Source organism: Ursus maritimus, unplaced genomic scaffold (assembly GCF_017311325.1).
Source record: "Ursus maritimus isolate PB19 unplaced genomic scaffold, ASM1731132v1 scaffold_21, whole genome shotgun sequence".
NCBI lineage: Eukaryota > Metazoa > Chordata > Mammalia > Carnivora > Ursidae > Ursus > Ursus maritimus.
In genome coordinates, this window is record NW_024424564.1 from 41,086,455 (window position 1) to 41,157,275 (window position 70,821).

The window sequence follows — 70,821 nt, forward strand, 5'->3', positions numbered from 1 at the left end:
TGCAAGGGCCAGACATCCAGGAGTCTCAAGTTGTGAGTTCCTTTCTCTAGCCATGGGTTCAGCTGGTGTTCCTCGCATGTCCCTTCCCAAAGCTTCTCTTCGGCTGTGGCTGCCAAGATTCTTTCCACCGCGTTACACAATATACAATCGTTTATGACTGACACTAACCCAATAACCCTAACTTGACCATAACTCCAATTTGGAATGTGCAGCCCTTGGCTCTTCACCACACTGCGGGGCACCACGAGCATCTATAAGACCGTCTGGCGGGTGGAACAACAGAAGATATTGAAGCTTCTCCAAAGAAAGTCAACATGTGCTAAATGTTCATTCAAGTCCATTTTCAACCCAAGTTTCCTGTTTCCCCCCCTTTCATAATCAAATACAAACCAGAGCTCTTCTTTCAGATTCTTTACAAGTAAACGGGGGACTGGGGGAGGGGGGGAGGATGCTGGTGATCTCTGTTATCATAAAGGATGTTGTCTCTCTTGACATGGTTTCAACAGTTCCTTTACAAAATACTGTGACTGTGCTATATTTTAGCCATAGTTTGAATGCTGAGCCTGGAACAGCTGGTTGTCAAGACACTCAAACTGCTTTTGCCAAATTGTAATTATTGTCATATTCGGGGTTGAGATATTTTAAATTAGGGGTTTTTTTCATTATAAAAAGAGATGCTCATTGTAAAATTTAAAACTTTATGAAGTATGAAGTGAAATATAAACGTCAATAGCCCACAGAAATTGGAATAAACACTTCACCAAAGGAGATCTACAAATGGCAAATAAGTATATGAAAAATGTACCTTGGGGTGCCTGGGTAGTGCAGTCGTTAAGCGTCTGCCTTTGGCTCAGGGCGTGATCCCGGCATTCCGGGATCAAGCCCCACATCAGGCTCCTCTGCTGGAAGCCTGCTTCTTCCTCTCCCACTCCCCCTGCTTGTGTTCTCTCTCGATGGCTATCTGTCTCTGTCAAAATAAATAAATAAAAATCTTAAAAAAAAAAAAAAAGAAAGAAAAATGTACATTGCTGGGGTGCCTGGGCGGCCCAGTCTGTTAAGCGTCTGCCTTCAGCTTAGGTCAGCATCCCAGGGACCTGAGATCAAGCCGTGCATCAGGCTCTCTGTTCAGTGGGGAGTCTGCTTCTCCATCTCCCTCTGCTGCTCCCCCTGTTTGTGCTCTCCTGCTCTCTCTCTCTGTCAAATAAATAAATAACATCTTAAAAAAAAAAAAAGAGAAAAGAAAAATGCACATTGTTAATCATTAAAGAAATGAAAATGTAAGCCACTCATTAGAAGAGCTAAAATTTAGAAGTCTGACCATGCCAGATACTGGCAAGGATATAGACAAATGGAAATGCTCATACAGTGCTGGCGGGATGTAAGATGGTACAACCACTTTGGAAACCAATTTTGCAGGTTCTTAAAAAGTTAAGCATCCACCTACCATGTGATCTGGACATTCCACTAAGTATCTACAAGGGAAATGAAAGCATATGCAAATGCAAAGACTGGTACACAAATGTCCCTAGCAGTTTTGTTTTGTTTTTCTGGGGACTGGCCCAAAACTATTCACAATCTAAATGTCCATCACCAGATGAAAGATAAGCAAATTGTGATACATCCATTGCAATGTAATGCCAGTCAGCAATTAAAAGGAATTAGTTATTGATATACTTAGCAACATGGATGAATATTTTGCTCAATGAAAGAAGCAAGACCAAAAATAAGACATATTGCATGATTCCATTTATATACAATTTTGGAAAACGCAAACCTTTAGTAACAGAAGGCAGATCAGTGGTTGCCCAGGATGAGGGGAACAGGGAAAGGTGATAGGGAGGGATTACAAAAGGGTTGTGTGGAAACTTTTGAGGGCGATGAATATATTCACTATTGGGATTGTGGTGATGGCTTCATAGGTGTGTACGTATGCCAAAATGTACTAAATTGTACATTTTAAATATGTGCAGCTTTATTGTATGTCAATTATACCTCAGTAAAATGGTTAGATACATACACACACACACACACACACTCTCACAATCAATAGCTCCCAAACCCTCGCTTGATATTACCGCTAATATCAATTTGTCATTCTCTTTCTAGACATTTGCACAGCAGGCATCATATTATACACTATTCTACAGTTTGCTTTTTTCACTTTTTTCACGCAGGTAAGCATGAAGCCACCCCATTCCTTTAAATGGCTTCTCAGTAATCCAGTATGTGAATGTTTTGTGATATTTCACAGGTCCTCTGAATGTGGATGTTTAGGTGACTTCCAGTTTTTTCTAGAGAATTTTTTTTTTAAATCAATACAGTTATTTCCAGAGTTAGAAGCACCTGACTGAGAAGCTTCCTGATCCTTAAAAAAATAGTCCCTTGCTGGTGGTTTCTCCTGCTTCGCTTTTTCTCCCACTACCCCTTCCCCCGTCCCCACCCCCTCCCCCGTCCCCACCCCCATACCAGCAACCAAGCTGTTCTGGCCTACTTGCTCCACCTGGTGGGAAGTCTAGGAACTGGCCAAGCTTTATAACTTCTGCGTGAGTGGTTCTCTTTGACTCCAGTTCCAGCTAAATCTAATCCTCTCACTCTCCTCATGAAAACTTGTCAACTAGAATTAGCCCCAAGCCCCTTATCAGAGCATACAATGTGTCACTACTCTGGCCTCCATCCAGCTTTCCAGCCTCAATTTTGCTAAGTCCCCTCCCAGCACTTTGTACTCCAGAAATACATAACCAATCACAGTCCTCTAATATGCACGCAGCACTGCTTCCTACATCCATATCTTTGTAGCTGCTATTTGCTCTCCCTGGAGTGTCACTGTGCCTTCTCCTCTTCCAGGGTTGCCTGGTAAACTCCTATTCACCTTCAAAACCCGACTTCAGCATCCCCTGCCTCTCTGTAGTCTTGTCTGTTCCCCCCACGTGGAGTTGATCACTTCTTCCAACTGTGCCTGGTATATACATCCAATACCACACCTAGAACATTTGATTGTAATTACCCATTTATATGCTTGTCTCCTGCATTAAACTGGCTCCCTCATGAAACCTGAGGGCCAAGACTATCTCTCGGTCATTGTGTCCCTTACCTCCCCAGCATCTTTCACAGTGCACAGAACAAGGGAAGGGAGGCTTCATAAGCAGACATTGTAATAAAATGAAATGACCACATGTGCAGCCCAAAGGGAATGGTGCCGAGTGCTTCTTTTTCTCATGCACGTAGAGCTTGCCAAAGTTAGGGTGCTCCTGGTCAAGGCACAAAGCCCAGAGTCTGAGACCAGTTGGAGGAACCACACACTCTTTAATCTTTCCCTAATACATTGGTTAAGCCTGAAGATCACTGGAACAATCTTGAACCTAGCATTCCTCCATCAGTGCTTGGGAAACAAGCAATGGGGTATGATTTGCAGGTTACAGCCTTGTACCAAAGGCTGTCCCAATAAATGCAGTTCCCTGACTCTTTTCTTACAGCCCCAGGAGAGAAATTATGGGGCCATCGTGACCCTCTTTTTGCCTCATTTGGAATCCAAAAGAAGATATTTCCTTCTTTTACTCATTCATTCAACAAATATTTATCAAGTGTCTTCACGGGTTCAGGCACCATTCTAAAGGCTTATAGGATACATAGTATAAAAAAAAAAAAGATCCCTGCCCTCTTGGAGCTTAATTCTAATGGAAGAAGAAAGACGATATTGATCAGTAAGTGCATTTCCTAGTGCACTAGACGTTAAGTGCTGGGGAAAAAGGAAGAGTGCAGCAGGTCATGGGGTGCTGTCTATGACGCTACTGAAATCACAATGTGCAAGCAAACAGAATACCTCCAGAGGTCCTGTTGTGAGAGGTGATTTTCTCACTGCGTAAGCTCGCTCAAGTGGGATTTCTCTTCCTCAACTCAGAAAGCATCCTAAGTAAAATGAGGCAGGCACTCTGGCATGCCTTCCTTAAGATGAATGGTCGTCCACAAGTCCTGCCTGAACCCTTGACAAGGAAAAGGAATTACAAGATGTCAGAGTCTCAGGGTTCCATTGGGGGATTTTCCTGAGGGTCTTTGATGACCCCATGTTCTTAATCATTCAATTACATCCATCCAGGTAATCTCCTTCTTGCTGTCAGACATGGGAATCAGAGAGCTGCACCTCAAGGTATACCCCCAGGACTAGATTCAAGATTTACACCGAGGTTCTATTCAGAGACATGCTCTGCCCACAGGGACCAGGCCACCAGCACAGCCCAAGGACAGCTAGCACCATCTCTAGCCTGATAATGGCCACAGCCTCCCAGCTGGTCTCCCTCCTTCCTTCTCGCCCTACTATATTTGATTACCCTCAAAGCAGCCAGAGTGGTTCTTTTATATTTCCTTTTATTTTTTTTTATTTTTTAAAGATTTTAGATATTTGGGAGAGAGAGAGAGCAGGGGGAGGGGCAGAGGGAGAGGGAGAGGGAGAAGCAGACTCCTCTTTGAGCAGGGAGCTGACTCGACTTGGGGCTTTGATCCCAGGATGCTGGGATTATGACCTGAACCCAAGGCAGACGCCTCACCAACTGAGCCCCCCAGGTGTCCCCAGAGTGGGTCTTGTAAAACATATGTCACATCCTTTACTTCTCTTCAATTGCTTCTCATCACTTAGAGGCCCTGTGCCATCTGGCCTGGGTTAGCTCCAACCTCATGTCCCATCCCTCCCCCTTCTCCGCCAGCCACACTTGCTCCCTGGCTGTTCCTTAAGTCTGCCAGTGTGCTTCCATCTAAGGCCCTTTGCACTCGCTGTTCTCCAGACACCTGCAGGCTTACAGCCTTACTTCCTTCAGATTTCTGCTCAAACATAACTCTAGCATTAAGGCCTCGCCTGACCAAGCTACCTAAAATAGCATGCCACACAGATGTGACATTCTCCTTACCCTGCTTCATTTTTCACCATAGCACTTGTCACACCTGAAATTATCATGTAGGTACATGTATTCGTTTTGTCTTAAGATTTATGTATGTATTATTTATTTGAGAGAGAGAGAGAGCATGCGCATCAAGTAGGGAAGGGGCAGAGGGAGAGGGAGAGAGAGACTCTTAAGCAGGCTCCATGCTGAGTGGGGAGCCCGACACAGGGCTCAATCCCAGGACCCTGAGATCATGCCCTGAGATGAAACCAAGAGTCAGACACCTAACTGACTGAGCCACCCAGCCACCCCTCCATTTATTTATTTCTGTGCTCCCTGCCTCCCCCTACAAAAACATGAGCTCTGTGAGGACAAGGATTTTGCCTACTAAGTGCCCAGCACTTAGTAGGTGCTCAATAAAAATTTGCTGAATGAATTAATGGTAACTCTCCTGACCCTACCTCACTCTGTGGCTTAGTAGGACATTCACACAAAGACACACATTGCACTTCTTCCTCTCCACTCCTCTTCTGACTCTGATAGTATCTTTAGGGAAGCTAGCCTTCCATCTTCTCTTTTCATTCCCTTGAAGAAAAAAAATTATTATCCTTTGAAGAGTCCTGTCTGATTAGTAATCTGATTAGTACTACAGTTCTTGGGCTGCACACTAGCAAAACCATCTCCTGGAGACCAAGCTGTGCTGGGACTGATAAAGAAAGCCTCATGAGGCCCCAAGCATGAGCAAGCAAGAGTGTGTACAAGGTCAGGGAGCGGGGTTGGCTTTCACCTCATCATGGAGCCCAGCACAAGGCTTGGAAGCTTTGGAAGCATACAGAGGCTGTCTGTTTGGCATGGACCTTGGCTGTCTATGGCTTACAGGCAGAAGTGTCCACCCATCTCTGTGACCAATGGCTGTGACATTCAGGAATCTGAGTCGGAGGGGACAAGCAGAGCTAATGCCATGCAGTGTTTATAAGCTCAGAGACACATGTGGCTTCTCAGGAATAACTGGGGGATGATTGAAAGGAATTTCATTTCCAGCAACATAGTTGGTAGACACCCATGGTGTCATAATTTAAACCCAAGAAGGAAGTGTGACATCATTTTCTACTCCCAAGCTTGTGAGGGCTGGGATTCTAGGGTTGTACCTCAAAAAAAAAAAAAAAAAAAGTGCAGAGTTGGAAATCAGAGTTAGGTATAAAAATGAACCAGGTAAATCAATCTTCAGAGTTACAGAAAGGGTCAAGAAGTCTTTAGTAAATGTAGCCCAAAATTCTGCTACTGCTTCCTCATTTTTCCCTCCTTAAATTAGTTTTTTCCTTCAAACGTCAGCATGCTGGAGAAGTTGTTTCAAGAATTATATTCACTTTTTTCAGTTGTATTTAATTGCTGGCGTTGTATCTTTTTTTTTTTTTCCAGTATAACAATTTGGCGTTTTGAAGACATTATTGCTTAAACGGTGTTTTGTGAGTCACCTGGGGAACTTTGAGTTCCCTGTGTGCAACTAGGTATTCTTGCGAAGTATCCACTGAAAAATTTTGGAACATAATTTGTTTGTAAATCAAAGCTGTTCAACAGTGAGTTGTTTGTTTGTTTGATCCCTGATGTTTACTATGAGCAGAATGATCTTGGTTAATCCATTTGCTGTGGCCCAGGAAGTTCTGTCTTTGGAGAAGAGAAAGTCAGGGAAGGGAAGAGTTTGAAAGGATGGGCAGAAGGGTGACCCTGTTGGTCGGTTTGGAACAACAGCATCGATCTTCTCCAGGAAAGTGGTTGTTAGTTGGACAGTAGCCACGATAAAGACCATTAATTCTGACCAATGGTATCTGGTGAATTAAGAGCGTTTCATGCTCTTTCAGCATTTGAAGATACCTCTTCCAACTGCTCCAACCTGCCTCAAACTATATATTACCTGGTTAATAGAAAAGTAGCATATTAGCAAAATATGCAGAGTGGTGTGTGTGTGTGTGTGTGTGTGTGTGTGTGCACATTGTGTACTGTGTGTTTGTGTGTTGTGTGTGTGTGTGTGTGTGTTGAGGAACGCAGGGTTGTTCATTACACTAACCCTCCTTGAAAGCGTGCTTGGAGAGCTGGCAGTGGGAGGGTGCAGTGAGGGAGTGGTTATAAACCTAAGTCAAACCTGGTCCCTACTTTCAAAACAGTAAAAATGCAGAGGGGAAAAGAACATGAATAGAAACAAACTCAAAAGGGATGCTCTAAGTAACACGTGAGGTCACGTTCATGCCTGAGATTTTATTATTCTGCTCCATTTATCCATCAATAACCATGTATTTGGGTCACCTACGAGAAATTTAAACAGAGGCCCATGGGCAGAACAGAGGTGTAATGACTTCCAAATGTGGGGCTGTAACGGTTATAACGCAGATGACGTCTAAGCTGAATCTTAAATTGTATGTAGAAATTTGGGAAGTAAATTTGTGGTCTCAGGGGCACTGCAAGAAGAAGGTGGTGTGTAGAAGCATGGCCGCAAATTCAGGGATTGATTGGGGTTTAGTGTTCCCAAAGCATAAGAGGGGTTTGTGGTAGTTTTAAAATATGTCTACAAATTCTTTGAAACCCCCCCCACAAAGGGTGGGTCTATGCATGTCATATATTATATACTATGTGTGCTATATGTTATATGTTATTATATTTAATGTAAAAATGAAGGCATATAATGCAGCTATATTATATGTATTCTATATATTTTATTATATATTATATAATAAACTAATATATATTTATTTTATATACTATCTATAATAAATGAAGGTATATAATTACACTATATATAATATTCTATTTTAATGATAAATGATTAATAATATATGATAAATGATATATTTACAATTGACATAAATAACACATATATGTCATTTATAAATATATCATTTATTTTATATATTACATATAATAAATAAGATATATTTCAGATAACATATATATATAAATGAAGGTAAAGCCAACTGTCCCAAATCTAAATAACAGCTTACATCTCATTCTCATAAAGTCCAAGTGAGTATTTCTGACCAGAAGGCAGCCAGGGACACAGGTTCCTTCCCTCTTGTGATTCTCTCTTCCAAGGCTACCATGTTGCCTGCACACAGTCCATGGATGGGGAGAGTGGTGTTTAAGGGCCAATCTGGAAAGTGGCACTCATCACTCCCGTCTATTCTGTTGGCCAGAACTCAGTCACATGTAAATATCTAACCACAAGGGAGACAGTGCACCAGGGGGAAAAGAAAACAAAATTGATATGCATGGCTCATCAGTCTCTGACACGTATTTTTTTTTTTCAGTAGGCTCCACGTCCGGCATAGAGCCCAACGCAGGGTTTGATCCCACAACACTGAGATCAAGACCTGAGCTGAGATCAAGAGTTGGGTGCTTAACTGACTGAGTCACCCAGGTGCCCCTTGACACATATTCATATTACCTACATTTCATTTTTGTGGGATTTCTGAGGAGTTCGGCATTATTATTTCCATTTTATAGATAGGATAGTTCGGACTCTAAAAGACTATGCAGCCTGCCTAAAATCATATAACTGATGGGTGATAAGACTACAGTTCAGATCTAGACTCATTTTAATAACCCCACCCTCTTTTATGCTAATTACTTTTATGCCAATTTCTCCCACCCTTGCTCCTATCTCCTAAAGGAAATATTTAGATTGTTACGTGTCTTTATAAATAGTTATAATCGTTTGAAACACTGCTTGATCAAACATGGGTTTTCACAAAGTTCTGGGTAGTCCTAACCCATCCTTAATCTTTCTTGGTTTGCCTAGGATTTGTTTCAGCTTATCCTAGCTCCAGAAAACCTATCTAGATTTTCCTCAAGAACCTCTACATTCAGCTCTCATGTATCTTCTGTTCTTCTTTAACAGGACAATCAGATCTTTTTCCAATTTAAGCAGACATAATGGAATACACTTCCTTCTTCAATTTCACAATTAGCATTCTGATCGCTCTGATTAACTTGAATATTTCCTGGTTTTCAGGCAAAGCAGAAAGAAGAAAACAACAGTTACATTTAAAGTTTATCAGAGTTAATTTTCCTCCTAATCACTGATCTCTCGTCAACTAGCTTTCTGCCCTCCCAACCAATATTTAGCAGTTTTGCCTCTAAGGTCATGTTATTGATCGGTCTGCATGCCCTGAGTGCATGCTATGTGACAGGCACTGTGTAAAAGAATATAGTTTTTTTTTTTTTTAAGAGCAGTTTTATTTTATTTTTTAAAACTTTTTAAAAAAAGATTTTATTTATTTATTTGTCAGAGAGTGAGCGAGAGAGAGCACAAGCAGGGGAAGGGTCAAGCAGAGGGAGAAGCAGGCTCCCGGCAGAGCAAGGAACTTGATGCAGGACTCGATTCAAGGATCCTGGGATCATGACACGAGCTGAAGGCAGACACTAACCAACTGAGCCACCCAGGCGTCCCAAGAATATAGGCTGATGTACAGATAGATTATTGTCTGACAGAGGGTTTGGGGCAAACATCAGCCTCACTTACTGCGGGCTTCAGTGCACAGAAGTACCTCCTGTTCTCTTGGCATCTGCAGAAAGTTGTGCTTGGATGAGGGCACAGCCGAATGGGCTTCAGAGCTTTGCTGCAGAACACGAGCCCCCACCCCTGGTTTTTATGGCGCCTGCATGGCAATGAGCATGCGCAGAAGAAACATGGTGGGCTCGGCCGTGGCCGCCAAGCAGTCTGCGAGTCGGCGGTGGCTGTTGAGAGGAACGCCAAAAAAACACTAGCCGTCCAGCTAGACCTCAGGCGCTCGTGAATTGGGGCACGACCTCTCCTGCTGGTGGAAAAGAATTCCTCAAATCTCAGTCAGTCCAGTCAGGCAACGTGGGATGAGCATCCTAGTTCCGCACCTGGACATTGACCGCTCGTCTCCGTCGTCGTGAAGATGGATTGGATACGGTCCTTAAACACAGGGAACGCCGGGTCTAAAATGAGGGACTTTCATGGAATCAAATCGTTACGGGGCATGTGTGACAGATACATGCTTTAAAAGCTTGCCTGAAGTCTGTTTTTCTATCCAGTGGTGCTTAGCGGAATCCTGGGGTGCAAATATTGCTCAAGGCCCTTGTTTTCTTCATGGAGGCAGCATGAATGCGCAAAGGGCCTGTGAATCATACAAATGAATAGAGTAGGCCACACATAAGAGACCCAGGGTCGGTGGCATGCAAATTCTGGCAAAGTTGATCTGTGGGCTGAAACCCACTCATGGCAATGCCCTCTACACCAAGCTTATTTTTTCAGTCTGGGCCCCTGAGGAAATCCCTCAGCACTGTCTGCCTAGATCTAGAAAATGCAGTGAACTTCTCAGCTCATATAGCAGGAATGATGAACCTCCCAGTTTGCAGGTGGCACCAAAGTGAGCCATTTCCTGCCATTTTTGAAAACTGCAAAAACACCACCGAATAGTTTAAACCCAACCAGATTTTTGGCTAAGCCGTGCCAAGTTCTTCCACATCAGTTAGGCTAACTTCTATCATAGTTTTCTACAACAAATTTAACCCAAATACTGTATCTATGAACTTGCATCTAATCGATTGAGTTAAATTTTTATCCCGGTCTCTCCTTTGATGCCACTGTCTCTGGGAAGCACTACCTGGTCCTTGGGTCTGCATTACACGCTCCTCCACGGAAGCTTGGATTGACCTCTGTTTGTGAAGGGATTATTGTCAAAAAGTGAAAAACATGCGTTTTTGAAATCGCACAAACCCAGGTTTTAAAAAATATTCATTTTATTAATTAAAGGGGTAGCCAGTAAAACGATAAAGCCAATTTCAGGAGCATTGGAGCAACAGAGGTTTATATAGCACATCATGAAGGCATTTAAAAAAAAAATCTTAGAATAAGATGACTGGGTTAGTTACAAAATTGGCTAATGTCTTACAGGGTGATAAACGGTAAACCTTTGGGGTTATCTTTTCTATGGAACAGAATTCATTTCATTCATATTGGTAATAGACAAGAATCAACTGTGTGGTTATCAGTTTTCAATAAATGAACATCTACTTTTCCAAAATTGTAAAATATCGGAACCGATAGTAAATAGGAAGTCCGATGAAGGTACCGTTAACCCTGGAATGGGTCTGCCGCTACAAGGCACTACACAGCACTACACTGAAAAGACATCCAGTAATCCCTTTCGCCTACTTCTAAGTTTTTGGACAACGTTTGGATGAATACCCAAGTTTTGGGGAAATTGTTCTTCATATAATAGAGTGTACATTATTATTATTAGCTCATAATAATAATAAAACAATTGCTAAGCTTTACGGAGCACCAGCTTCGTCAGGCACATACATTTTGCCATGTGTGTAATACTAAGAAGCTGCCACTTCTCACCCATTTTATAGATGAAACTGAAGCTTAGCCAAATGAACTTTCCTCAAATCACTCAACTAGTGAACAAGCATTAGAACCCTGATCTGCCTGTTGGATTTTATATCTCTCCTCTTAGCCACTCATAGCATTTGTTATCTAGTAGTAAAACAGCCCATTTATTTGCCTCTCTTCTCACTGGACTGTGAGTTCCACAAGGGCAAAGATTATGGTTTCTTGTTCATTGATATTTTCCTTGTATCTGTTGATATCCAGCACATAATAAGCACTCAATAAGTATTTCTTAACATTAAATTGAACACAGGGCTCCTGGGTGGCTCAGCTAAGCGTCCGACTCTTGATTTCGGCTCAGGTCATGATCTCAGGGTTGTGAGATGGAGCCCTGAGTCAGGCTCTGTGCTCAGCACTGAGTCTGTTTAAGGCTCTCTCTCCCTCTCCCTCTGCCCCTCCCCCACTGCGTGCACACTCTCTCTCTCAAATAAATTTTGAAAAATTAAATTGAACATATAAAAGAGAATCAGATTTCAATTCTAATATATTTTTATTAGCTCTCTCACCCTTCTCTTATAACCACCGTAGCCTTCCTTTAAATAAACAATTCAGTTTGAACATTAATATTCATGTGTACACAATTATGTTGTACTCAGCTTTTTAGGATTTGCTGATTAGGTACATGCAGGTGAACTTGTAACATAAACGATGTCACGGCCTGGAATGCCTCTCAGGGAACTGGGCGGAAATGCCTTATAATTGGTCTTTATTCCAGATTTTCTTGGAGCAGAATTTACTTTTTTTTGGTTTCTCTGACTGCTTCATATATGTATACATGAAAGAAACATAAACAGCTTCATATTTTAGGAGGCTGGCAGCAATCCATTCTCCTTGCTTTCTGGAAGACTCGAGCACCCTTCTGTGGTAATGGAATGGAATGTGCTTACACTTTGAGCACTTCGTTGATATAGCGCTGATAGGCTTGTTGACAGGTTGTTATGGAAATTAGATAATTATGCCACCAATGGGTAAGACATTGCATATGACACCGCGTGCTTGTGTGTGTGTGTGTGTGCACGTGCACATGTGTTTATAGAGTAGTCATGAAATGAGTTCTGGTTTCTATTCTTGACCTGCCAATTCAGTGAGTCATTGAGTATCACTTTGGTCAGTCATAAACCCTCAGTGCCCTGATATCATACCTTCCACTAGAACACACAGGAACTCAGGTAAAAGCTACTGTACAGACATCTGAATGCTCAGGGCTCTCAATTTTTCATCCTCAAAAGGTAGCATAATTATTTAAGGCTCATATCACTTTGGGAAAGAATGCCTGTCCAGTTTATCATCAGAAGAAGAAAACCCGTAGAGGTCACATGTTGGGGTACCACATGTATTTTAAATGAAAGTAAACTCCATGCACCTGTATTGCCTAAGAAATGGACTCGAAGGGAACAACCTAAAAAGTGATCATTTTTACTTCTATGGCAGAAATAATTTTGGAATACCATAGCAAGGGATCTTTTGCAAATCTATTCCTTTCTATAGTTTATATGAAATGTTCCATTTGTTACCATGACTTTTAAAAATATGAATAAAAAGAAGATGAGAAAGCTATTTATTGTGTGGTGTTAATAGCCCACCACCACTAGGTATATTTAAGAGAGCATACAATGGTAAGAGTTGTACCATTCATTATACAGCAGTGTGAATAACATAGTAATATATGAATGAATATATTCTCACTGTAAAAGAAATAAGCCATTGGTATGTATAGAGAGTAAATCAGGAACATCTCCCAATCTGCCTCCGAAACAGTTTGGAGGGCTACTTTTTAGTCCGTTTCTATGCATTTTATAAATACAGAATACACATATGCTCTCTCTCATGCAAGTTCTCCCTTAAGCAGAAATGGTATCACCCCACAGTCATTGTTCTAGAACTCGTGTTTTTGTGTGAAACAGTTTATCTGAGGAGTCACATTTCTTAAAACTTTCCTTTATGTCTTCTGAGTTTTGCCTCTTATTTTAGAAATTCTTCCTGTATCCCACTGGGTATACCAATGGATTTTTAAAGTGAGGGCATAAATGTCCATCCATGGTTGGACGGACAGGGCAGGCATTTAGAAAATGACCATCTGCTGGTCCAGAGGTGGGGTAAACACAGTGACTGTGTTGGCCGGGGCTCTGTGCCAACACCTCTTTGGTTTCTCATAGGTGCTCCTTATTGCTTCACCTCTCCTTGGTCCCTCCCACTTCCTGCCCAGCCTCGTCTTCCCTCCAGGTCATCACTGTCTTTGCTTTCCAGGGGACAACAGTGCTTTCCAGGTAAGTAGAGGGGGCCCATGGAGGGTGAAGGGGGATGGGTAGGTTCTAAAAACATTTTTCCTTTTAGTACGTGAGGAGAGTGGGTCTGGGTCTGTATCCAGATGTGAGGGTACAGGCAACTGAAATGAGAAATAACCTCCAATTTTATGCTAGTTCCGTTCAGAGAAGTCAGGAGGAAAACTGTTTCTTGTGCTTTGGAAATTTGATCAAGCATTAGCATTTTGGTAAACGGTCAAAACCGGTCAACCATCTAAATCTCCTTCAAGACCAAAAGAAAAGGAATGACAAAAGCTGATGAAAAGGTGTGGTCAAATTTTGAACATTTAGTTATCAATTACCTAGTTTATATTAGCCAAATTTTTTTCTACCTTCTACTTTCTATTGCCTTTCCCTCCAACTTTTACTGCTTTTTAGTCCTTCCTAGCACCTTAAGATGGATGGGGGAGAGAAAAAGAGATGTATTCCATGTAATCAATTTTCCACTACAGTAGAGTCATATTTTATGCGAGGGTTTAGTTTCCAAAGGGAGAACATAAGGCCAAAATCACATGCAGTCAAAATTATCTTTGAAAAGTCCTTTGATGGGCCATAAGACCTGGGATATAACCAGTTTTGTTTTGGTTTTGTTTGTTTTTGCCTATGGCATTGAAACAGGTATGTTTCTTCAACCGAGCGCTAGATAAAATTATTGATTTGAACAGGTGAAGGGAAAATAAGTACCTTTAAGCTCTAGACTGATGTTCTGTGTGGTGTGATCAGGACCAGCCACATAATTTGCAAGGTCTAGTGCAAAATGAAAATGTGGACTCTTCATTGAAAAATTATGAAGAATTTCAAGGGCAGAAGCAGACATCAAACTGAGTATAGGGCTCTTCCAAGTGTAGGGCCTTGTGCACCTGCTCAGTTTGCATACCCACGAAGCCAGAAAGTAATGGGTAAGAAGCTCGGAATGTAATAAGAGCTTGGAAACTGAGATCAACTCAGGAAGAGAAGCCTTACAACTCCCCTAGAGAGAACAGGGGGCAAAATCACTGCCCGTATTTAAATTATTCTGTTGTGCTCCCTGCACCCTGTCCCATCTGAGGACATATAGTTGAATTTACACTGTGCTTAATCAGCACAAGATGCAACTCCACCAAATAAGTTAAATGGTTGAGAGGTTGCAAATCCATATTCAAATTATATTTGGGGATCTTCTGGGTTTTTTTCCAAGGACTTATTATAATTTAAAACTCCGATTTATGATGTGTAAAAAGAAAATAAGTATTTCTATTTCTTCACCTCACAATAATTTTGATCGGCCCTTCGTCCTGTATGTGCCAAAGCAATAGAACAAATTTAGACTATTGTGTAATTTATAGGTGGTAAACAAACTGCATTACTATGAACTTTCTAAGTGGTTCAAAAGTAAAGTTAGAAAAAATTAGGTGTGAAAATAAAAAGCTTATTTACTAAAGAGATTGCCTTTTAGACATTTTTCCCAGAAGGTCATGAACATAATCTGAGCAAGGAAGATTTTATTCTATGACTGCCTGAGCCCCCCTAGCAAGAATGTGATACAAGGCTTGTTTTTTAAGGGAATTGCCTAATATTTCATAGTACTATATTTTTTCAAAGTGACTTTTTATATACAAACCTGACTGAGGGCGGTTGGTCAGGTAATTGACCAAAAGGTTTCCAGATAGCAAGTTATTTAATGTCAAAGTAACAGTAGATTGTGTTTCCAGGATATTTTCTCTCCCCAGCGTGGGTCTCTGATGTTACCCCACTTCCTCCACCTTAAGGTTCTCACCCCAGCACATGCTGAAACTTGACTCATCTGCTGTGACAAAAAAAAAAAAAAAAAGCTTCCTTGTGGTTTGAGAGTTACATATTTGAGCTTTGAAATAAGTGCCATACCTAGGGTCAGGCCGCTGGTCACCCAGGTAGACTGGACAACTTTCCTGACTCATGCTCACCTGTTCCAAGTTATGTAATAACACAAAAACAATACTTAACAAGTGCCTATAAAGCTAACAAAAAGAAGCAAAGCCTCAATGTGTCATTGCCACAGTGTCCAAAAGTTGGGGGGATATTTTTGGTTAATCCTTCTATTGTGGAGTTTTTAGGGTGGTGATGGCAGTTGTTGAGTGATGGTTGTTATTTGGCAAGAATCAAAATTGGAGGCTTCTGTTACCCTGACTGCCGATTGCAACAAACAATAGAAACAAGGGCATGCTCACAGGAAAGAACCTATGGGTTGCAACAGCATTTTAGCCTTAATTTCCTGGTTTGTATCAAGTTGTATATTTTAGAAGAGAGGAGAGAGTGGCATAAGGAGATACAAATACAAATTTATAGAGATCAGCAGCCAAGTTTGTTCAGAGAGATTTGCCTAACAGTTTCAATAACACGGATCAGTGTTTACTGTGTACAGCTGTAAGCACTTCAGATGCTTTATCTCATTCCATCCTCACTATAACCCAATGAGATAGTTATCGTTGGTTTTCCATTGACCAAGATCTCACGGGTAGTTAATGTCAGAGCCAGGGTTGAACCCAAAACAAGTCCATGTTGTAACACTGAATTATTCCATCTGGAATAAGTGGCTTTCTATCCTCTTTTAAAATGTTGCCTGTCTGGTTTTTTTCTAGAACCAATTTTGCCTCCACAATTCAGACATGATTTCAGCACGAAATAGAAATACTTCAGGCTATACAAAATTCACTTACATTCCTGCATAAACTTTCTTCCAAATAATGCCAATTTACAGAAGATACAGTGGTTTTTATGTGTGCGGTTGGGGGAATGGCGTTTCTGTACGTCCTTGAAGCAAACCCACAAGAGCTGGGGGCTGCTTATTTACATTAACCAATGTCGAAACTTCTCCGGTAGAGAGGTGCTGCCCAGAACTCTAGAGGAAGTGAGATGTTTTATCTTTTGCGTGCACACGAAGTTTACAGTTTAGGTCTTCAGAGAGCCTGGGAGGGTGTGACTCCCAGGAGCTAATCTTTCAGTCCAGCCATATGCAAATCTGGGCCGGTGTTTATGTGGAGGTGCAGACACAGAGGTGACAAGGTTGGTTGCTGACGCGCGTGGGAACGCACCTGTCCTGTTGTTTGTTGGGCTGTGTCTGTGCGGACGGCGTGATGGTGGGCACCCAATCTGGATCGCCCCGCCTAGATGAGGGGTGTTCGAGTAGTAAAAGTTCCACCCGCTTGTACTATCATCCACGCTCGCGCTCCGCGGAAGCCCAAGCCAGCAGCGCTCTACAATCACAGCCAAGAGGGGACCCACGCGCAGCCTCGCCACGCCCCCAAAGCCCCCGCTCCACCCCGCCCCAGACCCCCGCCCCCGACTCGGTCCCGCCCCCAGCGCCCGACAGCCCCGCCTCCAACGCTGGGCGCTCCCAGCGGCGCGGCTGCCCCAGTTCCGTAAACACTTTTCTCCCCGCCCCTACCAGTCCCCGGACCGCACCACTCGAAGCCTGTGGGGGAGGCCTTTTCCTCTCGCATGCAGAACACCGTCAATACAAGCTCTCCTCGGCCTCCTTCTCCGAACCTGAGGAAATCTATTCTGTAGTAGGTCAAATCTGTCAGAGCTTTGCGATCGGAGCCTGAAGTGACCTGGATTTCCGCCTCTCCCGCGGACCGTCTTCCCCCGCTCGCCTGTTACACTGCTCCTCCGTGGCTGGCTCCTCAGAGTCCCTCCCGGCCCTTTAAATACCGCGTGGGGCGCGGGGGGGAGACCGGGAGGTTGGGGGTTGTTGGACTGGTGAGTTTTCGAGGTGTTTGTGCGGTGCTCGGTGAGGGGACACCCAGAGACCCCTGACCCAGGCTCCCTCAGTCGCCTTTCTCCTCCGCCTGTCTCTGCGCCGGACCCGGTGCGTATCCATCCGGGAGAGGGGGTCGCCGGCTCTGAGGTGACGGGCCCGGGTCAGTGGACCGGGACACCTCGCCCTAGGGCAGCCCGAGGGCCTCCCCCGACTCGCCTCGGAACTCTGTCCTGGGACTCCGGTCCCAGGGGTGTTAAAGCCCGGCTTCTTGCTCCCCCATCCCCTTGTTTGACCTCGAACCGCCGTCCCGCGTGGGAGCGGGGCGCGAGCACCGAGTGGCCGCGGCGGGTGTCAGCGTGGCCGTGGGCTTCTGGCCCCGGCGGCGGCGGCGGGGTCGCGGCCGCTTGGCCGCTGTTTACAGTCTGCTGGATCCGTGCCAGCGACCGCGCTGCGAACGGCTTCCCACTATCCGGGCCCCGGGAGGGGGCCCCCTCTCGCCTGCGACCCCTGCCCAGCGTGGGTGGGAGAGCCGAGCCGCGGTGGGGGCCGGGTGCGGCCCGAAGCGTGTGTTTGGGGTTTGTTGCCGGGGTTTCCCTGGCGCTCTGCTCGGCCTCTGCCGTCCCCTCCCCCAAGGGTTTGTTTTGACAGGAAACGTGCTGCTGGAGGGGAGGGGCGGCGAGAGGGGTAGGTGTGCAGACTCCTGGTGCCTCCCCTCTAGCCGACTGTCCCGGGGAAGAGGGGGGAGATGCCGGTCAGGCCCGGGGCTCGAACCTCTGGCCTCTCGGGAATGACTTGTGCTTCCCCAAACCGCTTCTCTGGATGGCACTACTGGGGGTAACAGCGCTGATTTGAGGTGGCACGTGGACGAACGGCGTTCTGCGTTTTCGTTAGTTTTGGGGAAAAACTCCCATTACACAAGCGATTTCACAATGATGTAAAGTTTCCTTCTAAAATAAATGTATTTAAATGCAAAAATCTAGTCAAGATAGAACTGATTGATAAATTAGGGTATAAATGAGGTTGGAGATGTGGAAACAGGAGTGAACGATGGTACCCAAACCACTGAAGTTTGGGAAATAATTGTCTTAGGTGGTTGTCCTGTTCCTTTAACCTTGAGAAACCAGACAAGTTGTCCTTGTCCCCAGTGGGCCCCTCCGGCCCCAAGATCCCTGTGGTCCCATGGCCTCCAGCCCAGCCAGAGACCCTGCTCTTTGCCACCTGCCTATCAGAATGAGGTTATGGCCGTGGTTCCCACTCTAGGTGGCTCCCTGCCTGCCTTGTCCTCTTGCCTCCAGGGATTTCATACATCACTCTGGCAGCCAGTGGAGGTTGCCTCACTTGACGTGGCCCAGGACTGAAGATACTCAGTCATGTGTGGAAGCAGCTTCAGTGCCATTCTGTGAGGGGTTGAGTCCCCCCGAGGAGGAAGCACAGGTATTAAACAGGCCAGCCAGGGGTGGGAGGAGACGTGTTTCCAAGTGTGAAAAGTGCCTAGAAATCCTTCTCCCTGATGCTGTAATGTTATGTGTTGCATGAACATCTGCTTTCTTAGACAATGACTGGCTTGTTGGCTTTTATCTAGCTCTTTGTTGGCTCTAATTTGATGAAGACCAGTATTCTCTAGCTGAATGGATCAGGAACCTATCTCTCTGCTCTGTGGTTTATGCCTTGCTGCATATGAATAACTTTTTTTGCACTGCTGTTTGGGACTGGTTCTAAAGCAGCATTTTGCAGAAGACGGAGGTTTTCCACACCATCTACAATTTTTCTTTTCTTCAGAGCCCAGGCTCATTCCTCTGACTCCTTGTCCTTTACTACACATATGTGAATGCTTGTCTTTGCATGTGACCTTGATCTGTTCTTCAAGGATGACACCCACTAGATAGCTCTTGAAATTTCTCATTTCCGTGACCCAACCTTAAGTGGTTGGGCTCCATTCCTCGTCCAGAGCACTGCTGGATTTTCTGAATAATTCCCCTCAAAATGTTTTTGATATTAGTTGTAAGCAGTTAAGACTTTTGGTAATATGTGGGTTTTAACTAGGGATTTTGCAGTGATTAAAGAATGGCTCCCTGATAGAGGATTTTCATTTACTCTAGTGGGGTGGTTGAGAATTATTTGGACAATAGACTCTTTCAGTGATGCCCTTCACGGTATAGCACTTTGAACAGCCACCCCGGGGTAAGGTCAGCTTGTTACCACATATGCAAGTATCCACGTGGTGTTGGGTAGATCGATTTGGCAGACTGAGAGTGGAAAGAATGAGCAGCACACCAAATTTTCTCCTGCCATCGAGTGGTAGAAAGCATGGGCTATAAGAGTCCATGGCCTGGATTTCAGTTGTACTTCTGCCACTGCTGCGATCCCCAGGGCAAGTAATTTACCCTCTCTGGGCCTCAGGTTCTTATCTATAAAATGGGGATAATAGCAATACCTCAGATAACAAGGTTACAATAAAAATTCAAGGAGATAAAACACTTAAAGCACTTATGGGAGCTTGGATATAATAAGCACACAGAAACTATTAGCTCTAATTGTTATTATTTACTATCAATGAGCATTGAGAAAGTGGAAAGACACAATGTAAACTTTCTTTAAGCTCTGGAACTCTGAGTCTTTGCTAGTTTGAATTATAGGTTCCTGGGAAATGTGTTGAGGTGGGCACTGGGAATTGGAAAGGGGAGACATAGCCCTTCCTGCAAGCAGCTTAAAATTTATTGGGGAGGCAGATATGTAAACAGCAACTATAGTACTTAAAGTGACTGCATAATGAGAATATGAGCAATGTGAGTGAGGCAGGAGAGAAGGAAACCTCAAATTGTAATATGAATAGGAGTGTGGCTTAATTTGTTCGTCAGCGAGACTCCTCGGGCTCCCCCTCTATCCCAGGAAGTGTTCTGAGCTCTAGATGGCTAATTTAGGTGGAGTGATGATATCAGAGAATGTCACTTTGAAGTTGTAATGTTTAATTTCAAACCTGAATGATAACAAGGACTGCAGCCCATGGAGATCAGGGACAAGAACATGCTAGGGGAGAGATAACAGGTGCAAGTGCTCCAGAGTAGGAAGTTTGGTATATATGAGGTACCTGAAGAAAGCCACTGTGTCTGTAGCAGGACGGGTTAGAGAGAGAGAATGATATGGGATGGTGCAGGCAGAGGCCCAAATGACAGAGGAATATAAACCATTGCCAGGAAACTTCTTAAGAAAAGGGAAACCACCTGGAGATGAACTCTTAAAAGGGATGATTTATAGTGCCTCTTCTGAAGGGCTCTGGCCTCTTTTCTGTTTTATTCTGTAGACACTGTTCAAGAAGGACATTGGGACAAGCCAGACTGTCTAGAAGAGCTTTTGTAAAAGAGCAGTATCTAAGCTATCCCAGCAGTGGGAACAATCAAAATCTAAAAATTGCAGGAGCCCGGACTGTTCTGAATTAGACTTGAACTTTTGGTTTAGTACTTCTCTTTTAATCTTTTGCTTGGAAATAATTTCAGACTTACAGAAAAAGTTGTAAGAACATTACAAAGAACTCCTTTTTGTCTACCTTTTACTCATATTCACCTGTTAACATTTTGCTCCATATGCTTTATTGTTTTCTCTTTTACTCATTAAATTAGTCGGAAAGTTGCATACATCATGGCCCTTTATTCCTAAATATGTAGTCAGAGTACATTTATCAACTTGAGTAAATTTAACATTGTAATACAGACAGTAAATTCAAGTTTGTATCAATGCTGTCAATTGATCCAGTAATAGTGTTTTTCCCCCTCTGATACAGGATTCAGTCAGGGATCATCTGTTGCACTCAGTTGTCAAGTCTCTTTTCATTTGGAACATGTCCTCAGCATTTCTTTGTTTTTGTGACATTGACATGTTTGGGAATCATAATTTCTTTTAGTAAGAATAAAATAATAGTTGACTATCTGTCAAGCACTTACTTAAGTACTTGACATAGACTATTTCAGTTAATCTTCACAACAATTCTGTGAGGTAGATACTATTATTAAACCCTTTTACAATGGCTAAGTTCCCTCTGTCCAGTCAGTAAATATCAAGAGTCAGGATCAAGAACCCAGTCCACCTGATTCCAGAGCCAGTGTTCTTACTGCTTCATGGACATGTACATTGTCACTGGTGGATCTTTGTAATCCTGAACCTGTGCTGGACCATTTGCAGATGAGTTTGCTATGGAAAGGAAATAGAAAAAGTTGGTAGTGTGGACACAGGCTAAGAAATCAACTAGCAAATTAAAAACCCATCTCCCTTCTATCTGTTGTGGGACACAGAACTATCCCCTATGGATCCCTTTACCCATTTCCTCCTCTCTAAAATGTCAGTGGTGGTCATATTGCCATTCATTCAACAATAAATGTTTAAGGGTCAGCTGCATCTCAGTCATTGGTCTTGGAAGGGATTATATAATACTGAACTTATTAAATGAGAAAGAATGTAATGAAAAATGTGATTATGTGCAACTGTAGTGTTGGAAGCTTTGCTTGTAGTTATCCACTGTTTTCACCTTTGACTTTACCTTTGGCCAGCAGTAAATCCTCCAGGTAGGATGAGATGTGGTGTTTCTGAAAAGTCGTATGGTTTGCTTGTGATTGGCAGTGGTGTAAGTTAAGTAGGTCTAAGTTTGTCAGTAGGAGAAGCATTACCTTTCTTAAAGAAATAGACTGGATTTATTATCACTATTCTAAGAGAGAATCCAAAATAGTTTTTAAAGCCATCTAATTACCCTCAATGGCTTTTGAGTCAAGTAGCTTTGTCCCCAGATGACTTATATGGAAATCCGAGACCAAGAAAAGTAAGAACGGATGTGAAGAAACTTGCAGAAGACCATTTGCACTGGGATGGGCTATTTGCTTTCAGCTTTAGTGTCTTAGACAAGTGTAGGAGTTCTGTTGTAGGTTAACTAGCAGTCTTGTTTATCTGTAGGGGAATATGCTTTTATCATCTTGGAATAAAACAGTTCTCCCCTCTAGAGTTTTTAATGCCTGAAATGATAATAACAAGAAAAAGATTCAAATAATACTAATCATAGCAACAATCTATATCCTGTTTTCTCTGTCAGACACTGTTCCAAGCACTCTACATATATTAACTAAATGAAGTCCCACACCAACCCAATGCATTGGGTATTATTAGTATGCCTAGAGGAGGAAAGAGGCAATTTCCTTATAGAATAATAATGGGCATCTGGGCTTCAAAGGAAAGATTCTTCTTGGATGCATTAAAGCCCAGTTGTGCTATGGAGCCTTTTACCATCCAAACAAGAGTGTCTAAATATTTTGAAGCTTTCACATTTTCTGTTGCATTCCCTGTGCCAGAAACTCTACTTCCAGTGAATTGTTGGAAGGAAGCGTAGTTGCACATTATTAAGTATGTCTGCCATGAGCACATTTAATTTCAGAACTTCTAGCAAAGCCTCATGGAACTCTGGGTTTATAGAATTTTAGCAATTCCTAGCTGAAAGGGACCTTACAGCTGGCCCAGCTGCTCAGAAAAATGAGGTGAGGAGAGCCGATGTGATGTGCATAAAGTCACACAGCAAATTAATGACAGATTCAGGCCTCAGACTCTAGCCTTCTAACTCATAACCTACATCTTTTTATTTTTAAATCTTTGTACTTTGCTGCCTTGTTAAACACAATTAAGGAACCTACAAAGTGTGCTGTTCATCTGGAGTAGAAAAATGAAATGGACAGTTATATTAACCTAGATCATAAATTCCAATGGATAAAAGCTTTTATTCACCTTTACTTGCAAAAAACAGCCAAAGTGAAGAAAAATTAAGAGCAAAGCATACAGAGCACAGTTGTTATGGTGGAATGACTGAAAAAAATAATAATAAAATGAAAACAAAGTCTAAGATATTCAAATAGGAGTGTGACCAGGACCAGGGAATATTGAGTCTTAAACCTAATAAAGTAGGTTTAGGTGGTAGGTTCTCTGCTCCAGAGCTTTAACTTTGGCAGTACCAGCCCTGTAAGTGTGTAGTGCTATCAGTTTGCGAATGTTCTGGTTGAAGCTGTACCAAATGGGATTCAATGATTCCGATTCAGCTGACACTAAATGAATACTTGTCACGTACTTGACACTGGCAATGGACAAGACACAGTCACTGCCTTATTAAGGAGAGTCAGAAGTAGCCATGGGAAGAAAATAACTACAAGGGACTCAGCTCGATGGTGGAGATATAGGACATGTGCTGTAGATGTAGAAAGAAGAGTGTCATTCACTCTGGCCAGGGACTAAAGGCTTCCTGAGGAAGGTAGCATTTTCAAGAAATGCCATCAGTGAGGCATGAAATGTTGGCAAAGAGAGAGAGAGAAATCTAGAGGGAAGGGCAAGTATTCCATTTAGGAATGGGGTTTGGTGGAAGTGAGAGTTAGAGCAGACCCTTTTCTTCTGTCCTCTAGTCCCTTCGCCCTAGCAGGTGGTACTTAAAGCTCAAGTCGAACCTAGTTTGCATGTGGTGAGGGAGGTTATTTCCCCACTGGGGTTGCAAGGATTCAGGGCTATTTTTATAGCCTGTGTTGGTGGTGGTTGGCCTTGGGAGTCTAGGACAAGGCAGACCTCTCTACATGGTAGCTTCCTGGCAGCTTCACTAGATTTCCTTGCACAGGGAGCCTCTGAGTTAGTTGTTTTCTCTTTGTGAAAGCGGTGGGCCCAGGAAGGGTGCACTTGTACAATTGGCAGGACTGAAGAAGGTTGTTTAGGTGAGGCCAGGGGCAAATGCCCTTAGGCATTGACCTTTAATTAAAGTCCCTCTGAGGGGCGCCTGGGTGGCACAGTGGTTAAGCATCTGCCTTCAGCTCAGGGCGTGATCCCGGCGTTGTGGGATCGAGCCCCACATCAGGCTCCTCCACTATGAGCCTGCTTCTTCCTCTCCCACTCCCCCTGCTTGTGTTCCCTCTCTCGCTGGCTGTCTCTATCTCTGTCGAATAAATAAATAAAATCTTTAAAAAAATAAATAAAAATAAAAAAATAAAGTCCCTCTGAGGTTCATCCTAGTCTCTGTTACCACCCAACAGATAAAAAATGGCACCATTTTTCTCAGCAAAGTGTAGATTTCCCATAGGCCCACCCTACCCCTCCTTTCTTGTGCTTCCCCGGCAACGCCTTGTTTCCCCTTTTCTGGTGTTCTAGCCTCCAGCACACACAGTTGTAGGTGACTAGACTCGAAAGCCATGAGAGTAGGGCCCTGTCTCTTTTGTTCACTGTTACCTTTCCCGGTGCTGCTGCATAGTGGGCAGTCAATAAATACAAAAGGAATCATCGAAGAAACTGCGCAGGATTTCCAGACTTATTATGCGTAGCTGTGTTTTCAAGTTTTTGTAGCTTTAAAAGCTCTGTATACCTCATTGCATGGGCGGGTTCAGGTTTAAAGAGACTCAGTGAACCCTTACTATCATTATTGTCTATTCAGGACTTGTGGTGCCTTCCTCCTTGGGCCCAGGTGCCCCTTAGTGTCAGCTAACACCATACATATCAGGGCCAGCTCCCTCCTGGGCCTTGGCTGAGGCTCCAAGGCTCAGGCTAGGGGATCCAATGTGCCCAGGATCTCCATTCAAGGGGGTGACTGGGCCCAAGTGCCCTGCTCTTGCCTGGCAATCTGATGTCCCAGGTACAGCACTGGACATAGATAGAGTCAAGGGATTGGTCTTATGGCATGGTAAGTCTCTTCATCCCTCAGAGCCTGTCTTCCTCACCCGTGAATCAGGATCTTTGGTGCCTGTTTGTTCATCGGGTGGTAGTGGGTACGAGGTCAGCTGTCAAGTACAAACCCAGTGTCAGGCTTTACTCTTTATATCATGGCAGTTCACAGGAAAATGGAGAAGAATCTGAAGACTTGCCAGCCAGATTTTAGTTTGTCTTCTCCTTTCCCCAAGAGGCTCACAAGGAACTGAAGAAGCTGATTTCAAAAATAGTTTATTTAAAACAAAGCCATAGGAACAGTAATAATAGCTAACATTTGAGTGCTAAGCACTTTAATAAGATTAATCCTATTTAATCTTCAAGCAACTCTAAAAGTTTAGTCTTTCAGCCCAGTTTTACTCATGAGGTAGGTGGGTTAGTGACTTTCCCAAGGTCACATGGCAAAAGACAGCATGAGCTTTTAACCTAGGCAGTCTGGCCTCAAGGCCCCACCCTCCTACTCTTACCTTCCATGTTTTAGAAACCCAGAAAGAGAGAGACTGTGTGTCTTCTGCACATTTTAAAAATTATTATTATTTTTTATTATGTTAGTCACCATACAGTAAATCATTAGTTTTTGATGTAGGGCTCCATGATTCATTGGTTGCATAAAACACCCAGTGCTCCATGCAATACGTGCCCTCCTTAATACCCATCACCAGGCTAACCCGTCCCTCCACCCCCTTCCCCTCCGAGACCCTCCGTTTGTTTCCCGTAGTCCATAGTCTTTCATGGTTCGTCTCCCCCTCTGCTTCCCCCCCTTCATTTTTCCCTTCCTTCTCCTAATGTCCTCCATGCTATTCCTTATGCTCCACATATAAGTGAAACCATATGATAATTGTCTTTCTCTGCTTGACATATTTCACAGAGCATAATCCCCTCCCAGTTCCATCCATGTCGATGCAAATGGTGGGTATTCATCCCTTCTGATGGCTGAGTAATATTCCATTGTATATGTGGACTACATTTTCTTTATCCATTCGTCTATTGAAGGGCATCTCGGCTCCTTCCACAGTTTGGCTATTGTGGACATTGCTGCTATGAACATTGGGGTGCATGTGGCCCTTCTTTTCGCTGCATCTGAATCTCTGGGGTCAATACCCAGTAGTGCAATCCCTGGGTCATAGGGTAGCTCTATTTTTAACTTTTTGAGGAACCTCCATACTGTTTTCCAAAGTGGCTGTACAAACTTTTCTGCACCTTTTTAAAGGACCTGTTATTGCCAAGAGCTGTTCCACATTCACACTATGTATGTCCTGGGTAAGTTCACACTTAGGACTATGGAGTCTCTTTTCCAGAAGGCAATCATGAAGGCCTGGTAATAGCCTGGCTGCTATGGGAAAGATGAGGTTATCTTCTGGGGCCTTTCCAGCACTGTGACACATGTGGGCAAAGCTGTCTACACTGGAAGAAGCATCTGTGATGCCGGTGGAAGTACCACAGAACGTTGACGCAGGATCTGTTTGTCTATGCAGGCACTATCTCTTTGCCCACACTTGAGTGACACAGAATGCCCTTCAATGGTGAGAAGCAGTGTGTGGGCGAGGACCAGCCAAGCGATTCAGACTCTTCCCGGTTTTCCGAAAGCATGGCTTCACTTAGTGACTATGAGTGCTCCAGGCAGAGCTTTACAAGCGACTCTTCCAGCAAATCCAGCTCTCCTGCTTGTAAGCTGACAGGGGAGCAGAGATTTGGGGGGGAGGAGGTGTTGGTTCTAGATATGTGTGTTAGATTTTAAAACTCATGAATGAATGAGAGCAAAGTAGAGACTCCCCCTCCTTTGTAGATGTACCGTAATACCACTGCAAAGGCAGGAGTAAGCAGCCACTAAAGTTTACAACCTGCCCATTTTTATTTTCATTACTGTCTTTGATCTGCTTTGGTTTGACTATAAATCAGGTCCCTAAACCCCGCCTGTCTTTTCTCTCGAGTAGTGGAAATCCACTCCCTCTTGAGATCACTTCTTGGGCCACATTCAAGGATTAATTCAAATTGGTCTTTTCTGACAATTGCCGATTTACATGGAAGGAAGCCTGCCCCAATTCAAGGGTCAGGCAGGAAGTGAAATAATCTAAAGGNNNTCCTGCTGATTTCAAAACCTGTTGTGCAAATCACCCCACAAAAGTGCCCATGAAGACTACACTAAGGGTGTGAGAAAGAGTTAAAAAAGTGGCCATAGTGAGGGAGATGTCTTTTCCCTTTTTTGTGTGTGGAAGCTTGAGGTGTGTAAAGCAAGTTTGTTTGTCTTTTTTTTTTTTTTTTTAGCTTTTTAATTGACATTTTGTATAGGAACTATAACACCTTAAACAGACAAAGCAAATGCAGAAAGAAGCAGCTAATGTCTGATATAATCAAATGCCCACTTCAGAAACATTTGTTCATTGTGTATATTTTAAATTTATATGATCTCATTTTTAAAAATTTGGAAGATACATAAGCATAGAGAAAAGAAAATTTTGCCCATAGTATCACCCAAAGATGACAGCTGGTGGCACTTTGTCATATTCATTTTCACATCGACATATGTGTGTATATATGTGTAGACTCTTTTCACTCAGAATTATAACTAAAACATGGCCGCCTGGGTGGCTCAGTCGATTAAGCGGCCAACTCTTGATTTCAGCTCAGGTCATGATCTCAGGATCCCGGGATCCAGCCCCAAGTTGGGCTCCATGCTCAGCAGGGAGTCTGCTTCTGGATTCTCTCTCTCCCTCTGCCCCTCCCCCTTCCCAAATAAATAAATAAATCTTAAAAAAAGAATTATAACTAAAATATTTACCCATGTTATAACATACTTTTAATACATTAAAACTAATTCATCAAATGAATATACCATAAATTTATTTAACCATTGACTTATCATTGGACATTGAGTTAATTTCCTCTTTTTTTTTTTTTTGCTGTTACAAATAGTGCTTTATGACCATTTTGGTGCATTAAGCCTTTCCAGGAATTCCTTTGGATATAATTGGATTATTGGACCCAAGGGTACAGACATTTTTTAAAAGAATCTTAATGGGACAGAAAATTGAGAAAAGAATTTACTAGCAGCCACCTAGCTTTCTGTGCTTTTTTTCACGCTTTATATTATATATGAGGCTGATGCCTCTAACAAGGGGAGCAGGCATCCTAAAGAGGGGTTTTACTGATTCCATGTATCACCATTTTCTCTTCTTCCTCCCCTTCCTCCTCCACATGGTCTTCCTCTTCCTCTTCCTTCTCCTCTGCTTCTTTGAAAAATTATTTTAGGTAGCAGGATATTGCCAGTCAGTACCGTTGTTTGAGGTAATGATTTTTAATTAATTGAAGCTAAGAGTCAATAATAATTTTTAAAAGACATGGTTTATTAGAATAATTTTTCAGAATAATCTTTAGAAGTAAGTAGAATAATTCTTTATATACTGGTTCCTACTGAGTAGATTATCCAGCTTACCAGATTAATTTTATTTTAATTATCTACATTTATGAACTTCTTAGTTTGTTCTTCTGTACTTAAATTATCTTATTTAATCACCTAAAGACAGCCCTGAGGAGGTTAAGTTATGCCTTAGTGAAGTCAAATAATATCTACCAATTGACAAAAATTGGAATCAAACCTAAACGTTATGCTGTACTACCTATACTTTTAGAAGTTATAGTTGTAAAAAACCAATTATTTCATCTTGAGTCTGCTTAAATTAACGAGTTACAAATTACAGAATTAGTCTTATCAAGTTCCTGTATAGTATGTGTAATAAATGCAGATATCAATAGGTACTAAAATATGAGGTGATTTAATAAAAGAAAAGTAACTTATAATAGCTTATATTAGTAAGATAGTCTGTAAAACATTTGAGAATTTATTATCAATACCATGACTGGAACTATCAAAGGAGTTCTTGAATTTTTGAAGTCTTAAGTAGTAAGCAGGGACATCTACCTAATTTAGTATGTATTCTTACTTGTAAAACCCTGAATATATATGTTAGAATAACTCAAACTCAGTCTGCATCAGGAGGCTTCATTGGATGACAGCTTTTCCTCCATGACATGAACTGCGTTTTGTTTTTATTTCAGCAACAAGCCCTCCCAGGGTCGTAACATTTGACGAAGTGATGGCTGCAGCAAGGAACTTATCAAACATGACACTTGCTCATGAAATTGCTGTAAATGAGAACTTTCAATTGAAACAAGATGCCCTCCCTGAGAACAGGTAACCCGGAGGCGTTTGTTATGTGTAACTGAGCTGCAAAGTCTCACACATACACACACGTTCACACTGATTCCTAGAAGTCTTGTATAATAGCCGCTGCGAGTAGACATTGGTTAGTTCTCTAACAAGGTCTTATACTTGTTTTTAAAACTATTCCTCAAGGGTACATGTTACGCATAATCTTTAGAACTCAGTTTATATGTCACTTTCTGAGGGAAGCTTTTCCTGACATTCCTGAGCGTACTAGATTACATTAAATCCCCTTCCTAAAGACTCCTGTTGCCCGCCTACCTCCTTTTTGTTAAGAAGGCTTATAATTTTATGTTCAGTGTCTGTCTTTCCCATGTGACCAAAACACCATTAATGGAGGAACTATGTCTATACTGTTTGCTGCTCTATCCCCATTGCCTGGCAGAACGCCTGACATCTAGAACATGCTCAAGAAATGTTTGCAGATCGACTTCTTAAAAACTGATATTCAGGTTGTGAAAATAAATAAATGTAGTGGAGCTGCCAAAGTGCTGAGAATAGGTAACTCCGAAGCAGCTGGAGGTGGGAATCACAACTGCACAGGCACCTGGTTAACCTCACACCCCTCCCAAACCCCCAGCCCAGGGACCTCTAGTTAGAGCCATGCCCTTATATCCTACCTCAGCCTCTGTGACTTTGATGGCTCATAAATCCCCTGGGACAAAAAGGAGAAAAGGCTTGGAGCAATAACTACAGATAAATCATCTTAACAGGCAAAGTTAACTCATGAATAATGGCATTGAATCTTCAACCTCACACTGTCATTTATAAATCCAGAGGCATTTCCTCTATCAATTAAGACAGCATATAATATTTGATTCTATTTAGAGCTTTTATGTTTATTTGTTTTAAAGCAGGAAAGTAGCAAGCATAATAATTTTCCTTCTTCGAAATGTGAATCATAGGCCTCCTGCTCCTGGGATTATTATTCATAATAATCATTAATATTTTGGGGGGTATTAGTTACTCCTTTCCCTCCTGGGGTTATTATTTATAATAATCATTAATATTTTTTAAGATTACTGGCCAAAATAGGTATATCTGTTTGGTTTTCTATGGTAACTGCATTTCACCATAATCCTTTATACCAGCTCTATAGTTACACTCCTAGCCCAGACCACCATCATCTCTGACCTTGACCCTTTAAGTCCTAGCTAGTTGCCCTGTCTCCATCCTTAGCCCCCCATAATCCATCCTCCATAGCCACATGGTAGCCAGAATGATCTTTCTAAAGGGTTGATCAGAGTAGGTCATTTCTTTGCTTACAGTCCTTCAATGGTTTTTCTATTACACTTAGAATCAGAACTCAAACCCTTTAGTATGGCAGCAAGGCCCTGCTTCCCCGACCAAGTCTCTTACTCCTTTCCTTCCTGCTTGCTATGCTTCAGCCACACTGGCTTCCTTGCTGACCTCAGAGTACACGAGCCCGATCCTATTCAAGGACTTTGTCCTTCTTCTTTCTGCTTTTTCAGTGTTGTTCTGCTAGATTTTAACTGGCTGCTTTCTGATTTCTCCTTCAAGTCTCAACTCAAAGGTCGTTGTGTTAGAGAAGCTTTCTTCAGCCACCAGTGAAGTTAATACCCTCTCCATTACTATCTACCACATTGTCTCATTCTGTCTTCCTCATCATTCTGAAATTGCCTTATTTATTTTTAATGTGTTTTGTTTTTGTCTTTCTGTCCCTGCTAACAAATTTTTGAGAGCAGACACTTTTTACTATAGTAACCACAGCACCTAAAACAGGGCCTGGCGCATATTGGATGCCTTATAAACATTTTTGACTGACTGATGAAAATGAATGTTTGAAGTTAAAATTAGTGTGTTTTATGAAGCACAGCAAAAGACACTTTGGAAGTATTTATACTTTAAATTCAAAATTTGCAAATACAGACATTAGTGAAGGCACTTTAGGATCAGACAAGTTCTGGGTTTGAATCCTGGCTCTGCTGAGAACATTTCTGAGCCTCATATTCCCCAAGGATATGATGGGGACTAAAATACTTACTTCAAATGCATGCTCATGGGCATCTGAGTGCCTTGAACATAAGTATTTTGATACCATGGGAAATAGGAATGCCTCCTTCCTTCATTTTCTGCCATAGCTGGAAAATGTGAGCAAGGAAAGCAAAATGCAAACTTAGGACAATTATCTTTCTCTAAAAATGAAATGGCATATTATGATTGGTTGATTTTTTTAGATGACTTTCCACAAATGGCCAAGTTGTTACTTTTAAATATATCACTGACTCTTGTATTTAACCAAATATTGTTTTGGGGGGAAAAAACTTGGCAAAATATGTCCAATTTCTGATACCCAGTAGGAATGCTTGTAAATGATTTTATTGATCTCATTCTTCCCCACCATCCTCCAGAAAATTAAAAGGCTAAAAAGTATCTTTCAGCTTTTAGGAAAACTTACATTTAAACTCTGATGTCCCTGCAGGAGCTCTAAAGTTGTTGTAGCTCCTTCTTGGTTGCTCCATTCAGGCCAACTACGTGGGGCTTGTAAAGTTCAGAGTGAAAGTCCGTGACAGCAACGTTTGCCTTTCTTGTTCTGTAGTTGCTCGGGAGGGTCAGCATTAGAAATAGCATTTACATTGAATGAATCTAGTCAGGCAACCAGAGTAAGTTTTAGCATTTAAAGTTGCTGAGTAGAATATAGCATTTGCAGTTATAGAAACAATTTTAACTTACAGTCCTCAGAAAGCTAATTTTAATTTCTCATAGCATTATTGTATGTTTAGCTATTTATACTCTAAAAATTAGGTGATGTGCTTAACTATCACATTATTAATTCATTCACCATGCATTCATCAAACACTCACTATATGCCAGATAGTGTGCTAGGTACAGTGGCAGGTACTTAGAAGAAGAAGTAGTTCTGGCCTCTGCCTGGGAGAGAGGTTATGACCTATAGGGGATGGAGACTCATAAGTACAGTGCAGGGAAATATGTGCTTTTCTTAAAACTGTTGCCAAATATAGGAGTTCAGTAGGGATGTGTATTTAAATGTGCACCTATTTTAGGGCATTGACATAAGAGGTGAAGCAAAGTGGCCACCAATTCTATTGTGAGCTCTTCCTAGGAAGGTTCCTATTTCAGCAGTTTGGTCTGGCTAACTTTAAATGGGACATCTAAACTGCAGTTGGCAGCAATTTGCATGCATGTCTCCTTGGGGCCAATCTGTTCTATTCTGTGCAATGAAACTTCAGCTGTTGAGGATAGAGCAACTTTGCCACCTCATCCCCAAAATCTAGAACAAGTCTAAAGATCTAAAGAGTAACTGGGTAAATTATGGCATCTCCTTAAGACAGAATTTTATGAACTTAAATCTATAGCAAGAAAGCATTTTTAAAGTCTTGGGGAAACTCTTAGGACAGAATATTAAATGAGATGAGTACATAATATACCTACTGGTTATCCTCAACTATATTAAAACAATGCATTGAACAAGGGAATTGTGTCAAAAGTTTAAAAATGAGATTATGGGCCATTTTTATTCTTTTTTTTCTGCATTTTCTAAGATTCCTACAGTGAGCACATTTCTTTTATAATCAGGAAAAATAATGCTTATTTTTAAAAACAATTCATTTCCTTCCTGTAGCTTAGCCAGTCGAGTGAAGCACATTGTCCACCAGGCCTTCTGGGACGTCCTGGAGTCAGAACTGAATGCTGAGCCTCCCGAGTATGAACATGCCATCAAACTGTTTGAAGAAATCAGAGAGGCAAGTTGATGTTGTCTGTATTGATTAGTAATTTTCCCCCAAAGCCTGTTTTCGTGTCCTCCAAAGGGTATTGGAGATTCTTTTTGGAAAACTGAGTAAGTGCAATCACTGGAAGGGAGTTTTCTGAAGTGTACTTCCTGGGGTGGGGTGGGGTGGAGCCTAGGGAAATAGGGCAGTGGAAAGAGCACAGGGCAGCATTTAGCACACAGAGTAGTGGCCACAGTAGTTAAGAGCACAGACTCGGGAGTTGGACAGTATGGTTTAGTGATGGGTTTAGCAAAGGCTTTCCCTCCATGAGTCCTAGCATCCTGAGTACTTGCAGGGTAATTGTAAGATTCAGGTGATATGAGGGTTATAGTTTTAGCTAACATTCACAAAGCACTTGCTCTATGCCAAACACTAGGTTGTTCATTTATTGTTACCATAATGCTGTGAGGTAGTTACTCCTATTACTGAATTCTTACTGGATAAAAAGAAACCACGTTCCCTTACTCACCCAGGGTCACACAGCTTTGAGGGGTAGAGAGGGACTTGAGCTGAGGCGCTCTGGCTCAGAGCCCATACTCCTAACCATGTTCTGAGTGTGTAAGCACAGTGTCTGCTGTGTGGTGAATACTCAGGATAGGTTGCTTGTAAAATATATAATAAATATTTTATATTTAAAATATACTAATGGAGCCCATGGGGTATTTCCATTTGTTCTTCTTTAAAGGGTTCTTGTGGAGCCATGATCTGCAACTTGTTCTTTCTTTGCATGGTTTAAATATAAACTTTCTGAAGTTATTTCAGTAATACCCCTTCTTTTCCAGTTGCTCTTATTCTGTTAGTTTCGGTAACTTTCCATGGGTTGAAGGGGGGGAGCTTTAATTCAGAAGATAGAGCTTTCTTTTTTGAGTTGAGACACTAGAGTGCTCCTCTGACCCACCACCAGTCAGTGTAAACTTCTGCGGCAAATATGGACAAGGAGCTTAGTCATCTAGACACTGAAGTAAAAAATGACAACCCGTATTCACGTAACGATACTGTTAACTTTCCTTTCTCTGTAGATTCTCCTCTCTTTTCTGACTCCTGGAGGCAACCGCCTTCGCAACCAGATCTGTGAAGTTTTGGACACAGACCTCATTAGGCAACAGGCTGAGCACAGTGCTGTTGACATCCAAGGCCTGGCCAACTATGTCATCAGTACAATGGGAAAGCTGTGTGCTCCCGTGCGAGATGACGATATCAGAGAGCTAAAGGCTACCAGCAACATCGTGGAGGTGCTGAGGTTAGCACTTTCGCTGCTTACATTTTCTGAGAGTACCTTCGATTTCATTCAGAAGGGAAATGTGAAGGGCGGGTACCTTGGTGGTGCAGTTGGTTAAGTGTCTGACTCTTGGTTTTGGCTCAGGTCATGATCTCAGGGTCAGGAGATTGAGCCCTGAATTGGGCCCTGTGCTCAGTGTGGAGTCTGCTTGAGATTCTCTCTCCCTCCGCCCCTCCTGCTCATGCTTTCTCCCTCTCAAATAAATAAATAAATATTTAAGAAAACAAAACAAAACAAAAGGGAAGTGTGGGAATTGAGCAACACAGAATAATAACTGGTCTCCCAAAGGAATCCTTGATCCTAAAAGAAAACCAGATTAGCAAAGCTAAGTATTTTTGTGCCTCACTACCCTGTCCTTTTTTTTTTCTTTTCTCTCTACCCCCCCCCAATTCCCATAGGAATAGAAACCATATACACTTTGTTCAGACTCGTTAAAATTTCAGGGCTTTCCAAGGAAGATTCCTTCTTGAATCTTCTTTGTCTCATTAAGACTCGTTGTTTATGCTTCTTAGTGTCTGTCAGTTTATGGCCAGGTGTAGTGGATCTGCTGGAGGTACTGTATTTGCTAAAGCAAATACTCTTGAGATCTGTGAAGAATACATTTTGAATGCATGTGTAATGCCTTCTACGAATAGTGACCTTGTCAATGGCAGTTGGAATTTCAAAACTATTTGGGGATGTTTATCTTTTCCAGCCTGTTAAGTAGATCACAGTTAATGAATTTCAGCTTAATTTCGTAATCACCTTTCTAACTATTTTAACTCTAAAATTTTTAGACAAATATTTCATGTCCTGGACCTCATGAAAATGGACATGGTCAATTTTACAATTAGGAGTGTTCGACCACATCTTCAACGCCAGTTGGTGGATTATGAGAGAACCAAGTTCCAAGAAATTTTAGAAGAAACTCCAAGTAAGTACAATACAGTGTCTATATATTAACATTGGATGGAAATATGATGTTTATGTTTTGATGTCTTAAAGAGTATCACTAAAGAATTTTGGCTCTTCTGTTAAACATTTTTTTAACTTCTAAAATCAGCATCACAAATTTATAGCTGTCTGCCCATGTCCCAAGAACTGTGCCAAGCACTATTCATTTCTTCATGCATTAAAAAAATATATTTATTGAGCACCTGCTGTATCCCATACACTGCTTAGTGGTTGTGAATACTGCAGTGAACAAAACAATGGTGTGACCCCGAGGAGCTGACATTCTAGTAGGCATGGCAAACAAACAAATAACGTATATTGTCAGATGTGTTAAGTGCTGTGAAGAAAAATAGGAAAGAAGGGCAGAGAGCAGTGGGGCAGGAGTGGGGGAGGTGGTGTTTTTAAAGATAAGGTAGACTGGGAAAACCTCTCTAAAAAGTAACATTTGAGGAGAGTTTGCAAAGGAAAGAGGAAGGGGCATGTAAAAATGTGAGAGAAGAACCTTCCAGCCAGAGGGAGCTGAAAGTGCGAAGGTGTGAAGCTTGCATGTGAAGTTGGACAGACAAGGGCAGACAGTATGGCTGGAGTAAAGTAGGCAGGGAGAGACTGGGAGGAGATGAGGCTGAGAGGTAGACAATGGCAGGTCCTGTAAAGCCTTGCTAGGAAGTGAGAGTTGAGAGTTGATTCCAAGTGTGATGAGAAGTCCTTGGAGAGTTTTGATCAGGGGGGCAACATGTGATTTTCATTTTTTAAGACTACTCTGGCTTCTTGGTAGAGAATAGATCATATGGGAGCAACGAGGGAGGGGAAACAGGGGCCCCAAGGAGGTGGTATCGCAGCTGCTCCAGCAAGAACTACCGGTCCAGGTGGCAATGGTGGAAGTAGTACGAGCAAGTCAGATTCTGGATGTATTCTGAAAGTTGAACAAAATGATTTGCTGAAAGTTGGATGAAAGAGAAAAGGGAAGAGTTGAGGATGATGCTAAGATTTTCACCTGAGCAGCAGGATGAATAGTATTGGCTGCTTGTGAGGTGGGGCAGCTAGGGGAAGGCAGGTAGGGAGGTGGTAGGGAATCAGGGTTCAGTTTTAGATATATGAACTTTGAGATCTTGTTTGACATCAACATGGACACATCAGGTAGGCATGTGGATATAAGAGGCTAGAGTTCAGGGGAATGGTGGGTACTGGGGGTATACGTTCAGGACTCACCAGTGTATTTATGATAGATAAAGCCATGACACTGAATAATAGCTAACGTGTAAAATGCTTACCACATGCTAAGCACTTTAACTATATTAACTAATTTGATCTTTGCAACAACTTTAGGAAATTACTCCCCATTTTATGAATGAGGAAACTGAGGCATAGATAGGTTAGATCCCTTGCCTCCATGACACAACTTGTAGGCAAGCCACAGAGCTGGGACACCCAGATGGTCTGGCTACACCATTCATGCTCTTAGCCACAACATAACACTAGATAAAATTACCTGGGGAGTGAGTGTCGATACTGAAGAGGCCTGACTTGGGACTCTAGAGCATCTACAGCCCGAAAAGAGGAGAAGGATCCTGCAAAGGTGACTGTGAAAGAGTAGCCAGAGAGGTAAAGGAAGCCAGGAGCTGGTGATGTTCTGTAAGACAGTGAACAGAGTGTTTGGAGAATGACATAATCAACTATGACAGTGCTAAGTGGTCAAGAAAAATGGAGGCCAAGGCTTGACCATTGCATATGACTGCATGAGGATTCTTGGTAACCCTGATGCGAATAGGTTCATGGACTAGTGGGCATTAAAACTGGACTGAGAGAAGGATCAAGAAAGCCTGGGAATAGAGAATGTGGTACCTCAATGAAACCTCACAGTTACTTACTTAAGTAGGGACTGTTACACCCTTTATTTCACAGGCAAGGGAATTATGATGCCAGATGTTGCACAGCTGCCAAAAGGCTAGCTTACTGATTCCCTCATTGGCAGACTCTGAACCCTGGCTTCTGGGCTTTAATTAACCACACTATAAGGCTGTTAGATGATCCACCCACTTCACCCACACTCCTCGTCTTCTGTCAAGCTAGTCAATATGGTAGCCTTATATAAACAAAGCCAAACAGGTACCACTTTTAAAGGGGCTCCAAGAGTCCGGAGCATGCAGGAAAGAGGGCCTGGGTCGTGGAGGGTCTTAGGGGGGAACAGTCCATGAAGCTGTGCACATTCTGTTTGGTAACAAGGAGACGTACGTGGGCCCTGAGCACTGCCTTCCTGTTGATATTGATGCAGGGACTTTGGGTTAAGCTCTGTAGGGCAGACTAGGATCCATGGAGAGAAATCACAGGCAGCCAGTTCTGACCTTTTTAGCAGCTAGAGATGTTTTAAGCTTGGAATGGGCCTCTCTATTACTACTAGTAGTGCCAGCTATCATTTTGTTGAACACTTATTATACACCAAGTCCTTACTGTGTGCCAAACATTTTACCTTTATTAGCCCATTCAAGCTTCACAAAGCCCTATGAATCTGGCACTGTTATCACTCACTGTTTACAAATGAAGAAATTGGGGCACCCGGGTGGCTGAGTCGGTTAAAGTGTCTGCCTTTGGCTCAGGTCATGATCCTAGGGTTCTGGTATTGAGCCCCACATCGGGCTCCCTCTTCAGCAGGGAGCCTGCTTCTCTGGCTCCCTCTGCCACTCCCCCTGCCTGTACTCTCTCTCTCTCAAATAAGTAAATAAATAATCTTAAAAATATATAAATGAAGAAATTGAGGTTAAGGTACCTAGGTGACTGCTAAAGCCTGGATAAACCAGACATGTCTCTGCCCCCAAGCATGTACATTGAGCCACTACACAACACTGCCTGTCTTCAGATGAGATACTGACTTTCTTTAGGGCATCTGCAGAGGGAGTGCTAGCACCGAGTGGCAGATAAGATTAGATGACTTCTAAGGATCCTTCCACAGCAAAATTCTGTGGCTTCAGGGCTGTATTTTTTTAGCTCCAAAGGGAGAGAGGGATTAATGGAAATAGAACCCTATGTACAACCTGAATCCGAAACCTGAACTACAGTAACTAAGTTTGTAGCAGTGTTTTCCTTTCCAGTGTTTTATTGGTTAGTTTCATTGTATGCCTGTGCAAATGTGTATACATGTATGTGCAAATGTCTCCATGTCTTGAATCAAGATAGCTTGTCGTCTGGAGTAAATTCCTTAATATTGGTTTGAATTACAATTTTGTTCATCTTAAATGATTTGTTTCTGTCCTTAAGACCCAGGCTTAGTGACCTGCAATTCATTCGTACTTTTCACATTGACTTGGATATTTTCAGAGATTTAAGAATAGAATAAATCCAGTTGTGCATATAGGTCATTATTGCCCAGCTCTAAAAATGTTCCCAGAGAAATCAAGAGTCCAGGAAGCAGAGTGTATGTCAGCTGTTAATTATATCCTCAAGTCACTCTGCCAAAAGTCGGTCACTGTGCCCTAATATCAAAAGAAGAGCCTCATAGTAACATGCAGAAGGACAAAAGGGTTGGATTTTTGTGTGTACATGATTTTTTAATAAAACAATTATTGGAAAATTAATACAGAGAAGCACTCTAGATTTCTGAATTGACTCCAGAAAATACTTTATTTTACCAACAGACAGATTTTATTCAATTGCCTGATTTAAAGTACACCCAAGAAAGCCTTAGGCAATGATTGGACGTATGTAGTAAGCATCAACAAGATAACCACATGAGGTCCAACAACTAAATTACCTGCAGAAAGAGTAACAGATCACTCCTCAGGGACCAGAGCACAAGTAACTTCTAAGATACTCGGAGAAGGTTTTTATTTATTTAGGTAATGTCTTATATCTGATAACACATTCTCATAGAACTTCATTTCATGTGATTCTTTCAAAAATCCTGTAGGACATAAATACTTTCCAAAAACACATTCCTTGAAAAAGGCTACCTTTTCTTTATTGAACTGCTTTGGCATCTTTGTTGAAAATCAATTGACAATACATTTGTGAGTCTGTTTTTGACCTCTTTATTATTTTTTTGGTAATTGAAGTATAATTTACATGCGATAACGTTAATTTTTTAAACTGTATAATTCAGTGGGTTTTAGTATATTCAAAGGTTATACAACCATCATCAGTATTTAATTCCAGAAGATTCTCATCATCTCAAAAAGAAACCCCGTACCCACTAGCAGTATCTCCCCGTTCTCCCTTCCCTTAAGCTTTGACAACCTCTGGTCTACTTTTTGTCTCTATGGATTTGCCAATTATGGACATTTCATATAAATCAGATCATACGATGTGTGGCTTCTTTCACTTAGTATAGTATGTTCACGATTTACCCATATTGTAGCACATATCACTACTTCATTTTTTTTATTGGATTCTATTCTATCCTATGATCTATATGTCTTCTCTTCACTAAATACCACACAGTCCTGATTATTGAGGCTAAGTCTTGAAATAGGGTAGTGTTAGTCTTCCATCGTTGTTCTTCTTTTCCAAATTATTTTGCCTATTTTAGGTCCTTTGAATTTCCATATGCATTTTTAATTAGTTTATTCATTTCTGCAAAAAAGCCAGCTGGGATGGTGATTAGAATTATGTTGAACTGACATCTTCACAATAATGAATCTGCTAATTTGTGAACTGGGTATCTCTTCTTAAGTCTAATTTATTTCAGCAATATGTTTTAGTTTTGGTGTACCAGTCTTGTACTTATTTTTTTTGAAAGATTTATTTATTTGAGGGGGGAGGGGCCAATGGAGAGGGAGAGAGAAACTTAAGCAGACTCTATACCGAGCGGGCAGCCTGATGTGGAGCTTGATCTCACAACCCGATATCATGACCTGAGCCAAAACCAAGAGTCGGACGCTCAACCAACTGTGTCACCCAGGTGCCCCTCCAGTCCTGTACTCATTTTGTTCAATTTAATCCCATTTATTTTATGTTCTTTGATGCTGTTATAAATGGTATTTTGTAAAATTTTTATTTTCGAGCATATAGAAGTATAATTTATTTTTGAATATTGACTTTGCAGCCTGAGAACTTGCTGGATTAACTTATTAATGCTAGTAGATTTTTGGACTATTCCTTAGGTTTTTTCTATATATACGATCATTTTGCCTGCAAACAAAGACAGTTTTACTTCTTTTTTTTTAATCTGTGTGCCTTTTACTTCTTTTTCTTGCCTTATTGCACTGACTAGGTCAGCCAATCAATTGTTCAATAGTAGTCATCAGAGAGGGCATCCTTGCCTTTCTAGGGGAAGAATGTTCATTGTTTGACCATTAAGTCTGATGTTACCTGCAGCTTCTCATAGATGTCTTTTTCTGTGTTGAGGAAGTACTATTTCTAGTTTGTGAGAATTTTTATCTAAATAGGTCACCTGTTAAATTTGGTCACATGCTTTATATCTACGTAAGTGAGCTTTTTTTCCTCCTTTATTGTGTTAATGTGCTGAATTACAGTGATTGATGTTTTTCTGATTAAACCAACCTTGCAGTCCTGAAATGTTCATCCCACCTCCTTGGTCATAGTGTACTGTTTTATCTTGCTAATACTTTACCTTGCTAATGCTTTCTTAAGGATTTTTGTATCTGTATTTTTGGAAAGAGATCACTTTGTAATTTTCTTGTAATACCTTTGTCTGGGTTTGGTATCAGGGCAAAGCTGGCCTCATAAAATGAATTGAGAAGTATTCCCTTCTCTGCTTTGTTAAAGAGTTTACAAAAAACACTTTGTCTTGATTTGCATGTACTGTGTACATTAGTATACGTTTTACTGGATGATGGTGTGGAGGGAAAGATATCTGCAGGCCTGTAGGACCAATCAGTTTATTAGTCTGACGGAGACTATTTGAGCCATTCTTTAAGCCCATGGTTACTTCCAGAGATGGTGAGTTAAATTGGAAACCTACCAGGTCTCTCATGCCAGACATGGAGAGCAGAGGCTTTTAGAGCACCCACTGTATAACAAGTACCACTGGAAAGATAATCTGAGTATTTTCCAAAGCAAATGTGTCTGCCAAAACAAAGCCACATTTCACATACCTATCAAATTGTGGTATGAATTAAGTCAAGGGAAAGAGAAATAAAAAATAAGGATCATAGATTGGACTCTTCAGTGATCTCATTAATGAGATGGAATTGAGATGAACACGCATGAAATATTTAATAACAATTTTTTAAAAAGTAGAGAAGCTGTTTTTTTAGATCAGCTGTTTAAGAGAAATGACAGCCAGATCAAAAATTCAAAGACAGGTGCTCTGAGAAGTGTTAACTAAGGATGAGTCCATACGATCAAGAAAGGCTTCCCATAGGAAGAGAGATTTGGGCTAGGCCAGTAAAAGCTGGCAGATTTAGATTTAGAGAACCAAAGATAGTTCCAGGGGGGTTAGACCAAGCCTCTCAGGCAGGAAACCAGAAGCATGTATTGGTGGAGAGTGAATTCAGGTACAGTGCTCCTGGGCCTCCACAGCTCCTGGAAAATTCTCAAGTAAATATACCTGTAAAGCCATTGCCTCTTCTTGTGTTTCTCCCTCCCAGTAGACTAAGAGCTTCTGGAGTGCATGGAACATGTTTACTCATCTATGAATCCCCAGCACTTGGTACAACACCTAATGTACATTACGTACTCAGTTACCATTGAATAAATGAGTGAATGAAGAGAATTACTGCCTACATGAAAAATCGAGGATACAAATGTCTCATGAGTTTGACCTTGGTTTGGGGGCCATATAGAGCAGTCACTATACTAGCTTGTGGGAGTAACATCTCAGCAGTTAGATCCCTTGGAGGAAAGCTGATGTTTCACTCTGAATTTGTGCTCTTTCTGCTTTACCAGTCATACTCAATTCTAGCTTCCTGCTAGGATCACCTGGCATATTTAAACACAGATGCCTGAGCCCCATCTCAGACCAATTAAATCAGAATCTCCAGGAGCTGTGCCCAAGATCTTTCTTTTCTTTTTAAAGCTCCCCAGGTGATTCTAAAATCAGCCAGGGTTGTGAACCACTATGGTACACTGTTGCTTTTGTTTGAGATAACTAAATGGGCTTTTAAATGTGTCAGCTGTAAATGATTAAGCTGGCAGTATAAATGCTTATTAACGCCGCACTGTAATTATATCCACCAAGATTTCCTCTCTCTCTCTCTCTCTCTCTCTCTCTCTCTCTTTCTCTCGGTTGGATGTCCTTTAAACAAAAGACTACAAGTCTTTTACATCTTTATGAACAGAATTAGAAAAACCAAGAACAACATATGCCAACTGAGGAGAAGCAAAGTTGTAAAATTTTGGGGCGGTGTTGCTCTCGTGTGGCAAGCATTGCTGTTCACAAATTACTCCTGTTCAAATGCTGGGTCTGAGGAAGAATTTCAGGGTTACTATTCTTTATTTCATTCTCTGGTGCTTTTTAAAAAGTCTGCAACTGTGTTCGGTCTGTTGTTGTTTTTGTTTTGTTTTGTTTTGTTTTTTTAGCAATTTCCACCTTATAAATTCTACCAAATGCACAGTTTTATAAGAAATGTGGTATAAAAAGCAAACTGTTTCTAGTGGGAAGACTTAGAACTGGGTCAAAAGTAAAATAAAGTGTGCCCACTAGCATGCTTGTGCGTTTTCGGAAAGGCATAGCTCTAATCAGACACGCAGGGGGTCCAGGATTCAAAAGTGTTTAATAATCAGTGCTTTTAGTCTAAATACATTCTCTGCACAAAATTCAAGGTCATGTCTGAGCTGGCTCCTGCTTACCCACCCAATGCCATCTGCTACCATTCTCCCTCGTTTTCTATAGACCGGCAATACAGATACGCTTGTAGCATCCAGAATGTGCTGTATTCTCTCACTGTTCTGGGTTTTTGTATGGGCTGTTCGCCTGGCCTGGAGTGACAGTCCTGTCCTCTGTCTGCTTTGTATTTTTAGGTGTCACTTACAGAGCTCTTCCTCTTAGACTCTGTCCTGGACAACGTCTGCTCCCTGCACTCCCACTGTGCCTTCTCGCATTTATTGTATTCTGCTGTAATTGTTGGTTTACAGGTCTGTCTCCCCATCTGGACTATAAGCTCCTTTAGGGGTGTGCCTGTCTTGTCATTTGTGCCCAGCTCCTAGCTTAACATCTGCATGTAGAATGCATGCAAGGGATCTAACAGCTGTAGGACAGATATGTGGCCTTTTCACTTTCAGGTGCTCTTGATCAAACTACAGAATGGATAAAAGAATCTGTAAATGAAGAACTACTTTCTCTTTCGGAGACTGCTTTAACTCCTGGGGCCGAGAACAGCTCTAAGCCAAGCCTGAGCCCTACACTGGTGCTAAATAACAGTTATTTAAAACTGTTACAGTGGGATTATCAGAAAAAAGAATTACCAGAGGTGAGTGGGGTTTTTTTTCTTCCCTCGAGTTCTCCAATATTTTAATTCTATCTGTGTGTCACCTGGCCTGTCTAGTGTTGTGTTGTGGTTTAATGACTTTCCTGAAATCAGATAGAAATGGGAGTTTGGATGTAACATTGCTTGTTTTATATTTTCATGGTATTGAGCTTCCCTTTCTATTTTTACATTTAAAATAAATATGCTAGACACTCATGACAGATGGAGCACGTCTTCAGGAACTGACAGAAAAGCTGAATCAATTGAAAATTATTGCCTGCCTGTCCCTAATTACCAACAACATGGTGGGTGCTCTTACAGAAGGCCTCCCTGAGCTTGCAAACAGGTTAAAAAGGATTTCAGCTGTTCTACTTGAAGGCATGAACAAAGAGTAAGTTCCAAGTGTTTTTATCTGCTCATCCTCGTATTAAGGCTCTACGTGTGTTTCAGAGATCGTGAACAATCCTGGATGTCTGGGTGTGATATTTAGGACTGTACTTTAGAGAAACTTATCTTACACCTTCTTTTTCTAGAATTTCTTTTAATATCTCTGAAGGTTTAGATGTCCTTTCATGAGAAGGGAGAGATCTTTTCCATGACAAGTGCCAGGATGAGTGTCCTATTTCCACTTAGGATGGGCATGTGCAAGAGCTCTTTTTTGACCGTGCTGTGGAATAAACAAACAAAAACCAGAATTCCGAGCTGAGGGTTTGGAAGGCCCTATCAGGGAGGCTTTCCTACCCAGTTGTTCTGACGCCACCATTTTTCTGCAATGAAGTGTTTACCAGCTTGACTGATCCAGCCTGCTCTGAGCTCTTTAGTAGAAGTAGTGACATCCTCTCCTTCAGAGATGTTGCACAAGTCCAGTGAAGGTCTTGTTTTTGCTAATTCATTGCCCAGTATCAGACCCTGGGTCTCATTTAGATCATCCTGTTGCGAATCCTGTCCAAGTCAGAAAATTCCTAATCTTAGTCAATGACCAGATGCTTTCGTGGGTCTTATATGCGTCAGCTCCTCCTGCTCGTTCCCTTTTCAGGTATTTCCAAGGCCTTAGTTGTTCATTCCTGTCTTTGAAGGGAGATGCCTCTATCCCTCCATCCTCTTGCCCATTACTCAGACAGCACATAAATTACTTGATAAAATCCTAGAATATTAAGAGCCAGGAGGAGCCTGAGTGATTACAGCATCCAAAGTTGTCAGAGAATAGGATTTGCCTTGGGTTGCACAGTGAGATAAACCTTCTCTAGGTTTGCAGCTGGTCTTGCCTTAGCATTTCCCCACACAGAGTAACTATTACTTTCCAGAAATGTTTCTTTATTAAGCTTTTAGAGAACCCACAATGCTGCTTAAGTATTCATATAAAGCATATAGCAAAGTGGTTACTGAGAAGTCAAGCTTCAGGTCAGACGGACCAGGGTTTAAGTCCCAGCTGTGCTATTGACTTATTAGGTACCCTTGAACAAGTTCCTGAATCACTCTGAGCCTCATTTTCTCACTTGTAAAAAGGGATAATTGGGCCTACTTACAAATGTGGGAACTTAAGATGATTCATTGTGAAGTACTTAGTGCAGGTGTCTGGCACGTGGTGCTCGATAAATGTTCACTTTTAATAACTAGTGAGTTGTTAAATCATCTTCTTTATAGACGCTTTGCCTCTCCGATTGCTTTATCGTTTTAATTCCCCATGCCCACCCCTGTTCTCTTATCCTTTAATTCCCATTTTGCACAAAGTTATTAAAGACCATTTCTGGACAGTGAGAGACCATTTTCAATCATCGTTCTCCCATAGTGTGGACCTAACACATGCCCTTTCTAATTACCTCTTTTTTCTTACCTCTTAAATAACCCACTGCCCACACTTCTTATGGTTTTCTGGGATTTTTGACTGGTTTCTTGAAAGTAATAGTAGGAAGGAGCTTCTTATCTTTGATCATGATAGGTCAAGAATTTTAGGTAATTTGTCATTATGGTATTAACCTATAAATATCTTCATTTCTTGTAGGGTTTCTTAAAAGATTTATTTGTGGGGCACCTGGGTGGCTCAGTTGTTAAGTGCCTGCCTTTGGCTCAGGGCGTGATCCCAGGGTCCTGGGATTGAGCCCCACATCGGGCTCCCTGCTCCGCTGGGAGCCTGCTTCTTCCTCTCCCACTCCCCCTGCTTGTGTCCCTCTCTCACTGGCTGTCTCTCTCTCTGTCAAATAAATAAATAAAATCTTTGGGGAAAAAAAGATGTATTTGTTTATTTGGGGGGAGGAATGTAGGGGGAGAGATCACAAGTGGAGGGAGGGGCAGAACGAGAGGGAGAGAGAGAACCTCAAGCAGACTCCCGGCGGAGTTCAGAGCCTGATGCAAGTCTTGATCCCAGGACCTTGGGATCATACCTGAGCCGAAATCAAGAGTTGGCTGCTTAGGGCGGCTGGGTGGCACAGCGGTTGAGCATCTGCCTTCTGCTCAGGACGTGATCCCGGCGTTGTGGGATCGAGCCCCACATCAGGCTCCTCTGCTATGAGCCTGCTTCTTCCTCTCCCACTCCCCCTGCTTGTGTTCTCTCTCTCGCTGGCTATCTCTATCTCTGTCGAATAAATAAATAAAATCTTAAAAAAAAAAAAAAGAGTTGGCTGCTTAACTGACTGAGCCACCCAGGCACCCCTTCATTTCTTGTTTTTTATTGGTTTTATAGATTCACTGTTCGGCCATGGATAAAGGAATTGATTCTTCCATTTTATAAGCATAGATTTAACAACAACAACAAAATATCTATGAATGAATCTGCTCAGACCAAAGGGTTTATTTTAAGAAGTAAATAGGTATTTTCTTTTCCTTTCTGATGGTCCTGCATGAAAATGGGGTTGCAGACTTATTTTCAGGGACCACACTTTTCTGACTCTGCTTTCCCAACTAAACACTACCTACAGAATTGAATGGTTTTAAGCATTTAAGAATCTGCTACACATAAGGGTTGGTGCCTGGGAGGAGTTACTATATTCTAAGTTAATGCTAATAGAGGTACTTACTGTGTGTAAATGAAAAGTGACAGACATCTGAAACAAGTTGGTATATTAAAAAGTAGATAAAAACTGCTGGATAGAAAAACTATTCCTGATGCAATTTTGTTTTATGCTTTTTTTTAAGGACCTTTAACTTGAAGGAAGTCCTGAATTCTATCGGTGTTCAGACTTGTGTTGAAGTTAACAAAGCCCTGGTGGAGAGAGGTTTATCCAATTTAAATGCTGAGGTCCAAGCTAATCTCATAGGTCAATTTTCAAGCATTGAAGAGGAGGACAATCCTATCTGGTCCTTGATTGGTGGGTCCTCATGTTTTTATTGGTTTCTGCTTCAATTCCAATTTGCTTTAATTTGCTGGTTTTGAATAATGTCAAGTGTCAGTTACATTTTAGTCTTAAACAGATTACCTGTGCCTTTTGGAGAATAAATATTAAAAATATAAAGAAAGGGGGCGCCTGGGTGGCACAGTCGTTAGGCGTCTGCCTTCGGCTCAGGGCGTGATCCCGGCGTTCTGGGATCAAGCCCCACATCAGGCTTCTCTGCTGGGAGCCTGCTTCTTCCTCTCCCACTCCCCCTGCTTGTGTTCCCTCTCTCGCTGGCTGTCTCTGTCAAATAAATAAATAAAATCTTTAAAATATATATATATATATAAAGAAAGAAATTGTACTTTCAAAGGTTTGGGACTCACTCCTTCTTCTGTGTGTATAAGTAACAGAATGGGGAAATGTTCCAGGCCCTTCTGTCTTACTATCCAGCCAATAGATTTTTATGAAGAAAATACCATAATGCTACCAGTATGTTAAAATCCTAGATCAATGCAACAATCCAAACCAGCTGGCAGTATGTTTAAGAAAGTAGATACCAGTTCTGCTGTGAGCTAGGCTAAGCGAGCTGAGGCCTCTTTCTTGGTCAGACTTAAAGAGACAATGAGTAAAGAGGCTATGGAACTGGGGGGCATGATGGTGGGCTTTTTTTTTTTTTTTTTTTAATGCTTGATTTCTAGGCAAGTGACTATCCCAGTGTCAAGTTGTGTTGGTGAGTTGGGAAAGTGGAGAATTAATCAGTTAGGACTCTTTCTGTTACCAGTGACAGAACTGAACTAGCTTAAACAAAAAGGAAGTGCATTTTCTCATATAACCAACAAGAGCAGAGCAGGACTGGCTCCTCTACGGCTTAGTCAGAGCTCAGACTGTGTCACTGGCACTAGTTTCTCCCCCTCCTCCCTTCAGCACTGCCTTCCTTTGGGCTGGCTGTCTTCACAGATAGACTCTTTCCATCATGGCAAGACAGTTTTAGCTCCAGCCTGTATCTTTCCATACTGAAGTCAAGTGAAAAACAAGGTGTTGGCTTCACCGTTAGCCCAAATAATGGCCCCAGAATTGAGTCCCATTGGTTCCAGTTGGAGTGACTGTAGGTCAAGTCACATTCTTGAATCAGTCATGGTGGTCAGAGGGGAAGGAACTGGAGATTGAGACATATGTTCAGTTCCTGAAGCCAGAGTGAGTCCACTTTCCCTGTGGCACCTGGTCTGAAAGTAGAGAAGAGATGATTTCCCCCAGACAGTTCAGGGTGATATGGCCAGAGGAGGGGGAGAAGTTGATGGGGGCACAAAGCAAGTGTCTGCTACAAAGAGTGAGGAATAAAGACCAGAAAGAGGAAAAGAGCATAGAATTGGAACTATGGACTAATCTGCAAGTTTTCAAAGTTCAACACTGACTTCCCTAGGAGTATAAATACTTGTTATTATTTTTTTGAGGCTCTCCCATAGTTTCTCTCATCCTTACCCCTGGGGACATGGAATGCTGGAGCTCTAGGCCCCTAAAAACTCAAGGCTTTAACCCCTCCCCAGAAAGGAATAGTGCTGGTGTGTAGCACTGTTGGCTACCAAGAGATGACCCTGGACGACACTGACAAACGCAGCATAGATGCAGCCACCGGCGCTGAGGCCTTCCCTGCCTGCCTTCACTGCCGACTCCTGTGCGTCCTCATGGCCCTTGGTCTCCAGCAGAACAGCCCATACCTGCGAGGAGGAGGGGCAGACTGTCTGCTGTCTCTGCCATGTACCACTAGCCCCCACTAGTGTGCAGACCTCGTGAGGATGGAATGCATGTCTCTTATCTGCTAGGTCCCTATACCAGGCTAGACCCACAGATGACATTTAATAAATACAGTCGACCCTTGAACAAAATGTGTTTGAACTGCACAGGTCCCCTTACATGCAGATTTTCTTTGATACAGTACTATAAATGAATTTTCTCTTCCTTAGAATTTTCTTAATAACATTTTCTATTCTCTAGCTTATTTTATTATAAGAATAAAGTATACAGTCCATATACAAAATATGTGTTAATCAACTATTTATGTTATCCTAAGGCTTCTGGTCCACAGTAGGCTATTAGTAATTAGGCTTTTGGGGAGTCAAAAGTTATATGCAAGTTTTTGACTGTGTGTGTGGGGGGGTCAGTCCCCCTCACCCCCACGTTGTTCAAGGATCAACTGTATCTGTGCAAGGGGTGAGCGCATCAGACACTTAGACTGGGTGAGTACCTCATATTACCAAATGGTTGCGGACTAGGGACTCTCAATGAGCCGGTCTGACTCCAGAGCTCATATTCTTAACTACTCCTGGTGGGTACTGTTGTTAGAACTGGAGCCCTGCTGTTGGTTGGCATGGTGGCCAGAGCAGCCAGGTGTCTGCTGTACCCTTGCTTTAGATAAGCGAGGCACTTGCAATTTCAAAAGGGAGGGAGCTAGGATGCCCCAGCTGGATGCCCCACCCCAGGCAGGGCCAGGGCCAGGGCCAGGGTGACCTCCTAAAATCTGGTAAAGCACCTTTTTTTTTCACCCAGCTATCCCCAGTCCAACTTTCCTGCTATTTTGCAAACTGAAAGCATTTTTAACCTCATTCAAAGTATTGTTGCCTAGAAACTCAAATGACTCATTTGAGCAGCTCTCCTTCGACTCTGGAAGCCAAGGGCACGCCTTTGGCAGGGACTCAGTTTAGCTGCTCCTAACTGGATGAACGCTTCTGTCATTTTAGTCTTGGCCTAAAAACTGACTCGTCCACAGAGGAGACAGAACTACTTTCAGCATAATAACAGTTTTGAAAGAGTTTCTTTCTTTAAACAGTCTTGCAGGAAGGTTTTCGGACCATATCTGTGGTGAAAACAGACCTGGGCTCCTGAGAGTCAGGCAACCAGTTTAACGGGAAATTTCGTACACAATTGACTCTCAATTTTCCCCTTGCAGAAGGTTTGGAGTGAGTTAAGCACTCAGAGGAACCGGGGACATAAGAAGGACCAGTTAGCCTTGGTTTTCCTTCCCTGTTTGTGGTACCCATAGTCTGCCTTCTTTTGTTCTTTTTCTTTTTTTTAAGATTTTATTTATTTGAGAGAGAGAGCGAGAGAGAGTGCACAACCCCAGGGGAGGGGGAGAGGGAGAGACAGACTGCACACTGAGCAGGGAGCCTGACACTGGGCTCCATCCCAGGACCCCTGGATCATGACCCGAGCCATAGGCAGATGCTTAACCAATTGAGCCACCCAGGCGCCCCTGCCTTCTTTTGTTCTTGATGTGCTATTTATTTGTAATGGAATTACAACTCCCGCTGTGTTCTTAGCCTTTTAAAAAGATAACTAGATAAGGTTTCTTTCAAACCAGCTTTTTTCAGAAGTACATCAAAACTAGAGGAAAATTATTTATAGATTACCTGCTATGTCGAATATTTGCATGCTTGTAGCTATCTCTGTTTTTTAAAAGTAATTTTCAGTTGTGTAAGAGATACATACACGAATGATTTCTCCTTGTTGACAGATTATAGGTGATGCCAAGTCCTCTTTGACTGCCTGCCCCATTCCTCCCTGACTCCATTGTTTTCAGTTAGATGCATTCACCTTTACAGAGCTTTTTCACTCCATTCTCACTTCAGTTCAGTCAGCATCTGTGATGTGCCTGCCACATGCCAGACCAGGGATGAAAAGATAAAAAAGACACAGCCCTCACCCTCAGGCAGCTCTCTGTCTAAGAAGGGAGAGAAACATACGTTCTCAAGTAACCATAACATGGCATGCTTGTCTGACAGATGTTAGGGAAAGCCACAGAAAGGAAGCCACTTTAGGCTCGGCATTGAAGGATGTTTTCGACTTTGGGCAGAGATGAGATGAGAGGGAAGGGTCATCTAGTAAGAGAAAACAGTTCTGGCTAAGACAAGACATGAGACATCGGGAACTTAGAATTCTAGGCCAGACCTAGCTGCAATGTGTGACTTTTGGGAGAAGTGTTTGGAGATAAGAATTTCATTAATGTCATTGTGGTCCATATCCTATGGACTATTCTCTTCAGTAAACTTTTCTTTGTGATGTTTCCATTTCCAACGCCAAAGGAAGTCCTTGGGGCAGCATGGCCCGTAGTGGGTCTGGTCTGTCCAGTACTATTTGTCCGATACTATTGCAGCCTCATTTACTTAGGCATTTGCATCCTTTTGTAAAGTCACCTCACATGCAGATGTGTTGAATCAGGGAAGTAGGAGGATAGAAAAGATGGCCAACTAGAGTGCCAGTTAGGGCAGCCCCTCCTCAGTGCCTGCAGATTGTTGGCCATGGGTGGGGTAACTGTATAATTTATTGTCCAAACCAAGACACTTTTTAGAGCATTCTTGTTAATTATGCCAGCACAACAGGTATAAACTCTGACTGTCCCAGGAAAACCTGGATGTGTGGTCACCCTGGTCATGTGGTAATTTGGGCCCCCAAGGTTGCATCTCTAAATTTGTCAAGAGGAACCAGAAATTTGGATTTCTATGTGAAATCCCCTGACTTCAGAGAGTTTCTGTTTCTAAAACAAAACAAAACAACAATATTGTGTGGGGCCGAACTAGCAGTGCCAGTTTACAAACTCAGCTTTCACGTACATAACTAAAACCATGGACATCAAGTATTAAGTTTTGTAGAAGAGTCCCTGTCCTGCTCCAAAAGTGCTCTACATGTTTTTGTCACTTAGCCATTGCTGTGTAACAAGGCACCTCAAACTCCATAGCTTAAAAAAAAACATAAATATTTAATAGTGTTGCTCACAAGTCTGGGCACCTGAGTAGTTCATCTGTGACTGGCTTATGCAGTCAGCTGTGGCGTGGGTAGGTAGCTCTGTTGATCTTGCCTGGACTCTCCCAAGCGTTTGCGAGCGCGTTGGCTATAGGTTAGTCTAGGATGGCCTGAGATGGAACAGGTGGCTTTCATCAAGCCCAGGCTCATTCATGTGCAGGGGTGGGTAGAGAGAGCAGATGTGAACCATGGCACTTGGAGCCCCTGCATCCAACTAGCATAATGGTACTTCTGCCACATTCTGTGTCAGCCAAAACAAGCCATAGGCCAGCCCCAGTTCAAGACATGTGGAAACAGCCTCTAGCCTTCGGTGGGAAGAACTGCAAAGCTACCTCGTAAAGGGCGTGGATACAGGGAGGACAAAGAATTGGGAATATTATGACAATTCACCTACCATAATTACTATTCTCACTTCTTTTTAAAAATCATGTTCTTTAATAATGGGACCAGTAAAGATATCTTCTTTTCCCCCAGATAAACGAATCCAACTATACATGAAAAGCCTACTTTGTCTTCCAAGTCCTCAAAAATGCATGCCTCCCGTGCCAGGAGGCCTTGCTGTCATTCAACAGGAGCTAGAAGCGCTAGGCTCTCAATATGCAAACATTGTGAATCTCAACAAACAAGTGTATGGACCATTTTATGCAAATATACTTCGAAAGCTGCTCTTCGGGGAGGAAGCAATGGGAAAGGCAGATGCTTCATCTTCTAACTAAAGAGGAACTGACATTGGATGCGAGGTTGGAAATCCAGCACTTTGGTACCCAGTCTGTTTCCACCAGTGGCATTACAGATGCGGCACATTCTCAGTCCTGTTTGTGGTGCAGTGTTAGCCTGAATTTGCATAATCCAGTAATATTAGCGTTGTAGAAAACATGCCCATCGTATAGACCCTATTCATGCATCATTTTCAAGTTCAAAAGAGATGTTTTTAATGGACAGAAAGCAATTTGTAATTAATTATATTACCTTTTAATTCTTGTAAATGTTTTCTTAAGCGTTTATATATGGCTTATTCATTCAACCTTAAGGAGTTGTATTTCCTCACTTGTCACTATCAAATCTAATGATTTTTAATTTTGGTACAACTTCTTAAAGCGTTGGAAGTTGTGAGAATAACCAAGGGGATTGATGTTCTGAATAAATGATGTGAAGTAAGCATAATTGTATTTGAAATATACAATTAAATATTATTAATGTGTAATAGAAACTTACATAGTAAGTCTTCAAATTCCACAAATGTACCAAATCACATTTTATATTACCAATTGTCAGTATTTGTCTAGAACTTAAATTTATTAAAAATATTTTAAAGCTATGTACAAACTTTAGATAAAACTTATATTGTTCATTTAGTGAAAATAGAAAAAAAAATCCCTTCTGAAATTTTATTCTAGACGTTGGTTTTTCTGCCTGCAACTTATCCTGCTCTCTGAGAGAAACAACTTTTGCACAAATATCTTAGTGAACGTCCTTGCATTTCTCAGGCCGTTGGTGAAGATTATATAAGATTTTGATATTTTTACATAAGGCAGGAGTGATTTGAATTGATTTATTTATAAGAAGAAGGGAAGTTAACAATAAAACCAGATCCCCAGGAGATCCCCATTCTCAGTGAAGCTCACATCTGAAAAAGAAATAGTTGAACTTCGGATTTTTTTTAACCATATAACTTGCTAGCAGATGCCTCCTGTGCTGATTAAACTCTTACCCTGCTATGACCAAGAAGCTCTTCTGAGTATCATTATCATTTGACATTCTTGAGCACTAAAGCAAAACGTGGCCAAGCTGGCGCTGGCTGTCATCGGGATTTTAGAGAAATCTGCTTGTCCTGGAATTACATACTTCTTTTGAAATGTTAAGGGAAGCACTACAGTCTGGGCAGACTCCCGTCTAGAAAGTACTTTCTTCCCATAAAACACATTTTGATTATTTCGTTCTCTAAGGACTCATTGAATCTTCGTAGTCTGGTAGGAATGAGTGGGTAGGACATAAAAAGGAGTATTCCTTTCTTCCTTACCTCCTTTTCCTCACTATGACTTCCACCGTTATGGTGCTACTTAATTATTTGATAAAGTTCTGGGAAATGATTGTGTGAATGAATTATCTCCAATCTTTACATTTTGGAGGGATCTGCCAAAATTTGAGAAATTTTTGAAAGTCTTTTTTTTTTCCCTCACAACGATCAATATGTAAATCAGCCATTCTATCCATCTGAGCAGCTGTGTATAAGTAGAATTTTCCTGAAGAGCACGTCACTGGTCTTACCCATTTTCCAGCCCCCTTCCTGTATTTCCCTTCTGCCCGTGTTGTCCTGTGCTTAGAAACTATAAGGTGCTGAAGATTTTTGTTTTCATTTTCTCTGAAGTTGAAGTAGTTTTCAAAACTGTGTTCACTTTGGAGTAGGGGTGGCAGGGAGGGTCTGCCATGGAAAGGTAATATGCAGTGTGACTTGTTGCTTTCTGGGGTAAACTGTATACTTAACAGGAAGACCAGGGGGTGTACTTTTTTTATCATCAGATTGGAATCCAGCTGGTATTCTTATATACTTGATTATACTGCAGTTTCCAGCAGGAAAACAATGTGTAGACATTTTTTAAAAATGCATTTAAAATGAAGGGCATTCTGCTGCTTTATTTTTCCTTTTTTAAGTCCCAAAGGAAATCTCAATGTCTCAAGTCTGGATTTAGGCAACTACATTTGTTAGGATTTTTAAAAACATATCCCTTAGCATGTTGTTTTGTGGTTTTTTTGTTGTTGTTTTTTGTTTTGTTTTACTTAAATGTTTACTTCTACTTTTGAGATTTTCTTAACGTCGTCTTGTTTTGTAATGTCAGTTTTATTAAACACCATACACACATTTTCATTCTTCTGCTAAAACATGTATGTGTGCACTAAATTTCAAAATATTAAAAATTATTTCAAGATAGCCAGTGTCTCTTTGTTTTCTAAACCACCTTTGCATAGCTCAGAGCTGGGGTATTGTAGTTGTTCTAGAATGATTCTTCTGGTGATTGTCAGAGCCTTCCAGAGATCAGGTTATGTTCACTCAGTCAGTCAACAAATACCTACTAAGCATATACTGTAGGCCCAGAGGTATCCTATGTGTTGTGATGCACAGTGACTAGGCAGACACTGTCCTCAAGAAGCTTCTAACGTAGTAAGAAGGACAAACTTGTGAGCCATCACCACAAAGTGTAATATAGGCCATTAAACAAGTCCATATAGTGCTAGAGGTAATACCATCACATTCTATTTCATGGAGATCATTCTTGAGCTACAACAGGAAGGACAGGCAGAATTGCCAAGGGGCTAAGAAAGGGGAAGGCACAATAGGCCAAGGGCATGGTGAGTACAATGGGTGGAGAAATGACAAGGCAAGGACCAGCACCCAGTAGAAAAGTAAAAGTGAGGGGAGGCAAAACGAGAGAGGTAAAAAGGTTCTGGGATGTTATGCTAAAATTTGTGGGTTTTGTCCTGAAATAGATAAAAAATCTGAATCTTTTGAAACAGGAGAGGGTTATGTTTTAGAAATTATGTATTTGGAAATTATGTTTTGGAAAGATTACCCTGGCAAAGAACAGTTGCTCTTGGTGCTGGAATTTTCCTCTGTGTGGAGTGTGTACATATACACGTACTCGCAGAGGAACACGTGGTATAAGGAACAGAAATGGACCCACGCCAACTGGAGCAGAAAGGGAGCTTATTGCATAGCTATTAAGTACTCACAGAATCTTCTTAGTCTGGGGCATCAGGCTTGGAAAATGGGTAGGAACCAGGGCAAGCAAGCTGCAGGACTCTGGCCAAGCTGGATTCAGTCTTATGGCTTCAGAGATTGATTTCTCAACTGCCCTTGCTTCTTTGCCTCATTTGCTCAAGATTTAAAGTCCCAGATATCAACAAGCAGTTAGAAGAATCTAGGCCAGGTGCCCAGGCTCTGATTTGCAGGGGATGAGATGAGTGAGTAGCTGACCGTTAGACTCCCATGGTCCCATCAAGGTCACCCAACTAGAGGTTTCTTCCAAATGCAAAAGGTTTGCTGAGGAACAGAGAAAAAAAAAATCCACCATCATGTACATTTGTGAGGTCTTTAAAATCAGAATGTGAGAAATGTATGAGCCCACCCAATCTAGCATTGCCTCTGAGAATAACACCATAAAATGATTCAAGGAAGGGCATAGGCATGTGAAGTCAGCCTTTATTGGTGTGTGTAAATGAACTGTTGAACAAATAGCTCCCATGTCTCAGTGACCTCATAGACCCACATTTCTCAAATTCTAGTTCAAAGCAGGGGGTAGATTCGTGGGCTTGGGGGAAGGTGTTACTCCATTCAGCCCTTCGGAAGCCCAACTTCCATCCATCCTGTGACTGCTGCCCCCCTAGCTCTTCAAAGTCCCCATTCACTCAGAAGATAGAGAAAGAAAAGGATTGCCCACTTCCACTGATGGTTCATTGGCCAGAACTCAATCATGTGGCCTCATCTAACTGCAAGGGAGGCAGGACCAGGTGCCGGGGAAGAAGAGGCTGATTTGGATATATTGGGAAGCATTAGCAGTCTCTACCTTGGGTCCTTCCAGCTTCCTTAAAGAAGCCCGATGAAACTTCTTTTCCTGAAAAAAGGTTTCAAACCATGTGCCTGCTCTGATCTCTGACTAGTAGTTCTCCGGAGGACTGTGTTGAGATGATTTGAAAGCCAGGCCCAGGATAAGTAGTAGAGAGTGCCGTGCCTGGTTGGCGAAGCGTGCCACAGCCGTGGAATGTGCCGCCTGTTGTGCAACATATTTTTATTTCTTTTTTTTTTTTAAGGATTTTTTTTTAAAGAGTTTATTTATTTATTCGACAGAGATAGAGACAGCCAGCGAAAGAGGGAGCACAAGCAGGGGGAGTGGGAGAGGAAGAAGCAGGCTCATAGCGGAAGAGCCTGATGTGGGGCTCGATCCCAGAATGCCGGGATCACGCCCTGAGCCGAAGGCAGATGCTTAACCGCTGTGCCACCCAGGCGCCCCCATATTTTTATTTCTAACTCGAACTCTTCTTGAAGCTAAAGTTCAGTCTGTTCCACCTCTGGGGATGGTAGGTTCCAAAATTCTCCACTCATTGTTTAATGAAAGTAGCATGGGACTGAGAGTCACAAGACCTGAGTTCGAATTCACTTCCTCTACTTAAGAGCTCTATGAACTCAAGCCAGTTTCCTTCATTTCCTTGAGCCTCTGTTTCCTACTGTACCTCACAGAGATGCTGTGAGAATCAAATGAGATAACGTATTCAAAATCGTCTGCAAACTCCAAAGCGTAATGTAGTCAGAAAACATTAAAATAACTGTAATTTATTAGTCCTCAATCTCTTTCAAGCTTCAGGAGGTTTTAGTATTGTGAGCTGTGATGGGCAAGTGCTTAAATACATCAGAACAGAAATGGTCATATCCCATCAGAACCATGGTTCGTTAAGCCCAGTATTGTCATTGGCAGAGAAGCTGAAGGGTATGCAGAAGGCAGCAGTAATTGTCCTTGGTGACAATTGCAAAGGAAAGTGACAAACCCAACATATTCTAATCGTATCTAGTAATCACTTATGATTTAATCCTTTAGAAAGTACGTTTGTATTATTGACTTGGGTCCTCTTGTTCTCTACTTTTGGGGTGAAGCTTTCTCTTTCTCGTTTCTAAGCTAACTATGTTAGCCTCTTTCAGATTTCAAGGGAAAGGGACCGAGGGGTTTATTGCAAGGCTTTATAAAGAAGAAAACCCGGGAATCTGTCTCAGCAGCTGCATTGGCAGGCTTGATGGAGAACCTGAATATAATTCTTCTATCTTTCAGGAATATAATAAAATAATAATAATAATTAATAAAATAATAATAGCAGCCACTGAGCCACTTAGCATATGGCAAGGAATGCTCTGTGCACTTCACACACCTGCTCTGTAACCGCAGGACACCCTGGGAGGCAGGCTTTATCACTATTTCCATATAGGCAAATGAAACTCAGATTGGCCAAGGAAGCTGTCCAGGGTCACAGAGCTGGTGTCTTTGAACCCAAAGAGTCTAACCCTGGAAAGCGTGCTCTTAAACTACTTGCTATATTGGCTTCCTAAGGTCATCCAATCAAAAGTATTTCTATCATGATGCTACCAAATGCTTCCTTGGCGTTTTACTTCTCTGCTTCTCCCTATGTCTGCCCTCCCTTTTGGTTCCTCTTAATTAATAACATCCCAGAGAGAAATGATTGGGTCTAATTGCCATTGATCAGTAAGAACACTCCTCTTTCCCACTCTCCTGCATTTGGTGGGGGTCTCATGCCTGACAAGCCACCTCGGCTCCCCTACTTGGCTGTCTTTGGCAGGTTCCAGGCCCTATCAGTTCTCACAGTATGGTCGGATCTCATTACACAATGCAAGGCTTTTCAGAGAAGGGGCTTGTGGGTGTGTCAAGCAGCAAGAGGTTTTTGGACCATCCACCCTTGCTCAAAATGCAGGCTCTTCTCTGATTGCAGCAGAGGATTCTGTCCATGTTCAGCCTCACCTTGCTGTTTGTGAAATGATAGGCTTCATGGACTCCCTCCTTGCCCTTGCCTTTTCAGACTGAAGAGCCCATATTCTTTCCCCACCATTGTTTTAGTCTTTGCCAGTTCTATTATGAATGTATCAGGTTTAGAAATCAGGATCACACATGTTTTCTCCCAGTCTGGATGCACCAAGGTTTTGAAAAACAGAGGACAATTGTTTTCTTCTGTTTCTAGTGTCTTCTTGTTGAAGCCTCTCAGAATAAGGTCTGATTTCTTTAACATGGCATAAAGGCCAATGATGGCCGAGCCCCAGTGGATCTTTCTAGTGTCATCTATAGACATTTCCCTATAGACAAGCCCTATGGAGAACCACACTCAACTGTCAGGATTTGGTACTGTGTAAAGCTCTCGTGCCATTGCTCACGCTGTTTTTCTCTGCTTGAAATGTCTTCTGTCACCCCATCCATTCAGTGTGGTATTATGGTAGAGTGGTTGAAAGCATGAGCTCTGGGGTCAGATAATTACGGATTTAAATTCCAGTTCTGCTTGGCAAATTTCTTAATCCCTATGAACCTTAGTCTCTTCACCTGTCAAGTGGAGATAATCATGCTTACCTCCCAGCAGTTGGTCATTACATCAGAGAATACACACAAAATGCTTATTCCAATGCCTGGCAAAGAGTAAATGCTCAGTAAATGAAGTCCAGCTTGGAAACCTCTGTTTTTCTCTTTCTTTTGCCCCTATTTCCCCTACCCACTTCTCCATGGCATTGGTCACCTTCTCATCTAGCTATCACAACACCTTATATTTAAGTGATGGCACTGTATTCCAAGATGTCAGACATTTTTCCCTCCGAGATTTCCCTTTCCAAAATGCCCAGCCTTCTACTCAAACCATGAGTCTTTTTGCACTAATATCTCAGGAAAAGGATGTGACAGCAGAAAACACAGAACTCAGGAGACTGCTTCTGGCTTTTTGGTTTTTAAAATTCAGTTCCTTAGGGCATCAGAAAGAAGTCATGGATTGACCTGGGGGCAAATGCCAATACGGGGGTGGGGGGGTGCGGGAGGTGGGAGGCAGGTGTAACAAGGGAAGGATTGCAAGGATGGTGGCAGCTGTGGTCTAAGGGTCCCGACACCACTCAGCGTCAGCTAATTGTTGCCATGCAGGATTCTGGGACCCCTGCTACCTGATTATTTTCTTTTCAAGAGAAACTAAAAAAAACAAAAACAAAAACCAAAAAAATTAAAAAAAAACATGAAAAATAGTTTTTAAAAACATGAAATATCAAATTTATTAATACTCATTGCATTATTTCCTTTCAAATTATTTATTCAACAAAAATTTATTCAGGAACAAACAGTGGGTTAGATCCTGGGAATGCAAAGACAAGATGGTTCCTGTTCCAGGAGCTTCTGGTCTGAAGAAGAGGTAGATGCTTAAACAGGGGATATGGTATCCAGCGATAGGTCTCGCGTTGGACAGTGATTCCCAAAGTGTGATCACTGGGACAGCAGTGTCAGCGTCACCTGGGAACTTGTTAGAAATACAAATTTGCACGTCCCAGCCCAAATCTGCCTAATATGAAACTTGAGGTTGTTTTAACAAGTTCTCCAGGTGATTCAGATGCTAAAATTGGAGAACCACTTTGAGCGTGGAAAGCCAAGAGGACGTTGGAGCAGTAAACCAACACATTTGGGCCAAACTTGAGAACTCTGCCATCCAAAAATCACCTCACAGACCCTTCCAGGCTAGACTCTAAATACGCTGCTCTCTGGTAATTCACAAGGATGATACAAAAGTATATGTGTCTCTTTAAGTAAACTGTAAGATCTTCAAGAACAGGGTTAAGATTCTTCTTTTAATTAGCTACTTCAAGTAAATTTCAGTGCCTGTATCTCCTAAGTATTGCTAATTCAGAAATTAAACTAACAGCAGGCAAGGGTTATACACTCACAATGAGAAATGGCAAATGTTTATTTATAAATTTTCATAATTCACTAGGGCAAAATATACAGAAAATTTACCATTATAACTATTTGGGAGTGTGCAGTTCAGTGGCCTTAAGTACATTCACACTGTTGTGCAATCCTCACCACTGCCCAATTCCACAATTTTTGCATCTTCCCAAGTGGAAACAGTGTACCAATTAAACAATTGTTGGTATCTTTCGCCTTGTTTTCTTCCAATGGGAGTTTTTGCTATTGATCTGTAAGAGTTCATTTTAAATTAGGGCTACCAATCCAATATCTTTGTCTTCTTCCAGCTTGTGTTTGTATTTATTTTTATTTTTTTAAAGATTATTTGTTTATTCATTCATTCATGAGAGACAGAGAGAGAGAGGATCAGGCAGAAGCAGGCTCCCCGAAGAGTAGGGAGCCAGATGCGGGACTGGATCCCAGGACGCTGGGAGCATGACCTGAGCTGAAGTCAGACGCTTAACTGACTGAGCCACCCGGGCGCCAGCAACTTGTGTTCTAAAGAATTCTATTCATGGTGAATTTAAAAAATCTGTTCAGAAAGAGTGCCTGCGTGGCTCAGTCGGTTAAGCGCGTCTGCCTTTGGCTCAGGTCATGATTCCAGAGTCCTGGGATCAAGCCCCAGGGTTGGGCTCCCTGCTCAATGGGGAGTCTGCTTCTCCCTCTGCCTCTCCCCTCCACTTGTGCTTGCTCTCTCTCTCTCAAGAAAATAAATAAAATCTTTAAAAAAATCTATTCAGAAAACTTTGCATTTTCATGAAATCATAAAACTATCATTACCATTATATTACCAAATCTATGAGTATTTCCCGTTAGGATTTCTGTGCTGCTGTCCTTGAAGACTTCACAATCTCAATCTCACATTTTCTTTTAAATCTTTAACATTTAAATACCTAAGCCATATAGGATTTACTTAAATTTTTTTCCTAAATGGCTAATCAGCTGTTCCAATACCATTTATTGGATAACCCATCTTTGCCTGATTTGAAGTATCATATTTTCATATTAAATTTCTCTACATCCCGGTATTTGTTCTTGGATCTTTTCTCCAGTCCTTTGAGAATATAACATTGTCTTAATAACTGTCCTACTCTACTCTCTAGTGAGTTAATCCCTTCTCACTTTAGGTCATTTTGTTGGTTGCATAATATTCCATCACACACAGGTACCATAATTTTTTTAACCAATCCCCTACTACTAAGCATTTAAGTTTCCTATTTTTCCACACCATACAGTGTGTAGTTTTGGATTGGATTAAATGAATCCTCTGCCTCGGTGACTCAAGTTGCGCAAATTATCTGTTTACCCTTTTCTTTGAATTATTAAAAAAATTACAACCAATAACGCTTTACTGGTCTCAGTTATGGGATAATTGGCTAAACCTGTCCGCTGGTTAAGATTAGCCGGAGGAGGCCTCCAAGCAACAGCAGGGGGCGCAGTTCCCCAGCTTCGCCTCGGCCACATCCGGGTTCCACCACAGGTTCGGGCCGGGAGCAGGCGGAACGTTTCTGTCACACCACCACTTAACCTGCGCGGCGGGGACCATTTAGGCCTCCGCGCACCGCCCTTCACGGGTGCTGCAGTTTACTCGGGGGCAGCGAAAGCGGTCGTGGGGGTTCTCCTTGTGTCTACCATCGTCGTGAGCAGCGCAGCATGGACGTGCTTGCGGAAGAATTCGGGAACCTGACCCCGGAGCAACTGGCTGCGCCCATCCCCACTGTAGAGGTGAGGACGGCGGGCGGGGAGCGGAAGGGGCCGGGAGCGTCGGCAGGAGGCGTTGCCCCGAGAGCTCTCGTGGCGGAGCGGCGGGTGCGGCAGCTCTGCGCATGCTCCGGGTGCCGGAGCGGGTCTCTTCCGGTGCGGGCCGCCGCGTGCACGTGGAGGGGTCCATCTCCGAGTAGCGCTCAGCCGGCGGTGTGCGGGCGGAGCAGCCCCGCGCGCTCGCCGCTCAGGGCTGGGGGCCCCTTCCGTGTTCGTGTGTGTCGGGGCGGGATTGGACCTCGCGCCTATCGGGGGGCGCGTAGTGCATCCGCGCGGGATTAGAGAGGACGCTTTCGTGAGGTCCACATTTGCTCGTGGCGGTGGAACCACGTCGTCTGAATCCCGGGCTAGTCATCCTTTTAACCCGGAACTCAAGTTTGGGCTGCAGGAGTATTTTAAAAGCTCTGAAAATTTATTCAATATCTTTTGAATAAAAAAAAGAATAAAATCTGTATTTTGGAGTAGCTCCATACCTTTTATCAGGGAAGTTAGCCCTCCCGTGAGCTCCCTAATGAAGTTCAGCTGTGGACATAATTTTACTTTCTGGAAAGGCACACATAACCCCTCTGGGCCTCAGTCTTGATTGGCATGGAATGGGGGAAGTGGAGAAACTGGCCAGGGAGAGCTTTCAGGTAGAGGAACAGGACACTTGAGCACCCCGGTAGGTAAGACTGTCAGACCGTCTGATGTTTCCCAGGAACTGCAGCCCCGTGGTACTAGAGGGATGAAAAGTAGAGGAAGAAAGAGGAGAAAGGGGTAGGTGAGGGTCCTGACTATGGATGGTTTGGATCTGTAGACCTCCGAAGGAGCGATGAGATGCTATTGAAGGGTTTAAGCAGGAGAGTGACATGATCGGTAAATCTGTTGGATTATAAGAATTTATTTATAATTATTGGCAGATTAGTGAGTTGCATTATGATTAGTCCATCGGATTTAATCCATGAGTGCCGCACACTGATGATTGTCGGGCAATACTGGATTTTTATGTATTTATTTTTTAACTCTTGAAGAGTTAAGAGCCAGCATTTACTGACCACTTGCTATCTGACAGGCTCTGTTTAAGCCTAACATGCGTTGTATTATTTTAATTAATTCTCTGAAATAAGTACTATTTTCATCCCATTTTGCCAACGAAGATTTTTGAGGTCCAGAGAGATTATGTAATTAATCCAGTGTCAGAAAGCTGGTAAGTGGCTGATCTGGATTTTGGACTCTGGCAGTCGGATTTTAGTTTTCATCCTTAACTATAGACCAACTGCTTCTTGAAAGACCTGAGGGGATAAGCCGGAAGGATTTATATATCTTGGTTGAGTTTGCATAGTTGTGAAGGAACCAGAACCATAGTCCCAGGCTTCTGAATCAGGAATAGCAATTCCTCTTCCTGGCCTTCTGTGTCCAATCCACCATCACATCTTAGGATCCTGCCTACTAAATACACTCAAATCTGAAATTTCCCACTATTCTCCAAGTTGGAACCGCTGTCCTCTCTTCTAGGCTGCCAACTTGTCTCACTCCCACCGTTCTCTGCTCTGTAGCCTGCAGAGCCATCAGTAATATTTTACCATCAGTTTAAATACACAAATATGATCGTGTTGCTCTCTTGATTAAAATTCTTCAATCTCTGCCCTGTGCTCTTAGAGCAAAATTTAACATCTTACCCATGTTTATAAGGTTCTCTTCAGTCTGGCCACTATTTACTTTTTCAGCCTATTCGCACCGTTCCCACCTCCTTCCCTATTCTGCCCTCAGATCTTTCTTCTCTACTCACATAGTTCCTTCTGGATTTTTCTCTCATTCCTCTTTGTAGATTTACATATAATAAAATGCACCGATCTGAAGTGTTCAGTTGTATTTGTTTTGACAGTTACGTATACCCAAATAACTACCACCCAATACAAGATCTAGAACATTTCCATCATCCCAGAAATTTCCCTTATGAACCCTTTTGAATTTATTCGATTTCTATTGTCATAGATTACTTTTTCCTGACTGCCTTCTACTTTTTTTAGTAGACTTACTTTTTTTAGAGCAGTTTTAGGGCCACAGCAACATTGAGAGGAAGATACAGATACACCCCCTGCCCCCACCTTTCTTCTTTCTTAAAAAAGGTGTTTTACTTCCCTCCCTGGCCACTCCTTGTCACTCCTCATTGCTGGATCTGCCTTCTGCTGCTCCTCTCTACACGTTGGAGTGTTGGTGAGCTCATTGCATGGAACTCTTCTCCATCCACACTCCTGAGGTGATCTCATCCATTATGTGGCTTTAATTGTCCTCCATCCATGGATCTCTCCCTAATTTATATCTTTAGGCCACTCTCTTCTCAAGTTCCAGACCCCTATTTGTTGTCTCTTTGACATGTCCCCTACTGTCTAATGGATATACCAAGCTGAACATGCTCCCAGCCAAACTCCTGATGACCCCTCCACTCCTTACCTGCTGCTCGGCAGTGTCCCTGCCTCCTTGTCTCCACGAATGGCAACTCTGGGGTGTCGGTCCTGACTCCTCTTCTTCAGAGTCTCTATCTAATCTATGCTCAAGTCCCGTTGGCTTTGATTGTGTCTCCTAACTACAATGTCTCACTATCCGTACTGTTACCATTGGCCTGGAGTATTTCAGTAAACTTCTGAGTCATTTCTCTGCTTCTAACCTTGTCTGTTCTCAACCCAGCAGCTAGAGTGAGCCAGTTAAGATGAGTCATCATCACATCACTCTTTTGCTCAGAACCTTCTGCTGCTTCTTACGTCACTCAGGGTGAAAGTTGGAGTTTTTATAGCTGCTGCCAGGTCCTGTGCGGTCCTTAGGCCCTTACTCAGAAACTATGTATTCTTACTTTAGACTCGTTTCTAACCATTTGTCAGATTTCCCATTAGCAGAGTAGATGCCATACATGAAAAGAGACTGAGCATCTCAGCCGTGTACAACCTCAGGAAGGTATAAAAAGCAGGCCTAAGAACTCGAGCACTGCGTGTGTTTGCAGGTATTTAATAGGAGATAAATACCTCGTATGCCGTCCTCTCGCGGCCGTGAGACGAGCTTTGACCAGACACTAGTTGAGAAAATATGGGAGGGAAAAAACACTTTTTGGGCTAAGAGATCCAGCTTCCCAGGACTCTGACACTAACTTTCCCTGTCTCAGACTGGCAAACCTTGCTTGCTCGGGAGGCGTCATGGCAATAAAATAATGTATGAAAAATGCTTGGAACCTTGAATCATCAAAAGATTAAAGTATATTCTGTTTAAGAACTGGGTGGTATATGTGTGTATATATGTATATTTGTATGCACATACACACATCTATGATTTTCCATAAAAGTGGTTACAATTTTAAAATTGTTCTTTTCATTTTGGTTTATGTTCTTTTGTTTTCTGTGATAAAGTAAGTCATTTTTGGTATATTAAAATAACTTCTTATGAAAATATTGTGGTTGCTGCCACAGATGCTGACACTCCTCTTGTTTTGTTTCACAGGAAAAATGGAGGCTGCTTCCAGCATTTTTGAAGGTAATTGTTTAACATTTAATAATAATTGTTTATTTTTCAAATGAAAAAAGTTGAATTCATCTCTCTTAAAGATTGTTTATTACCACTAATAATTTTTGACTGTGCACAACTATGTAATTTGCTGTATTTTAGAAATACAAGGGATTTTAAGGGAGTTTCCCTGACTATATGTAAGGTGCTGGTTGGGAGAGTGGTCATCTAATTTTAGAGATAGGATGTCGTATACACAGTAGCGAAGTGGGGTTGGCAAGAGAGACACCACAGGTGGTCAGAGAAGGTCTCCCAAACGAGGTGAGACATAAACCCCATCTTAGGAGGACAGGATTTACGTCGGCTGAAAGGTCTAATGCAGGGAGCATGCCATGATAAAAGCCTCCACAGAGTCTGTGAGGAATGGTGGCCAGTCTGTTTGGCTGGAACGGATGAGTGGATAGTCACAGGAACTGCCGAATATTAGGTTAGTGGAGGGCTTCGGTTCACTTTTAAAGAGCTTATACTAAGGCGGCGTCTGGGTAGCACAGTCGTTAAGCGTCTGCCTTTGGCTCAGGGCGTGATCCCAGCGTTCTAGGATCGAGCCCCACATCAGGCTTCTCTGCTAGGAGCCTGCTTCTTCCTCTCCCACTCCCCCTGCTTGTGTTCCCTCTCTCGCTGGCTGTCTCTCTCTCTGTCAAATAAATAAAATCTTTAAAAAAAAAAAAGAGCTTATACTAAGACATAGGGGGTACCACAATGATAGATCACTTGACACCCACTAGGATGTCAGTGATCAAAAAGAACGGTAATAACAAATGTTGATGAGGATGTGGGGAAATTGGAACCCTACTGGTGGGAATGTAAAATATTGCAACTACTATGGACAACGGCCTGGCCATTCCTCAAATGGTTAAACAGAGTTACTGTATGATCCAGCAATTCTACTCCTACTTAAGAGAAATGAAAACTCATGTCCGCACAAAGCTTGTACATACATGTTCATAATAGCCAAAAAGTAGAAACAACCCAAATGGCCATCAACTGATGGATGGATAAATAAAATATGGTCAGGCCATACAGTGGTGCTGCAGTGGATTATTATTTGGCAAAAAGAAGAAATTCAAGTGCTGATACGTAGTACAACGTGGATGGATGTTGAAAGCAGGCTAAGTGAAAGCTTGGAGACTTGAAGAATAAGTAGAGTCTTATCTGACTTAGTTTTGTGTTATAGGCAGAAGGGAGAGTGCTGGGGAGTGGTTCTGGGGAGGCTGTCAGGGCCACATTGCTGGCCAGATTTGAAAGCCACATGAAGGACATTGGCTTTTCTTCTAACAGCAATAGGAAGCTGTTAAAGAGCTTTTAAGAAGAGTGACCAAGAATGAAATAAAATGGTAATAAGGTGAAGGGAAGGGATGGATTTTTTGTTTTTGTTTTTTTAATTATAACTTTTTTTTTAAGGAAGTATATATAAGCAGAGGAGAAAGGTGATATTTATGATTAAAAAAAAAAGACAACTGATGTCATACAGTCCAAGAAGAGAGTGGAAATTCGTAGAGACCTAAGACTTTGGTCATTATATTTATTCATTCATTCATTCACTCAAAGTTGGGATTCTCCTTTACTCAGACCACCTTGAAATATAGTTGTCCAAAAATAAAGGTACAAAGATTTTAGTACATAATTGAAGACAGAAATGCAAAGCTTATAAGGCTGCCAACGCTGTTGGCCAACAGAATCAAGACTCAGTTCTTAGGCTGGGATGACAACAGTGAAGAGGGACGAATGTAAATCCCTGTACTTGGTTTTGTACAAATACCAAATTGGATGTGTTTGACTCAATAGCATTGTTTTGTGAAAATAAACATTACTTTTTGAGTTTTAGTTGATGAGTCAGTAACGTGGCATTGAATTTTTTTTTTTTTAAGATTTTTATTTATTTATTCGATAGAGATAGAGACAGCCAGCGAGAGAGGGAACACAAGCAGGAGGAGTGGGAGAGGAAGAAGCAGGCTCATAGCGGAGGAGCCTGATGTGGGGCTCGATCCCACAACGCCGGGATCACGCCCTGAGCGGAAGGCAGACACTTAACCGCTGTGCCACCCAGGCGCCCCTGAATTTTTTTTTTTTTAATAGTGGTAGTATAATATCCAGAATGAGGGAGGCAGTAGCCCCACTGTGTGCTGGTCAGACTGTTGAGAACCTTGTCAGTGAGTTCAGGGTGCCCACATTAGGAGGAACATTGACCAACTGGAGCACGCCCAGGAGCAGGCCATCTGCTGCTGAAGGAAGGGTCTGGAAGGCATGCGTGTGAGACATAGTTGAATAGGTCATCCTGGACGCAACAACATGAAGGAGAGTTGTAAATTTTATGTTGTAAATAAACAGACTGAGAGCAGGCCTTTCTCTCTAGAATGACAGTTAAGTCCAAGGGGTGGAAACTGGAGGAAGGCAGACCTCAGCTCAGTATAAAAGGTTGAATTTTATCCCCAATAATTAGGACTGCTTCTAAATGGGATGGTTTTTTTGTAAGCCAGTGAGATCCCAATGAGGAAGTATAATTAAAGCGAAGGATCTGATTATGTGTTAGGAATGTTCTAGCAGTGCTGAACCCATTGTGCTTGAAGATTAATATTGAAAAAAAGAACACATACAGGCCTTTGAAATGCTCAGACTTTGGAGTCCGTGTTACTGTTTCATTGTTTTCCGTAGCACACCGCACTATCTGCGTGGTTGTTTCTGACTTCTGAGATGAAAGGGAAGTCTCTGCTGGCTCGTATCTGCTTTGGGGTCCTGTGAATTCACCTGCCTTTCAATTTCTAATGCAGTGATTTTCAATTTTCTTTTTTTTTTAATAATAATTTTTTATTATATTATGTTAGTCACCATACAGTACATCCCTAGATTTTGATGTAAAGTTCCATGATTCATTACTTGCGTATAACACCCAGTGCACCATGCAATACATGCCCTCCTTAATACCCATCACCAGCCTATCCCAATCCCCCACCCCCCTCCCCTCTGAAGCCCTCAGTTTGTTTCCCAGAGTCCACAGTCTCTCATGGTTCACTCCCCCTTCTGTTTACCTCCCCTTTCTTCTTCCCTTTCTTCTCCTACCGATCTTCCTACTTCTTATGTTCCATAGATGAAAGAAACCATATGATAATTGTCTTTCTCTGCTTGACTTATTTCGCTTAGCATTATCTCCTCCAGTCCTGTCCATGTTGCTACAAATGTTGTGTAATCGTTCTTTCTGATGGCTGAGTAATATTCCATTGTATAAATGGACCACATCTTCTTAATCCAGTCATCTGTTGAAGGGCATCTTGGCTCCTTCCACAATTTAGCTATTGTGGACAATGAAGATATGAACAGACACTTTTCCAATGAAGACATACAAATGGCTAACAGACACATGAAAAAATGTTCAAAATCATTAGCCATCAGGGAAATTCGAATCAAAACCACATTGAGATACCACCTTACGCCAGTTAGAATGGCAAAAATTGACAAGGCAGGAAACAACAAATGTTGGAGAGGATGTGGAGAAAGGCGATCCCTCCTACATTGTTGGTGGGAATGCAAGTTGGCACAGCCACTTTGGAAAACAGTGTGGAGGTCCCTTAAAAAGCTAAAAATTGAGCTACCCTATGATCCAGCAATTGCACTACTGGGTATTTACCCCAAAGATACAAATGCAGTGAAGAGAAGGGCCATATGCACCCCAATGTTCATAGCAGCATTGTCCACAATAGCTAAATTGTGGAAGGAGCCAAGATGCCCTTCAACAGATGACTGGATTAAGAAGATGTGGTCCATTTATACAATGGAATATTACTCAGCCATCAGAAAGAACGATTACACAACATTTGTAGCAACATGGACAGGACTGGAGGAGATAATGCTAAGCGAAATAAGTCAAGCAGAGAAAGACAATTATCATATGGTTTCTTTCATCTATGGAACATAAGAAGTAGGAAGATCGGTAGGAGAAGAAAGGGAAGAAGAAAGGGAGGTAAACAGAAGGGGAGTGAACCATGAGAGACTGTGGACTCTGGAAACAAACTGAGGGCTTCAGAGGGGAGGGGGTGGGGATTGGGATAGGCTGGTGATGGGTATTAAGGAGGGCATGTATTGCATGGTGCACTGGGTGTTATACGCAAGTAATGAATCATGGAACTTTACATCAAAATCTAGGGATGTACTGTATGGTGACTAACATAATATAATAAAAAATTATTATTAAAAAAAGAAAATTGAAAATCACTGCATTGAAATTGAAAGGCAGGTGAATTCACAGGACCCCAAAGCAGATACGAGCCAGCAGAGACTTCCCTTTCATCTCAGAAGTCAGGAAACAACCACGCAGATAGTGCGGTGTGCTACGGAAAACAATGAAACAGTAACACGGACTCCAAAGTCTACAGCATTTCAAAGGCCTGTATGTGTTCTTTTTTTCAATATTAATCTTCAAGCACAATGGGTTCAGCACTGCTAGAACATTCCTAACACATAATCAGATCCTTCGCTTTAATTATACTTCCTCATTGGGATCTCACTGGCTTACAAAAAACCATCCCATTTAGAAGCAGTCCTAATTATTGGGGATAAAATTCAACCTTTTATACTGAGCTGAGGTCTGCCTTCCTCCAGTTTCCACCCCTTGGACTTAACTGTCATTCTAGAGAGAAAGGCCTGCTCTCAGTCTGTTTATTTACAACATAAAAATTTACAACTCTCCTTCATGTTGTTGCGTCAGGATGACCTATTCAACTATGTCTCACACGCATGCCTTCCAGACCCTTCCTTCAGCAGCAGATGGCCTGCTCCTGGGCGTGCTCCAGTTGGTCAATGTTCCTCCTAATGTGGGCACCCTGAACTCACTGGACAAGGTTCTCAACAGTCTGACCAGCACACAGTGGGGCTACTGCCTCCTCATTCTGGATATTATACTACCACTATTAAAAAAAAAAATTCAGGGGCGCCTGGGTGGCACAGGTTAAGTGTCTGCCTTCCGCCTCAGGGCGTGATCCCGGCGGATGGGATCGAGCCCCACATCAGGCTCCTCCGCTATGAGCCTGCTTCTTCCTCTCCCACTCCTCCTGCTTGTGTTCCCTCTCTGCTGGCTGTCTCTATCTCTATCGAATAAATAAATAAAAATCTTAAAAAAAAATTCAATGCCACGTTACTGACTCATCAACTAAAACTCAAAAAGTAATGTTTATTTTCACAAAACAATGCTATTGAGTCAAACACATCCAATTTGGTATTTGTACAAAACCAAGTACAGGGATTTACATTCGTCCCTCTTCACTGTTGTCATCCCAGCCTAAGAACTGAGTCTTGATTCTGTTGGCCAGCTAGCGTTTGGCAGCCTTATAACTTTGCATTTCTGTCTTCAATTGATGTACTAAAATCTTTGTACCTTTATTTTGGACAACTATATTTCA

At 42.1% G+C, this 70,821-nt stretch overlaps 2 protein-coding genes and 1 long non-coding RNA gene across 7 annotated transcripts in view; 2 read left to right on the top strand and 1 right to left on the bottom strand.

Annotated features, from left to right (window-relative positions):
- Positions 1 to 14,042: 14,042 nt before the first annotated feature.
- On the bottom strand, positions 14,043 to 17,066 carry LOC103676468. Of its 2 annotated transcripts, XR_572138.2 has the most exons (3): positions 16,993 to 17,066; positions 16,640 to 16,711; positions 14,043 to 15,372 (listed from the first exon to the last, which is right to left on the bottom strand). It is a non-coding gene; the product is annotated as an uncharacterized LOC103676468 (long non-coding RNA). The 2 variants fall into 2 exon arrangements; XR_005836743.1 differs by lacking the exon at positions 14,043 to 15,372 and having other exon boundaries at positions 16,449 to 16,711.
- A 105-nt stretch (positions 17,067 to 17,171) lies between these two features.
- Positions 17,172 to 54,586, top strand: TCP11L2 (t-complex 11 like 2). Of its 4 annotated transcripts, none has more exons than XM_008705661.2 (10): positions 17,172 to 17,306; positions 26,484 to 26,675; positions 29,065 to 29,200; positions 32,835 to 32,955; positions 34,002 to 34,222; positions 35,038 to 35,174; positions 43,370 to 43,557; positions 43,764 to 43,945; positions 46,687 to 46,859; positions 52,134 to 54,586. In XM_008705661.2, exons 2-10 carry the CDS (start codon positions 26,519 to 26,521, stop codon positions 52,373 to 52,375), a joined length of 1,557 nt encoding a protein of 518 aa, XP_008703883.1. In that variant the 5' UTR covers positions 17,172 to 17,306; positions 26,484 to 26,518; the 3' UTR covers positions 52,376 to 54,586. The 4 variants fall into 4 exon arrangements, with proteins under 4 accessions (XP_008703883.1, XP_008703881.1, XP_008703884.1 ...); XM_008705659.2 differs by having other exon boundaries at positions 17,256 to 17,415; XM_008705660.2 differs by lacking the exon at positions 17,172 to 17,306 and adding an exon at positions 17,438 to 18,741.
- A 7,051-nt stretch (positions 54,587 to 61,637) lies between these two features.
- The window catches only part of POLR3B (RNA polymerase III subunit B), a 109,578-nt gene continuing 100,394 nt past the window's right edge, over positions 61,638 to 70,821 (top strand). Inside the window, exons 1-2 of the mRNA XM_008705658.2 lie at positions 61,638 to 61,864; positions 65,369 to 65,401. Of these exons, the coding sequence (XP_008703880.1) occupies positions 61,793 to 61,864; positions 65,369 to 65,401 (105 nt within the window). The 5' untranslated portion in view covers positions 61,638 to 61,792. The remainder of the gene's footprint in view (positions 61,865 to 65,368; positions 65,402 to 70,821) is intronic.

Coding starts and splice junctions, on each gene's coding strand:
- TCP11L2 (XM_008705661.2), top strand. CDS start 26,519: ATGCCCTTCAATGGTGAGAAGCAGTGTGTGGGCGAGGACCAGCCAAGC. Junction 35,175..43,369: donor AATTTTAGAAGAAACTCCAA/GTAAGTACAATA, acceptor TTTCACTTTCAG/GTGCTCTTGATCAAACTACA. Junction 43,558..43,763: donor AGAAAAAAGAATTACCAGAG/GTGAGTGGGGTT, acceptor TAAATATGCTAG/ACACTCATGACAGATGGAGC.